At 37.8% G+C, this 71,372-nt stretch overlaps 4 protein-coding genes, 7 non-coding genes and 1 pseudogene across 11 annotated transcripts; 2 read left to right on the forward strand and 10 right to left on the reverse strand.

Annotated features, from left to right (window-relative positions):
- LOC112177577 overlaps positions 1 to 52 on the reverse strand; it is a 1,117-nt pseudogene extending 1,065 nt beyond the window's left edge.
- A 22,988-nt stretch (positions 53 to 23,040) lies between these two features.
- LOC112177144 (putative glucuronosyltransferase PGSIP8) lies at positions 23,041 to 27,964 on the forward strand. Its single transcript, XM_024315360.2, has 5 exons — positions 23,041 to 23,636; positions 25,602 to 25,860; positions 26,219 to 26,420; positions 26,542 to 26,689; positions 27,047 to 27,964. The coding sequence occupies exons 1-5, from the start codon at positions 23,350 to 23,352 to the stop codon at positions 27,540 to 27,542; spliced, it is 1,392 nt and encodes a 463-aa protein (XP_024171128.1). The 5' UTR covers positions 23,041 to 23,349; the 3' UTR covers positions 27,543 to 27,964.
- A 257-nt stretch (positions 27,965 to 28,221) lies between these two features.
- On the reverse strand, positions 28,222 to 31,565 carry LOC112177145 (small nuclear ribonucleoprotein Sm D2). The gene is made up of 6 exons (XM_024315361.2): positions 31,420 to 31,565; positions 29,377 to 29,432; positions 29,239 to 29,257; positions 28,836 to 28,913; positions 28,645 to 28,749; positions 28,222 to 28,547 (listed from the first exon to the last, which is right to left on the reverse strand). Exons 2-6 carry the CDS (start codon positions 29,379 to 29,381, stop codon positions 28,431 to 28,433), a joined length of 324 nt encoding a protein of 107 aa, XP_024171129.1. The 5' UTR covers positions 29,382 to 29,432; positions 31,420 to 31,565; the 3' UTR covers positions 28,222 to 28,430.
- On the reverse strand, positions 29,643 to 29,717 carry LOC112181031. The gene has a single exon (XR_002928644.1). It is a non-coding gene; the product is annotated as a small nucleolar RNA Z159/U59 (small nucleolar RNA).
- On the reverse strand, positions 29,852 to 29,926 carry LOC112181032. The gene has a single exon (XR_002928645.1). It is a non-coding gene; the product is annotated as a small nucleolar RNA Z159/U59 (small nucleolar RNA).
- Positions 30,065 to 30,138, reverse strand: LOC112181033. The gene has a single exon (XR_002928646.1). It is a non-coding gene; the product is annotated as a small nucleolar RNA Z159/U59 (small nucleolar RNA).
- Positions 30,209 to 30,291, reverse strand: LOC112181035. Its single transcript, XR_002928647.1, has one exon. It is a non-coding gene; the product is annotated as a small nucleolar RNA Z159/U59 (small nucleolar RNA).
- On the reverse strand, positions 30,374 to 30,456 carry LOC112181029. Its single transcript, XR_002928642.1, has one exon. It is a non-coding gene; the product is annotated as a small nucleolar RNA Z159/U59 (small nucleolar RNA).
- On the reverse strand, positions 30,553 to 30,642 carry LOC112181030. The gene has a single exon (XR_002928643.1). It is a non-coding gene; the product is annotated as a small nucleolar RNA Z159/U59 (small nucleolar RNA).
- LOC112181028 lies at positions 30,785 to 30,876 on the reverse strand. Its single transcript, XR_002928641.1, has one exon. It is a non-coding gene; the product is annotated as a small nucleolar RNA Z159/U59 (small nucleolar RNA).
- A 3,458-nt stretch (positions 31,566 to 35,023) lies between the features above and the next one.
- On the forward strand, positions 35,024 to 37,737 carry LOC112180034 (probable pectinesterase 68). Its single transcript, XM_024318531.2, has 5 exons — positions 35,024 to 35,567; positions 35,661 to 35,850; positions 36,006 to 36,212; positions 36,929 to 37,161; positions 37,285 to 37,737. Exons 1-5 carry the CDS (start codon positions 35,230 to 35,232, stop codon positions 37,439 to 37,441), a joined length of 1,125 nt encoding a protein of 374 aa, XP_024174299.1. The 5' UTR covers positions 35,024 to 35,229; the 3' UTR covers positions 37,442 to 37,737.
- A 281-nt stretch (positions 37,738 to 38,018) lies between these two features.
- LOC112180744 (peroxisome biogenesis protein 19-2) lies at positions 38,019 to 41,881 on the reverse strand. The gene is made up of 5 exons (XM_024319301.2): positions 41,696 to 41,881; positions 41,563 to 41,614; positions 40,884 to 41,166; positions 38,980 to 39,296; positions 38,019 to 38,326 (listed from the first exon to the last, which is right to left on the reverse strand). The coding sequence occupies exons 1-5, from the start codon at positions 41,733 to 41,735 to the stop codon at positions 38,281 to 38,283; spliced, it is 738 nt and encodes a 245-aa protein (XP_024175069.1). The 5' UTR covers positions 41,736 to 41,881; the 3' UTR covers positions 38,019 to 38,280.
- Between the last annotated feature and the right edge of the window lie 29,491 nt (positions 41,882 to 71,372).

Raw genomic sequence — 71,372 nt, forward strand, 5'->3', positions numbered from 1 at the left:
ACAGGGAAATGTAGGGCTTGAGAAGATTATCAGCTAGTAAAAGTGCATGCATGGTGTCCTGTGGTGGCGCGACTTGGATGGAAATAAAACAAAAGATGAAAGGCAAAACAAGAGTCTAAGCTTGGTGGTCTCTGTGTGTGAGATCAGGTTCAATTTATTGAAGTTTGTGATACTAGTTGATGAGATTTTGATTTAGGCTTAATGTCCTTCGGTTTTGCATCTAGGTTACTGATACAAGGTAATGTGATGGGATTCAAAATATGGAGAGAAGAAAAGGAATGAAAATGCAGACCTATAAAGATTGAAAATGAAGAAGGAAATCAGAAGATAGCTAGCCAGAATGGCTTGAGGGACAACATATAAGCTAGGAGCTGCATCATACAAGTCAACTACTCTACACGTGTCCATCAGGATCACAGCTAGGTGGTTGGGCTAATCTACATGGACCTAAAGATAATAGGTTTGCAGATGCAATTGTGAGGGTCTGGTTGTTGATCTCAACATAATAACTTATGATGAGAATATATTGACAAGCACCAGTAGCGGATTCAGAAATCTTTCTCAAGTAAGGCAAGATTATTAATAGACTTCTTTTCAAAGAAAATTTTCTTATATTTTAGTTGGAGTTATAAACTCTTAAATATGTAACAATTACTTACATGAAAATTTGAGCACATATAGATATCACTTACTAAAACAAATTTACAAAAAACAAAAAGAAAAATTATCAAGGGGTGAAGAGAGAAGTATAGTTTGTAGTTTATAAAACTATAAATATTATGTTATCTTAAAAAAGAAAAAAGTTTATACAAAAAATATTTAAAGAAATACACAATTCTCTAAACTTAGTGTAGAATAGTGATGTTGATGCCATGAGTGCTATGTTATATCTTTGACAAGTATTATCTATATTATACTTAAGAGAAGAAGGCTTGCTCACTAGCTATAACTGATATTTTTTTTATTTACTTTTATACCCCTAAAATATTAAATAACTTTATATATCTTTCTAGTGTTATTTATATTTAATTGTATTTAAACAAAGTTATGACTCTTAACCCTAGTTAAAGATTTCAAACTACTAGGCGGCCTCTTTATTGGATAAAAGAAACAGAAAAGATGTGTAAGGTATTGTCCCCAGCCCTCTTGCTTTCTCCTTCAGAAAATGATTCAAAATATGGAGAGAAGACAAGGAATGAAAATGAAGAGAGATAAAGATGGAAAATGCAGAAGGAAAAGAAATTTCATTTGATTGTTCAAAAGATAGCTAGCCAAAATGGTTTGAGGTATAACATATAGGCTGGGAGCTGCCTCATGCAAGTCAACCGCATTAAACATGTCCGTCAGGAGTCAAGATCACGGCTAGGTGGTTTGGCTAATCTACTTGGCCCAAAAGATAATAGGTTTGCATATGCAATTGTGAGGGTCTGGTTGCTGATCTCAACATAATGACTTGTGATGAGAATATATCGACAAGCACCAGTGGCGGATTCAGAAATCTCTCTCAAGTAAGGTAAGATAATTAATAGATTTCTTCTCAATTGGTTTTCAAAGAAAATTTTCTTATATTTTAATTGAAGTTATAAACTCTTAAATATGTAACAATTACATACATGAAAATTTGAGCACAAATAGATATCACTTATTAAAGTAAAATTATGAAAAACAAAAAGAAAAATTATCTAGGGGCGAAGAGAGAAATATAGGTTGTAGTTTATAAAAGTATAAATATTATGTTGTCTTAAAAAAGAAAAAAGTTTATAAATATTTAAAGAAATATACAATTCTCCAAACCTAGTATAGAATAGTGATGTTGATGCCACGAGTGCTATGTTATATCTTTGACAAGTATTATCTCTACTATACTTAAGAGAAGAAGGCTTGCTCACCATAACTGAATTTTATTACTTTTATACCCCTAAAATATTAAATAACTTTATATATATTTCTTGTGTTATTTATATTTAATTGTATTTAAACATATATATGACTCTTAGCCCTAATTAAAGATTTCAAACTACCAGAGCCACGTCTTTATTGGATAGAAGAAAAAGAAAGGACGTGTTAGGTATTGTCCCCAACCCTCTTGCTTTCTCCTTCAGAAAAGGATTCAAAATATGGAGAGAAGACAAGGAATGAAAATGCAGAGAAATAAAGATTGAAAATGCAGAAGGAAAAGAAATTTCATTTCATTGTTCAAAAGATAGCTAGCCAGAATGGCTTGAGGTATAACATATTGTGATGCCCCGGAAATTCGTAATTATTTTCCAAGGATTTTTCGGAATTAATTTTATAACTATTGGACGGTTTCGTGGCTCGTGGATGGAGCGGAAGTGTTTCGGGCGAATAATTAATTGAAGAATATGGTTTTAGGGGGGTTGACAAAGATTGAATTTTTATTCGTTGGGATTCTCCTAAAACTTCCTTCACGAAAGTTGTAGAGCGCGTCGATACGAGTTCGTGGACATGTGGAACGCGAGAATCGGAGTTCGTATGAGAAAGTTATGGCCATTGGAAGGAATTTCCATTTTGATATAAATAGAAGTTTCCCAAGTTGGAAACTTACTATTTTCATTTCTTCCATTTTCGGAAGTTACTTTCTCTCTCTCTTCTCTCTCGGCTGCTACCTTCAGAATCGAAATTATCCGGCTGACCCGACCCGAACCCGGACGGTCCGACCAGACTTTTCCGGCGAGCTGCGGCGGTCTCCGGCGACGAAACTTTCCAGATAGGATCGTCTCCTCCGTCTGGTCGTCCCTCTGGTGTCCTCTAGCACCGATTCTCCTCCACGGCGGCGCTGCAAGGCGGTGCAGGTTGGTGTTTCCGGACCCGATCGGAATTCCTCGTTCCGACGTCGGCAAGGCTTTGATTTTTCTTGGTTGAGCTCAGAACAGCCTCGCCGATCGATCCTTGGTGGTTGTTTGGATCGATTCACGTGAAACTTCGATCAACTCAGTTGGGATCACTGTTCACGGCTTGTGAGGTATTTTTCGATCCCTTAAACTTGTTTTCTGACTTCGATCCAGTTATGAAAGTTCACAAGCATGCTTAGATGAAGCTTTTTGATGTTGGGAGTTTTGTCAAATTCCGACTTTGGTCCGGCGGCGGTGCCGCCACTGTGGTGGTGTTTTCCGGCGGTTTTCGGCCACCTCAGGGATAGTTTCTGTTCCTGAGTTCGATCTACTCGTCGATACGAGCATTTCGATATATTGTTTGTAATTTTTGGAGATCGTATGAGCATGTTGTGATTTTTACGGTTTCGGACCGTTCGATGTTTCGATCCGTGAGGATTCGAGCGTCCGATCGACTTGTGGTTTTGGCATTTCGATCGTAGATGTATTCTGGAGACATTGGGTGGTCTTGGATGTGGTTTCGCCTCAATTGGCGTCACTTTGGGGATTTTAGTTCAAAACAGGGGTTTCGGACTTAAATCGTTTGTGAATTGTTACTAAGTGAAAACCGATTGTGATTAGGTACTTGACGAAGTATTCTTGGACGATCGTTTTGTGGATTGGCTGCTTTGTTCTGTATTGAAGACGCAGCAGGAGTTTCGAGGTGAGTAATCTCACGATGTTCATTCACTAACGGGTTTACCATATTGTCTTGGAGTTATGAGATTAACTGTGACTATAGTTGGTATTAGTGGCTTTTCTGTGTGGATGGATGACTATGTGTGTGTATATATATATATTATGGGATGTATATATATACATATATATTCATGTATTAGTGGCTTCGTGGTGAATCTTTGTGATGATTGTCATGTAAAGCTTGTGTAGATCTGTGTAGCTTGTGTAGGGATGTTTGTGTGATGATTGCTATCTATGTGATGACTAGCAATGAATCTATGTGGGAGGATCGCTATCTGTGTGATGACTGGCGATATCTGTGTGATGATTAGTTAAATGATCGCTATCTATGTGATGACCGGCGATATCTGTGTGATGAATATGTGCGATGATTGCTATCTGTGTGATGACTAGCAATGAATCTATGTGGGAGGATCGCTATCTGTGTGATAACTGGCGATATCTGTGTGATGGTTAGTTAAATGATCGCTATCTATGTGATGACCAGCGATATCTGTGTGATGAATATGTGGGATGATCGCTATCTATGTGATGACCAGCGATATCTGTGTGATGAATATGTGGGATGATCGCTATCTGTGTGATGACTGGTGATATCTGTGTAATGATTAGTTAAATGATCGCTATCTATGTGATGACCAGCGATATCTGTGTGATGATCAGTAGGATGATCGCTATCTGCGTGATGATTAGTTGGATGATCAGCGATATCTGTGTGATGATCAGTAGGATGATGGCTATCTGTGTGATGATCGATGGAATCTATGTGATGATCAGTGTGATGACAGCTCGGTAGCGGAGTTGAATTGTTATTAAGTTAACAAAGATCGAGAGGACTGCTGTGATGGTTGGGGCTACCTACAGACGTGAGAGTGTGGGATTACTATGGTTTGAATTGCTTGACTTAGTGTGACCTCCTGAACTAAATTATATGCAGGGGTTACCATGACTTGTTTTGCTTGTTTTGAATTGTGATTGCCTTGTTTTCTTCTTGATTTGATTGATTGATGGTTTGATTTATCTTGAAAACCATAGTGGTGACGATTGTGCTCTGTGTGAGGATAGGAAGGTGATTCATTGTTTTCACCTTGATGTCATGTTGATGACAAGGTTTCCTGTGGGAAGGAAATGAGTGTGATCCTTGTGACTCACCGTTGTGCGTCAAGGGATTTTCAAACATTATCTAAGGAGGTTTTGTTTGACGGGGAATTTGTGTAATGAGATGCTAAGTTGAGAATCTGAGCATGTAGTTTAGTCACGAGTTGACCTATGTAAGCATGAGATGGAAGAGTGAAGCAGATGGTTGTAGGTGTGAGATGTATGCTTATCATTGTTTAGGTTGGGTGACTTAAGAAATGTGTTTTGCTTTGTGGTTTTGAGTTACTCATACGGGCTTGCAAAAGCTTACCGGGTTTGTTGTGTGGCAACCCGGTACACCGTTCCAACGGTGTAGGGGTTATTTCTGCAGGTCGGGTTGATCGTGGCTGATGCTGAGGTAGCGTGCTTGCAGCTTAACGGTAATAAGTCAATTTTGTGACCTTACCGTTATAAAGACTTCCGCTTGTGGTGAGCTCTGATGAGCATTTACGTTTTATTTTGTTGTTGACAATTTAATTCGTAAACTCGTGTGTTATGTGTCTCTGTGGAGCGAGTCAATATTGAAATTGTGGGTTCAGGGCATCAATATGTACTTGGGTTAAAAAGGGATTAAGTTTCTAAGTATTTTGTATTGATGGCTGAACGTTTCACGCATATATAATTATGGGGTTATATATCGATTTTATTGTGTATAAAATCAGGGGCGTGACACATATAGGCCGGGAGCTGCCTCATGCAACTCAACTGCTCTAAACGTGTCCGTCAGGAGCTAGGTGGTTTGGCTAATCTACTTAGGCCTAAAGATAATAGGTTTGCATATGCAATTGTGAAGGACTGGTTGTTGATCTCAACATAATGACTTGTGATGAGAATATATCGACAAGCACCAGTGGCGGATTCAAGAATCTTTCTCAGGTAAGGCAAGATTATTAATAGACTTCTTCTCAATTGGTTTTCAAAGAAAATTTTCTTATATTTTAATTGGAGTTATAAACTCTTAAATATGTAACAATTACATACATGAAAATTTGAGCACAAATAGATATCACTTACTAAAGCAAAATTATGAAAAACAAAAAGAAAAATTATCTAGGGGCGAAGAGAGAAGTATAGTTTGTAGTTTTTTTTTTTTTTGAAAAGTAGTTTGTAGTTTATAAAAGTATAAATATTATGTTATCTTAAAAAACAAAAAATTTTATACAAAAAATATTTAAAGAAATACACAATTCTCTAAACCTTGTGTAGAATAGTGATGTTGATGCCACGAGTGCTATGTTATATCTTTGACAAGTATTATCTATACTATACTTAAGAGAAGAAGGCTTGCTCACTATAACTGAATTTTATTACTTTTATACCCTTAAAATATTAAATAACTTTATATATATTTCTTGTGTTATTTATATTTAATTGTATTTAAATATATATATGACTCATAGCCCTAATTAAAGATTTTAAACTACCGGGTTGCGTCTTTATTGGATAGAAGAAAAAAAAAGGACGTGTTAGGTAATGTCCCCAACCCTCTTGCTTTCTCCTTCAGAAAAGGATTCAAAATATGGAGACAAGATAAGGAATGAAAATGCAAAGAAATAAAGATTGAAAATGCAGAAGGAAAAGAAATTTCATTTCATTGTTCAAAAGATAGCTAGCCAGAATGGCCTGAGGTACAACATATAGGCTGGGAGCTGCCTCATGCAAGTCAACTACTCTAAACGTGTCCGTCCGGAGCTAGGTGGTTTGGCTAATCTACTTAGGCCTAAAGATAATAGGTTTGCATATGCAATTGTGAGGGTCTGGTTGTTGATCTCAACATAATGACTTGTGATGAGAATATATTGACAAGCACCAGTGGTGGATTCAAAAATCTTTCTCAGGTAAGGCAAGATTATTAATAGACTTATTCTCAATTGTTTTTCAAAGAAAATTTTATTATATTTTAATTGGAGTTATAAACTCTTAAATATGTAACAATTACATACATGAAAATTTGAGCACAAATAGACATCACTTACTAAAGCAAAATTATGAAAAACAAAATGAAAAATTATCAAGGGGCAAAGAGAGAAGTATAGTTTGTAGTTTATAAAAGTATAAGGATTAATTTAGTTTACCCCCCTGAGGTTTGGGGGTGTCATCATTGCACCCCCTTAACTCTCAATTTCACTTTTTTACCCCCTGAACTTTCTAATTTTTGTCTTCCGTGCCCTTCGTCTCATTTTCCATCCAAATTGGATGTTAAATCTGATAATATGGCCCATTTCGAAGGCTAAAATGGTTATTTTATGACTCAAAAAAAAAAAAAAAAAGAAGAAAGATTCGACTTTCTCCCTAAAACCATTTCTCTCTCTCTTCTGCTCCCTAGCCTCGACCAGCCATTTCTCCTCTCTCTCTCTCTCTGTCTCTCTCTCTCTCTCTCTCTCTCTCTCTCTCTCTCTCTCTCTCTCTCTCTCTCTCTCTCTCTCTCTCTCTCTCTTCTACACCCTAGCCTCGACCAGCGACGGCGACCCAGTGGTTCTCCACCGTCCGGCCACTCCGACTGAAAGTGTGGTCGATCTAGAAGACGCGAGAGAAGCTCGAAGCTTCTGATCCGAAAACACGTCGACGACCCGAGGAAGAACTCCGACCAAAACGCTGTCCTCCGGCCACCTCTCCGAGGCAGACCACCTGAAATAGCCTTGTCTCACGGTCGCCTACGTCCCTACAGTCTCGGATCGTACATGCATCGACGGTGAATGGAGAATCGACGATTGGAAGCTTCGAGACTTCTCTGGCGATTTTCGAGAGTTCCGGCTACTCCGGCCACCTTCTGGGCTATATTAGGTATGAAATCTCATCTCCTCGTCATACTCTACAAGCTTGTACAATTAGATTTTGAATTTGATCGAGTTTTGACAATTTCGTTTCTAGGTCCCTCTCGGTTTCGACGCAGTCACTGACGCCGGCGACTTCCCGGCCTTTCTAGGCTTGGTTTCTGGTTCGACTGCTTCTCTGGACGAGGCCTAACTTCGATTGAGAGCTAAAGTCTGGAAATTTCTAGGTGGGTGTTGTTGAATCCTCAGTTCATCGTCATTCAAGTTTTTGGAAAACGTTTGGTTCCAAGATCGAAATAAGGTGAGTTGAGTTACATCTGGTTTTGGTGAATTTCGACTGTTGTTACATTATTAATGAACTGAGTTAGTTGGTTTGGTTGAAATCAGATTATCCTAGTTTTGTGTGAGTTGAGTTTAATTTTGAGGGAGTTGGAATTGTGAGGAATCGGTTATGGGTATCGCCATTTTGGACTGAAATTGGTTGCTATGTTGTGTGATCGCTGTGAATCGGAAACTTGCTGAGATTGGTGAATTAGATTGTTGTTATTCCAGTGAATTGGTAAAAGATGCGAATGGGTAAATGGTTTGTTTGTGTATACTGAGATTGGTAAATGGTTTGTTTGGGGACCTTGAGGACTATTGTGGTAGTGGCTAGGGTTGGATTGTGGGCGGATGAGGTTCTTGGCCGCGGAGGAGGAAGAAGGAGGGAGGGAGAGAGAGAGAGAGAGAGAGAGAGAGAGAGAGAGAGAGAGAGAGAGAGGGATTGGTGAAGAGAGAGAAACCCTCGAATGTGAAAGGGAGAGGGTTTTTTGTTTTGCTTTTTTTGTTTTGTTTTTGTCATGAAATGACCATTTTAGACCTCAAAGTGGGCCCCATTATCGAACTTAACGTCCAATTTGGATGGAAAATGAGACGAGGGGCACGGAAGACAAAAATTGGAAAGTTCAGGGGGTAAAAAAGTGAAATTGAGAGTTGAGGGGGTGAAATGATGACACCCCCAAACCTTAGAGGGGTAAACTGAAATTAATCCAAAGTATAAATATTATGTTATCTTAAAAAGGAAAAAAGTTTATACAAAAAATATTTAAAGAAATACACAATTCTCTAAACCTAGTGTAGAATAGTGATGTTGATGCCACGAGTGCTATGTTATATCTTTGACAAGTATTATTTATACTATACTTAAGAGAAGAAGGCTTGCTCACCATAACTGAATTTTATTACTTTTATACCCCTAAAATATTAAATAACTTTAGGGCTAAATACTAGTTACTACCCTGTGGTTTAGGTACAAAATCAATTCAGTCTCTAGACTTCTAATTTCATCAAAAAACACCCCTACACTTTCAATTTTGATCTAATAGGTCCAATCCGTTAATATTATGTTATGGGTTCAAGTTATAGTTGGAATATTTGTTGAAAAGCTATTTATCTAATAGATTTCTAATAGTGGATATGACTCCTAAATTGACTATACAGGTCATCTTAACACCACATCATAAAACATAGGCCATATATGAGCCACGTCAAAAAGTTAAATGACTCAATTGTCGGAAGTCTAATAAATTGGACCTATTAGATCAAAATTGAAAGTACAAGGGTGTTCTTGATGAAATTAGAAGTTTAGGGACTGAATTTATTTTGGACCCAAATTACAGGGTAGTAATCAGTATTTAGCCCATAACTTTATATATATTTCTATTGCTATTTATATTTAATTGTATTTAAACATATATATGACTCTTAGCCCTAATTAAAGATTTCAAACTACCAGAGCCGCGTCTTTATTGGATAGAAGAAAAAGAAAGGACGTGTTAGGTATTGTCCCCAACCCTCTTGCTTTCTCCTTCAGAAAAGGATTCAAAATATGGAGACAAGACAAGGAATGAAAATGCAGAGAAATAAAGATTGAAAATGCATAAGGAAAAGAAATTTCATTTCATTGTTCAAAAGATAGCTAGCCAGAATGGCTTGAGGTATAACATATAGGCTGGGAGCTGCCTCATGCAAGTCAACTACTCTAAAAGTGTCCGTCCGGAGCTAGGTGGTTTGGCTAATCTACTTAGGCCTAAAGATAATAGGTTTGCATATGCAATTGTGAGGGTCTGGTTGTTGATCTCAACATAATGACTTGTGATGAAAATATATCGACAAGCACTAGTGGCGGATTCAGAAATCTTTCTCAGGTAAGGCAAGATTATTAATAGACTTCTTCTCAAATGGTTTTCAAAATTTTTTTTATTATATTTTAATTGGAGTTATAAACTCTTAAATATGTAACAATTACATACATGAAAATTTGAGCATAAATAGATATCACTTACTAAAGTAAAATTATGAAAAACAAAAAGAAAAATTATCAAGGGGCGAAGAGAGAAGTATAGTTTGTAGTTTATAAAAGTATAAATATTATGTTATCTTAAAAAAGAAAAAAATTTATACAAAAAATATTTAAAGAAATACACAGTTCTTTAAACCTAGTGTAGAATAGTGATGTTGATGCCACGAGTGTTATGTTATATCTTTGACAAGTATTATTTATACTATACTTAAGAGAAAAAGGCTTGCTCACCATAACTGAATTTTTTTACTTTAATACCCCTAAAATATTAAATAACTTTATATATCTTTCTAGTGTTATTTATATCTAATTGTATTTAAACCTAGTTATGACTATTAGCCCTAATTAAAGATTTCAAACTACCAGGCGGCGGTCTTTATTGGATAGAAGAAACAGAAAGGTCGTGTAAGGTATTGTCCCCAATCCTGTTGCTTTCTCCTTCATAAAAGGATTCAAAATATGGAGGGAAGATATGGAATGAAAATGCAAAGAGATAAAGATTAAAAATGCTGAAGGAAAAGTAATTTCACTTCATTGTTCAAAAGATAGCTAGCCAGAATGGCTTGAGGTACGACATAGAGGATGGGAGCACCTTTTTCTTGGTTTGAAAGAGCAGATTCAAAGTTTGCTTGGTCCGCGGCGGATTCTTTTTGCCTTTTATTTCGTTTTTTTTATTCAAGAGATTTTTTTTCACTGGAGGATATTGATATAAAAGGATCTTTTTTTTATTTCCAGCGATGCTTTTGTTTTCAATATCAGTAGCGTTTTCATTTATATTAGAATCGGTTAACCTTTCGAACTGCTTCTTAATCCATGGGCAAGCAAGAGATAACCTGGCAGGTGCCTCATGGACCACAGGTAGGTGGTTGGGCTAATCTACTTGGGCCTAAAGGTAATAGATTTGCATATGCAATTGTGAGGGTTTGGTTGTTGATCTCAACATAATGACTTGTGATGAAAATATATCGACAAGCACTAGTGGCGAATTCAGAAATGTTTCTCAGGTAAGGCAAGATTATTAATAGACTTCTTTTTAATTGGTTTTCAAAGAAAATTTTGTTATATTTTAATTGGAGTTATAAACTCTTAAATATGTAACAATTACATACATGAAAATTTGAGCACAAATAGATATAACTTATTAAAGCAAAATTATGAAAAACAAAAAGAAAAATTATCAAGGGGCGAAGAGAGAAGTATAGTTTGTAGTTTATAAAAGTATAAATATTATGTTATCCTAAAAAAGAAAAAAGTTTATACAAAAAATATTTAAAGAAATACACAATTCTCTAAACCTAGTGTAGAATAGTGATGTTGATGCCACGAGTGCTATGTTATATGTTTGACAAATATTATCTGTACTATACTTAAGAGAAGAAGGCTTGCTCACCATAACTGAAATTTTTTACTTTTATATCCCTAAAATATTAAATAACTTCAGGAAAAATCGTCCAAACTGTGTCTGAACTTTTCTAGACTATTAATTTTCATATGTATACTTTGAAAAATATCAATTTTTGAGTCAGACGCGACTTATTTCAAATGTATTGGTCTTTGTATCAAGAGCCACAGATGGTGAGCAGGGATGGGGAAAGCTGAAGTTAGATTTTTGTAACGTTTTTAGGTCGGGTGCGACGTACTTAACGTTTGATTTTAAGACCAGACGAGGTCTGAAAATCATATGTCACAGATGGTGACAGGTCGCAGATGGTGACCAACGTTTGATTCTAAGACTATACCAGGTCTGAAAATCATATGTCATAGATGGTGACCAACATTTGATTCTAAGACCAGACGGGGTCTGAAAATCATATGTCACAGATGGTGACAGGTCGCAGATGGTGACCAACGGTTGATTCTAAGACCAGACGGGGTTTGAAAATCATATGTCACAGATGGTGACAGGTCGCAGATGGTGACCAACGTTTGATTCTAAGACTAGACGGGGTCTGAAAATCATATGTCACAGATGGTGACCAACGGTTGATTATAAGACCAGACGGGGTCTGAGAATCATATGTCACAGATGGTGACAGGTCGCAGATAGTGACCAAGGCAGAAAATCGGTAATCATGTTTTGGCTGGAAGAATGGTTACTACTTCAGTAGAGCTCTAGTCTGTCTGCCATTATAACTTATGGGGGTAATGGTCTAGGTTGCTGGAGACTCATAAGTATGTAGTTTAAAGGAGAGTTTTGAGAGTATTCTTCTTTTATTGTCTAGATGAGACTTGAATTGCTTCTTGATGGTTAAGTTAGCAAATAGAACATTGTCACAGCGGTGACTTAAGTTGCCCCTTCAGTGGAAAGGATATAGAATGTAAGAAGGAATCATAGTTGCATTGTTTCCTTAAGCTGATTTGTGTGAGTTGTTGATTGATGTTCATGAGTTACTCATACGAGCTTTCATAAGCTTACCGGGTTTGTTATATGGCAACCCGGTGCACCATTCAAACGGTGTAGGGGTTAATCCTGCAGGTTAGGATAATCATAGCTGAAGCTGAGATCGCATGCTTACGGCAATACGATAGGAAGCCATTTTTGTGACTTTACCGTTGATAAGGACTTCTGTTGTGTAGTTAGCTCTGAGTAGCATTTACGTTTTATTTTATTGTTGACAATTTAATTCGTAAGCTTATGTAATATATGACTCTATGAAGGGGGTCAATATTGACACAGTGGGTTCAGTGCATCAATATGTAATTGGTTTAAAAGGAAAAAAGTTTTCAGGTATTTTGTATTGATGGCTGAACGATCACGCATATATAATTATGGGATTGTATATCAATTTTTATTTGTGTTAAAAATCAGGGGCGTGACAGGTAGTTTCCGAATAACTGAACATGCAGCTTACAAATGTGGTCACGACGTATCAATATGTGGATCTAGATATAGAATATGCATGAAGGTTCATGGTGAACTTCATTTACCCAAGTCAAGTGGCTCTAGACCACGGAGCGCGTTTACAAAGAGGTTGAAACGCTCACTAAAGTGACTACTTGATTAGGAAAGGATTTGCCCACGCGTTTTCATAACAAGTTTTGGATTCCATCGCGGTTCATGTTAGACATGATCTTCATTGGAAGCCCTTAAAGAGTTAAGGAAAACCGCTGAACACTTGAAATCCTATTTTGAGATGAAGGATTTTGGAAGAACATGCCTATATCTCGGTTTGGAACTTGAGCATCGTGTTGATAGATGGTTAGGCGTTTTGACAAGGTCAAGCCTTCAAGCACCCCCCATGATCGTCCGTAGTGTTGATCCTGAAAATGATCCTCTTCGTCCGAAAGATGATTACTAAGATGTGCTAGAGGCAAAGGTGCCATGCTTGAGTACAATATTCGCATTATTGTACTTAGCTCAATGCACAAGACCAAACATCTCATATGTTGTGAACTTGTTAGCTAGTTATAGCTCTGCGCCAACACGACACCATCGGATTGGTGTAAAAGATATCTTTCGGTACTTGATATTATGATTGATATGGGCTTGTTCTATCTCTACAGAGAGACGATGGATTCAGACCCATCACACACTAGGAATGCCGCCAACACTGGCCTGCGTCCTCTATCCCCATCCCAAAACGACATAAGTGTTTATTGTGTTTTGGAAGGTCTTGCTGATGTTAGGTATCTCTCTGACCCACACAAAGGTCATTCCCAAACTGGTTAAGTGTTCACCATGGGTAAACACAACGATATCTTGGAGGTCTACAGAACAAACCCTAGTCACTATATCTTGGAACCATGTAGAGATCATTGCTCTTCACGAAGTGGTTCGTGAATGTATATGTATTGGAGCCATAATTACGCATGTTTGAACAATTGTGGTTTGAAGTCTACCACAGATGAGCCTACGAGCATTTAGGATAATGCTGCTTGTTTTGAACAAATGAAGCAAGGCTACATCAAAAGCGACAACACTAAGGATAATTAGTAACAACAGACTCTCCTCAAGATCAAAGTGAACTAAGTTCGATCTGAGGACAGTGTGGCAGGCTTGCTCACTAAGTCATTGCCTAAATTCCACTTTTGAGAAACATGTTGGTGGCATCGTTTGCGGAAGTTATCCGAACTCCCATGACCGTTGTCATCAAGGGGAGATGTCTACATGTATGGTCTCGAAACGTAAAGGGTGTGTTATGCTCTTTTTCCCTTTCGACCGAGGTTATTTTTATCCCACTGGGTTTTTGTTACTCGGCAAGATTTTTAAAGAGGCAACGACAGGAGCACCATGTTTGGGTGACACAAGGGAGAGTGTTCAAGTAAATTCAGAATATGTGTCTAGCCCAAACTCTAGGTTACTTGACCTAATTGTAATAGGGTTTTGAATTAGAGATATTCATAGATATGCGATTAATTGTACGATATATCTTTCCTTGTATAAATCTGATTCTATGTCTTGTAATCCTCTATATAAAGAGGCCCCTATTATCAATGAAAGTACGACTCAATTCTCTCCCAATTTTAGTTTTCCTTAAACATAAAGTTTATTATTTTCATAAACAAACTACCCACTTGTAGACAGGTGACCACCCACTTCTCCACACCCATCGGGTGTGAACAGTTTCTAGTGTTATTTATATTTAATTGTATTTAAACCTAGTTATGACTCTTAGCCTTAATTAAAGATTTCAAATTATCAGGCAGCTTCTTTATTGGATAGAAGAAACAGAAAGGACGGGTAAGGTATTGTCCCCAACTCTCTTGCCCTCTCTTTCAAAAAAGAATTCTACAAAACCCTAAGACAAAAGAGACTTCCATAGCTTATCTTAAGTTCCGAGGTTAGGCAGCTACCTAGACTCGACCCCCCTTGAATTCGCCCATGACAAGCACAAACCTTCGATTTAGTATCATAACTTCTGACTCGCTTGGGACTTGGGTTTAGTATCGTAACTTCTGAGTTCTGACTTGAGGTTGACATGTTTCCCATCTGCATGGCCTCTTGGCCAATTTAGTAGTAACTTCTGACTCGCCTAAGGACTTGGGTTTGGTATCGTAACTTCTGAGTTCTGACTTAAGGTTGACATGTTTCCCATCTGCGTGGCCTCTTGGCCAATTTAGTAGCATACTGCACACATATCCGAAGATTCTTCAGCCCACCTGGGTGGGTGGTAACCTGGGCTCTGTTAACAATCTAATCATCAGTAACAATTGCGTTTACTGGCACATGTTCTTCACGTGCGATGTTTATAATCTTGAAGTCGACGTTATTGTTCTCTTATTCCCATCGCTAGTTGAAAACCAGAACAGAGAGTCGGTGATTTTCGAGTGTCGTCCGAAACTTCATCGGAGCCCATTGGAACATAAGATTTGCAACAAGTCCCCGCCATCTATACCTATTAGTATATGTAATTACCCATATCAGCAGTGGAGTTTTTCTCTTGATTGATTGCTTAAATCTAATGATTTTCAATTAGATTCGAATTAGGTTGTGAGTTTTTTTGTGCAGACAAAAGATGAAAAAATGAAAATGGTGTGAAATTGAAAGAAGGCAATAGAAGCGAGGTAGTGAAAACTCAGGTTTTGACTTCTCTTACGCATCTGAAACATCTCAAAACCATCATCCTCTAGAGTAATTGTTTGTCTTTGAGCAAGGAGATTCTTCTTGAACCTCCTCAAGAACCTAGGGGATTTCAAACTCTGAATTCAACACCTTCACCCAAGTAGCTCTCAGATAACTAGTGGAGTAGTGGCTGCCTACCAGAACTTCCCGAATTATATTGATCTTCTGAACAATATAATGAACATTTTTCATCAACAATTGAGCAATGGAAGCAATGAAGCATCCTTGTACAGCTTAGACTTGTCATCCAAATTAAATTGTAAAATTAAAATAATCCAAACCACATGCAAAGGCAACTGGGTCTTCCCTTCCAATTCAGCAAAACTCCAAATCCGGCGTCTTGCGGTAGCCGGATTACCGCGACTTGGTGGGTCTCCAACGCATTAATCAGAATTGACTCTGACGACATCCATTCAAACACCCTATTTCTTCTCGCTAACTGTTGATTCACTACTATTTCAAACAAACTATAATGGTCTAACAGTTCATCCAACGGCTGAGATCTCTTAGTTGCCTAAGGGCAACTAGATCTCCTGACACCACACCAGGTGGCCACCCACCTAGGTGGTAGAAGAAAATTGGAGTGGAAGTGTCCAATGAATTCAAGCTGTTGTGAATAGGTAGAAAAATTTGAAGGTAGAACTCTATATTTGACATTGTTTATTAAGGGAAGCTTGTCAATGGTACAAGACCAGTTCGAATGTGATTGATGAGGTATGAATTTGTTGCATAGCACTAATATTAATTTTTTTTTTTAATTACTTCATACATTGTACTTAAAATCATTAGTTGATAAATAATTGGTTAATTACACTGGAGGAGATGCCCTCTCATATTATAGTCTGTGTGTCTTGGCATTTTTGTGTAAGAGCATCTTTAGCAGACTCTCTATTGTGGCTCCTTAGCTATTTTGGAGAGCATGTTTAGTTTTTTTTACCTATTTTAGCAGCTGCACCAGACTCCTAAGAGCATCTTTAGTAATTCTAGCCATTTTAAAGTCAAATTTTAGCTAAAGTAGCTAAAAAGTCATTTTAGCTAGCCACTTTAGAATTACGTCTGCATCAATGTTCTCTATTTTAGCTAGTTTTAAATTTATATTATTTTTTAAATGAATATTAAATAGTTTAAATGTATTTATAAATTACATAAACTAACTTAAAAGGAATGTTTTAAATTATAGAGAGTCTCATCCCGCTCTCTATATTTAGGAGCGAGATAGCTAAAAGTTATAATAGAGAGCCACTAAGGAGTCTGGTGCAGCTGCTAAAATAGATAAAAAAAAACTAAACATGCTCTCCAAAATAGCTAAGGAGCCACAATAGAGAGTCTGCTAAAGATGCTATAAGTGGCTCTCTATTATAACTTTTAGCTATCTCGCTCCTAAATATAGAGAGCGGGATGAGGCTCTCTATAATTTAAAACATTCATTTTAAGTTATTTTATGTAATTTATAAATACATTTAAACTATCTAATATTCATTTAAAAAATAATATAAATTCAAAACTAGCTAAAATATAAAGCATTGATGGAAACGTAATTCTAAAGTGGCTAGCTAAAATGACTTTTTAGCTATTTTAGCTCAATTTTGACTCAAAAATAGATAGCATTGCTAAAGATGCTCTAAAATGGCTAAATAAAATTGCTTTAAAGTTAGTCATGATTCATGAAGAGATTTTGGACCTTGTTTTATTTGGAAGACCCAGATGAAATTAGTGATGGACTTTTTAGAACCGAAAATCAATAAACTGTACTTTAATTGGTCGTAAATGTGATGTCATTCTTCCACCATATATAGGAAAAGAAGTTAAACAAAGCATGAATCCAATTCCTTCCGTCGACATCGCCCCCGTTAAATCTTTGGTATATAGTAAATGTGATGTCATTCTTCCACCATATATAGTAAATGTGATGTCATTCTTCCACCATATATAGGAAAAGAAGTTAAACAAAGCATGAATCCAATTCCTTCCGTCAACATCGCCCCCTTAAATCTTAATACTATAAAAGACCAAGACAATGTATATGTGTTGCCATATGCCAACTAGGGCTGGGCATTTAGCCCGAAAACCAGAAAATTGGCCTGAAACTGGCCCGAGACAGACCCAAATGGTCCGGGCTTTAAAAAATAATTTCATAGTTTTGCAAGGCCCGGCCCGAAAGCAATATAAACCATCCGGGCCCGGGCCTAAGAAATCATGAAAAAAAAAAAAAAAAAAAAAAAGCCTGAAGGCCCGTTTACTAACATTTTCTATTAATTATTATATAATTAAAGCTATTACCCTACTCTCTCTTCCTCTTTTCACTGTCACACACTCTCTTCTCTTCTTTTCTCCTCTTCTTCTTCTTCTTCTTCGTCTTCTTCTCTCATCGGCTAATCTTACCCTACTCTCTCTCTTCCTCTTTTCACTGCCGCACACTCTCTTCTCTTGTTTTCTTCTTCTTCTTCTTCTCTCATCGACTCATCTCCTCTGATATTCTTTGTTCATACCTTCTTTTTCTTCTTCTAGCTATGACTTTCGTCATCTTAGATACTCAAGTTTTCATTTCTATTTCTCCATACCTCAAATTTCAGTTCATGAGTTGATGTAAACAGAGTTGCAGATCGGGAAGTTTCAATTTCCAGATCTTAGATCAAGATGGTGCAACAGGATGTTCCAAATCTCAAGATGGTGCAACAGGCCCGAAAACCCGAGAAACCCGATCCGAAAAACACAGTCCGGTCCCGACTTCCGGAAAGCTTGATCTGAGACCAACCCAAAAACTTCAGGCTCGGTCCCGGGCTTGGTAATATGACCCTCAGGCTGGGACCGTGCCCAGGCCTAATGCCAACGACACACACTTGTTCAAACTCTAGGAGTAAAATAACACCATCGAAAATGATGGAAATGGTCGTTTTCCATTGATCCTTTTGCGACCTAATCAATTTAACATAAATTGTTCTGATCAATCAGTCAACTCCTAAGCGACCACCTTCCTTGTAAGGGCTGGGCACGGGCCGGGTTCAACTAAAACTTTGCTAGGCCCTGAACCGGCCCGTTTTTTACGGTTCGGGCCCAAAACCCGCTTTGCAACCATCAGGGACCGGCCCGTTCTATTTCTGGCCGGGCTTCCGAGTTTTCGGACCCAAATGCATATTTTCTATATATTTTCATATTTCAACATATTCCAAGTTCAAATACAAATTCCTTTTTATTTCCGTTTTATTTCCTTTTTCTGGGCTTTAAGCCTTTAATGCCTCCATAAACAGAAAAAAGAGAGGAAAAAAAAAAAAAGAAGATCAGTAACTTGCTAATTCTCAAATAACTTAACAAAGTAACAAATTAAAACAAGAACACCATGTTCATCTAGTAATCAACCAACAACATAACTAATCAAATCTGATCTTTACAACAAAAAAGAAAAATCAAATCAATTTATATTAATTGATCCAAGCAAAGGACCAGAAATCAGCCGAGTCATGGAGATCAAATTACGCAAATTGACGAAACCATCACTGACATCCTTCAACCCGACTTTTCCACGGAGGTAGAGCTGAGTAGCGGACTGCGCTTCCACGGCGGGCAGGAGAGGAAGAGCGGATCGTGGGATCCATGGAAGGGGATGATCTAGTTGGAGAGAGAAAGAGGTTCTGAAAATCTGAGCGGGCCAAAGCGAAAGGTAGGGGACGAGTGAAGACGGGGCGATGAGATCGGTGAGATGGTGGCCTTGAGGAAGGTTCTGGATTTCAAAGACGAGAAGTTTCAAGAAGAGAGAGAAATGGAGTTCTGGTAACCAAAAGGAAGAAGAAGAGAGAAATGGAGTTATGCGGCTGACAGAAAAGAGAAGAGAGGAGAGAGAGAGAGTAGGGTTAGGAATTAATATTAGAGAGAATGATTTGGTGTGGGGAGGTCTACAATATAAAAGTATGAGCCCTATTTTATAGCCAATAATATAGAGACACATGTCTCTTTTTATGTAAAACGGGCCTGACGGGCTTTTTAATTTCTGAAAGTGCAGGCCCGGGCCCGAACCGTATTTTGAAAGTTAAGGCCCGGCCCGAACCGTTTTGATAATAAAAAAAAAAAGGTCCGGACCGTACGGGTCGGGCCTTGACAGGCCGGTCCGGGTTTACGGGTTTTCGGGCTTAAATGCCCAGCCCTACCTTGTATGGGACTCGCAGGATATTAAAATCATTGTATTAGTAAAGTTTTAAGTATTAAAAACAGCAGCAGAAGAATTATTCGGGGAAATATTCGATCGGGTTAGTTGATTAATGCTTGCATAAAACCTACACTAGGTTTTCTGCAATCTCAATTCCGAGCATCCAGGGTCACACGGTACTCAATCCTCAAACTATAATATACATCCGGCCACTTGTCTAATGTTTATGATTAAGTCGGTTAATAAAAATTATTATTATTATCGGCATGACGTAGGATCTTGGTAAAATCTCTATGTTTGTTGCTTATAAACTATAGACTGCTTAGGTGGAGGCTTTATACCAAGACTCAGAGCAGCATTTGTATCTAAGGGGAATATTAAGCAAACTTCTCTTACTTTGTTTGTTCCTAATTCCTAATCTCCTTCGTCCATCATTCTACTTTCTTTTTTTTAAAATGCAAAAAAAATAAATATAAAATGTAATTGTATTACTATTACACAAATTAACAATTATCAGTCTCTTGTTAAAGAATGCATAATATCCAACAACACACATCACATTATGTAGCTTGTGGATCAAGTAATAACATTACATGGACAGTAATTACGGTGCCCTGTATCCAATTGTGATTGCATTAAATTCTCAAGATCTATATCACCTTGATTTCCTGGTATATATTGACCACAAACGATGTAAAGGCAATGTTGCATCACAAGATACTACTCATTAAATGATTACAAAAATGGTGACATTAACAAAAAGGCAATAGAAGCCCTTTCTTTGGCAATGTCAATATTAATTTATTTTTATTTATTTTTATTTTTATTTTTATTTTGTTCGACAGTATAATTCTCTATCTTTGATGTCAATGAAATGCCACGGTATTAGTTAGGTTGGTTAGCTAGCATGTCACGGCCCACCAACCATGTCAATATTAATTTATAAGCTCACAAACAAAAACCAAAAATGTACCAAATTACACACATTATTATTACACATCACATTTTCATTAAGAGAAAAATTCAGTTACCGTTCTCAAACTATGTTGTCAAGCCCAATTTGATACCCGAACTCTCAAAAGTATCAATATGATACCCAAAGACGTATTTTCACATCAACATGATACTTCCGTCAAAAATCTCTAACTGATCCGTCTGTTTGCTGACGTAGCAAGCATGTGAACCCCCCAAAAAAGTGCAATGACTAATTTACCCTTCTTTTTTGTTAATTCATTTCTTTTTCTTCTTCTTCTTCTAGGATTTTGTTCTAACCAAACTGCTGCAACCTCTGCCGCAAGTTCTGCCACCCCAAAATGAATTCCAACTCCGTGTTCTGTGTTGGAGTGAAGTCACCAAGCACTCATCAACCTTGGGTCGGAGTGAAGTCGTTTTAATGGTAAAACCCAGGTTAAAATGAGAAAATCAAATCCCCACTTCAACAATTAACCCATTTCATCTCCTCTCTTTGCCTTCCGATCTACAGCTGTATTTTGTACCCACCACCAATTCCAATTCCAAAAACCTATCAAGATTACTCCTTGGCATTAATATGGGATCAGAACAAGGCATTGCAGTTGAATTTTCAATTTTGAGTCTCTTTGCTCTCAGAAACCGCAAAGTTTGCTCTCTTTGGGGCTCTGGTTTGCATCATTCTTTGCTTTCCTGGCCTGCTTTTGTTGCTGATTGTATCTCTTTCTTGCTTTCCCAGCAATGTAAAAACTTGTCCTCTCCACCAACATTTCCAAACTGTAATCTTGTACCCAACATTTTCCAAAGCTCAAAACTTTAAGCTCGAGAAAATCAGAACCAACACCTCCATTTTTGTAATCACAAAAAACAGAGGAAATTACAATCACTAAACAAGAAACCAACAAATACCCTACACCCTTTTCTTTACTTATCTGATTTCCCAAGTTAATGAAAAAACAAATGAAAAGGTATTGGGAGTTCAGTGAGGCTGAGGTTTTTAACCTCTGTCAAAGTTTTACAGAAGGAAACAAAATTCCTATCTTTCCCTTTTTGGGTTAACCAAAACCAGCAGAGCACACCCAAATTCTATCTTCAAAATCCCAAATTGAATCAAGGAGTGCACACAAGTGATCAGATCAAACAAACCAGAAAAGACCAAAACTTTGGATCGGAAATTTACAAGGGTGATGAACAGAGTTATAGAGCAGTACGTATTAAACAAGAGCCGAATGGGATTTGTGTGAAGGATCATTACCTCATAGATCCAGATTTTGCAAACTAATGTAGTACTCAATCTACTTGGGAATCGTGCTCGACAGAGACATGTCTTTGAGCTCAAGGTTGTAGTGCACTTGAACACTCCACAAAAGCTAGTGAACTCAGATCTAATGCAAAAGGGAAAAGAGAGAAAGAAAGAAAGAGAGCTCTTATCTTTCAGAGGCAGAGAGGGGGAGGACTTAACTGGTTCTTTGTTATCGGTTCTCTTCTACTTCTCTATATCCAGTTGGTTTCGGAGATGAAAGAAGAGAGTGGAGCGAGTTCGAATGCCTCACTCTTTCCCCGTATTTATAGCTAAATTACTCCACACTTACGTGCTCCAGCCCCAGAGCCTCCTCCTTGTCGCCGACACCAACGACGATCTCCATCCGATGCTCCAACTGTTCTTCATAAGCCCCAAACACTTTTGATCAAAAAAAAATTCTCCATTTCGGTTGTTCTTCATAAAGCCACAAATTCATTCCCAAAAGATAAACAATAATTTCATTTTATTGGAAGAACAAGACATAGATTGATAGAAAGGAGAAAGGATCATATTGGGAAAGCCAGAAAGGAATGAGGAAAAGCGAGAGAGAGAGAGAGAGAGAGAGAGAGAGAGAGAGAGAGAGAGAGAGAGAGAGAGAGAGAGAGAGAGAGAGAGAGAGAGAGAGAGAGAGAGAGAGAGAGAATTCGAACTTTTTTTTTTCCTAATTAATTAGTAAAGAAAGACAATTTTGCCCTCAATAAAAATATCACGCGTTTGCCACATCAGCAAACAGACGGAGCCGTTAGAGATTTTTGACGGAAGTATCACGTTGATGTCAAAATACGTCTTTAGGTATCACATTGATACTTTTGAGAGTTCGAGTATTAAATTGGTCTTGACAATATAATTTAGGGCGGTACATTAAACTCATGAGAAATGATAGTATATGGCAGCTGACATATTGTACAGTAGATACCATCCAAAAATGTAACCTGTGAATCATCGTAAATATAGATTCCATCTCAAGATATTTACCTCATCTCAAGATATTTACCTCATGAATCATGGTATTTCAAATAAATCTATCAATAGCTGTATGTAACCTAATTCTTCTGCATAGTCAACACGCTCAACAATACTCTCCATTGTCTTCCACTACCCCCCTGACTCCCATCCACTCGGCACAATCCCATTGGCTGCAGCTCTCCACTCTGGCTCAAACAGTGAGACGCCAATATAATAATTTTAATCAATAAACCCCAAAATATCTTCTTCCCCACCATAAAAACACTGCGCGTAGTTCCCGTACCCTTCACCGGCCTCGTCCTGCCCCCAGACACCAAAAACGTTAACGTATTACACCAATCATATAATAAGCAAAAAAAGCCTGGTCCCGTTCTCGACCGTTTAAACTAGTAAGACCAACGGTTCAGATCCCACAAGGAGCTTGTTTCTTTGTTTGTCTTCATAAAAACCTTCCCTCGTTGTTTCCTAAACATTCAAACTCTCTCTCTCTCTCTCTCTGTCAGTCTCCGTTATATCAAAGTCCTCGATGGCGTTACGGTCTTAGGAACAAGAGCGAGAGTCAAAAATGGTGAGGGGCGGCATTGGAATTTTCAAGCTACTAGCGGTGTTGTTGCTCGCCGTTTGGGAAACGACGGCGTATAGGGAGCTGAGCCGGCAGCCACAGCAACAGCAACAGCAACAACAACAGCACCGGAATGCGTACGCGGCGATGATGTACATGGGGACGCCGAGGGACTACGAGTTCTACGTGGCGACACGGGTCATGATCAGATCTCTCGTCAAGCTCCACGTGGACGCCGATCTCGTCGTCATTGCCTCCCCGGACGTCCCCCTGCGATGGGCCCAAGCCATGTAAGTCTTCTCAGCCCTTCTCTTTTGCATTTTTAGTCTTCCCGGTTTTCGAGGGATTAATGTGCGCCTCAGAAGACGCTAGGCTTGTCAAGGTGTACGAAGGGTTGGTGTTACTTTAGTTTTCTCTTTTCGAGTCAACTTTGGTGGAAGCTAGGTCTGCGGCCCTGTTGAAAACGGTGACCGGGTTTCTGATTGGTCGAGACCACCGGTTTTCCGGTGGAGTTGGACGCAGCGGAGAGATATTGTTTTAGAGTCGATGATTCCTTATAAGGATAAGAATATCGGTGGTATCTACCCATTTTTGTTGCCTTTTCGAGTCATAGGGCACGATATGATGCAATCACCCACCGTTGACTATCCGGTAAGGACTGGACCGGTGGTATTGGTAATGTCAATTAAGTAAAAGAGGAGCTAGACGTTTCGTTTTCGCATGACGCGTGGCAGATTGTGGTTGGTTGGCCCTAAAGTCGATGGAACCCAAGTGATGGAAACATTGGTTTCGACGAACATTCGTTGGACTAAGTATTTTTGGGTTGCAATATACTGTTGATTTTTTCCTTAAAGGTTAATATGAAGGAAGAGTAGGATTAAGGGGGTTGATTTTAACGCAATTTTACCTCTTTCGGCTTAGAGCAACTCCAACAGATTCCTCATATTTAGATTTTTCTCTACTTTAGGGAAAAATAAGTCTCTTTTGTCCCAACAGATTCCTTATAATTATCTTTATTTTAGAAGAAGTGAGAAAAGAGAAAATTAAATTCCCTATATTTACAGCAATCTCTAAAATTTAAAGAATAATATGGAGATTTTAGAGATTGATGTAGAATAGAGAATCTGTTGGAGTTGGAGAAGAAAAAGATGCTAAATCTTTGAATTTTGCTTCCCTTATTATACAGAAACTATAGTGAAGCTGTTGGAGTTGCTATTGATTAAATAAGTTATGAATCTTTTTTCTGTGTTTAACAAGTGCAACTTTGGTAGTGTAATAATTTTGAAAATTGAAATGCTCCTAAATGATTATTTTATAGGACTTACATGAGATTCTATATAAGCAAGTTTATTGATAAGATGTATATAGATGAGTCCAAGTTGTTGGAAAATGATTCCTTCAACGGAATGGTGTTCTTATAGAGTTTGAAAGAGGATAACTTCCAAGCTCAGAAATATCTGAATATTGTATTTTTAAGGGAAGAAATATTCATCTGCATTTGCGAAGTGATTTGGTTTTATCTGTATATGTAATATGACAAGCACTTATTGGTGGTTCCTTGTCATACTGTAGTTTGGTTTGTCAGATAGCCCTTTCCTCTGTCACATCAATACTAGTTGACAACTTGGGATGCAAACAATAAGCCATCCCATCCCCCAGCCAAGAACTTAAGGACCTGCAAGTTAAATCTGTAGAGAAGTGTACAAGGAATTGCTCGGGTTTATGATTGGTGAAAGATGGATTTATCAGTTGAAAAATTCAGAGCATCACATATTCCGAAGTCGGTAAAAATTCTCCAAAAGTCTGTTTAATAGGCTAATTTGAAGAATCATTGCCTCAAAAGATCAGCAGAGACGAAAATTATTTAACCCTTGAATCGTAATCATGATCATGTCGATGGTCACAGGAAACACTACACTAATATGTCCGGCTGTTTAGTTGTTGGATCATTGATAGCTGACTAAATGCTTTCTCAAAGCGGTAGTTTTAGTTAGAGCGCCTCTTAAATTAGATGTAAGGCACAGACAGTTCGGATCATTGAATTGCATTAGCCTAAAAGCTATCCCATGGAAAGAGATCCCTCTAATGAAACTCAATCTCCCTACCAATACCAGTTTGTAGTGTATTTTTCACAAAAAAAGTGTGTGGGTTTATTTCTCTCGTAGAATTTGATACCATCACTACTAGCATGCACAGATAAGTTACATTCTTTTAGCTATTCAGGCATTAGAACAGGTTCTGTTATTGTGACTCAGGGAACAGGAAGATGGGGCAAAGGTGGTGAGAGTGGAAAATTTGAACAATCCATACAAGGATCAGAAGAATTTTGATAAAAGATTCAAGTTAACCCTGAACAAACTCTATGCGTGGAGCCTAGTGCAGTATGACAGGGTGGTCATGCTTGATTCAGACAATCTGTTCCTCCAAAATACTGATGAGCTCTTCCAATGTGGTCAATTCTGTGCAGCTTTCATTAACCCGTGCATCTTCCACACTGGCCTCTTTGTGTTGCAGGTAATTGCTACCACTCAAATCATATTTTTGTTTGAAAATATGTATAAAGTAAAGAATCAACATTTAAACAATATTACTGATTTATGATTCCTTGTTGTGATTCTGATTTTACAAAAGCTATTCTCACTTGGTTTGTTATTCCAGTCGTGAGTAATCATACTCACGACTGGAATTGGACTATTGGAGAATCACAAACTTAAGTGCTAGTATCATTACCCCTTAAAAATAGTTAAAGTAATTTCTAGAGTGGAATCTAGTCTGAGGCAATCATCAGAAACAACATCTAGTTGAATTCCTTCCCTTTCATATTATTCCTGAGAGACAGTAGCTGAGGCATCATTTATCAATATTATTGCAGCCATCAATGGAAGTGTTCAAGGACATGCTTCATCAGTTGGATATTGGGAAAGACAATCCTGATGGTGCTGACCAGGGTTTTATTGGTGGTTACTTCCCGGACCTGCTTAGTCAACCCTTGTTCAATGCACCTTCTGATGGGTCCAAGCTTAATGGAACCTACAGACTTCCCTTGGGCTATCAAATGGATGCTTCCTATTACTGTAAGTGAAGCAAAATAAAATATCTAATATTTTAAATGAAACTTGGCAACGATGACTGCAGGTGGTTCCTTGTCCAACTATGGTTTCTTATAGTTTCTTGGCCTACTTTTGCCTGATCCAGATCTTAAACTGCACTGGAGTGTACCGTGCGGACCCAACAGTGTGATTACTTTCCCCGGTGCACCATGGTTGAAGCCATGGTATTGGTGGTCATGGCCTGTGCTTCCATTGGGCATTTCGTGGCATAAACAACGTCATCATACTCTCGGGTAAGACCAAAACCCTTTACTATTACTCAGTTATCATTAGTCACCAAATTGAGGAGTTAAGTAACATGCCACTATCTTGTTATAAATAATCGAGGTTCAGAATAGCCATAAAGATGTAAACGAATGAATTACTTGTGTTGTTGTCTAAGCATACTCGAGTGCTGTCAAATGAACACCTTTCAACTTGATCAATACAGCAAGAATGCTCCTTCTTTATCCAGAAGTAACAATGTTTTTATTTCATCTAGGTACACCAACTATAAACAATATACCCCTCCTATTGGATTATTGGAATTTATTGGTATGTACAGCTGCAAAACCGAATCTTTGCTGTCCTAATTGTCCTCTATATTACAGGTATGGTGCAGAGATGCCTGTGTTTGTAATCCAGTCGATCATTTTTCTTGGAATAATAGCAATGACACGTCTAGCACGACCCAACATATCAAAATTGTGCTATAGGCGCTCGGACAAGGGCATAATACACACAACCCTCAAACTAATAGCTATGCTGTCCATTCTAGCTGCTTACACAGCACCTTTCCTGGTCATTCCTCACACGATTCATCCAATACTAGGCTGGAGTCTATATTTCCTCGCCTCTTTCACCCTTTGCTTCATTGCAATCAATGCATTTTCGCTACCAACGCTGCCTGTTTTAGTACCATGGATTGGCATTTTCGGTGTCCTTTTGGTCATGGTTTATCCTTTTCCAGACGGTGTTATAAGAGCTCTCTCTGTGTTTCTCTATGCATTTTGTGCAGCACCATTCTTATGGGTGTCTATGGTTAAGATCATAACATCTCTTCAAGCCTCACTTGAAAGGGAAGCATATTTTCCTAAAATTGGGTGACTACTCTCCTAGTGTTTGATCACTGAAGGCACATACAAATCCCCAGCATGAAATTGCTAGAACCGGAAGAGGAAGACAAGATTCAGGCAGATATGGCAACTTCTTTTTCGAAATTGGAAGTTTGTATTTTGGGGAAAAGGGAAAATGAGTAGGATGGAAGCTCCAATTTTGCATAGCCTTCCATTGTTTTTTGTACTGTAAACAGCATTTGATATTAGTTTGAACTGAACAGCAAGGGCAGTCCCACAGGAAAAACGTCTGTAATTATACCAGATTTCTTCTAAGATTTGTTTAAATGGTTCAGCTCTAGCATTTTAGTAGGAATAATTAGGTTTCACCTACTGGTAAGTCCTTTATGTCACAAGGACATTCTTTCTTACAAGACATTTATAATACCAAATTTTATACGGACTTGAATTCTACATTGTCTCAGTAAAACTGTTTATGGCCAAATCTGTTCCAAAGTTTCTGTTCCAGTGTAACAAAGTCAAGAAACATTGTGCTGAAAATCACACCACCAAAGAACAGGTTAAGCTCGAAGCTCTTGCAAAAGAAATAGAAAATAGATTGTAAGGCATCAAAAATGACTTGCCTGGCTTCCAAACAATTTACTTGCGTGGGTTTGCAGGCTCAAACATGACTTTCTTAGAGACCTTTGAAGTCAAAATAAATACCACAATTAAAAGGTGACAATACTGGTAAAACAGCAAGTCCAAGCATATCCTTGTCATTCATTAGTCTAGATAAGTGATTAGTACTGCAATTTTTCCAGACTATACTGGATGACGCTGTAGTTGCTTCTGTGCAACTTTTAGGGGATTTACAATCTACCATTCATACAAAAACCATTTCTACAAATCCCTGGAATTCCAAATGCTGTAGTACATCTTACTTAGGATTCCTAAGAACTATAATCACAGAATCACCACGGAGGAACATCTTGCTGATGAATCTATCTTTGTTAACCGGTTGTGCTTTCTTCTTGCCCTTTCCAGTTTTTGGGACCTGCATATAGATACATGGATCAACACAGATGATTGGCGAAAATGAATGACCAGATTGTATAGATAGAAAACATAGAAATAAGAGTTATGAAAAATACCTCGGTCCACATCTCCTTAACATTCTCAAGGACCATGTTGCAATGTCTATCAAAAGCCCTCACACGGCCAAGAAGCTTCCTGTTATTACGACAATTGATGAGGACCTGCTTGCACAATGAGAACCAAATTGAATTAGAAATATAATCGAGACAAGTGATGAAAAGAATACTAATATTTAACCATATATTACCTGAGTGTTATTTTTGACACTCATCATCAGAACTGAAAGTGGTCCAGTATTGAACTCCTCTTCCTCATTCTTGGAACCCTGAAGCAGTTAATTTGAATTAGAACCAGATGGCTATATAGGGATAGAAGCCATGATAAAGTTGACAATGAGAACCTAAATCAAGAATCACAACTTTCCTAGAAAAAACCAACTGAAGTGCAAAAATATCTCAACTAGGTTACAAGAAACACCATCAATGTCCTCAAAATACAATTTTTTTTACAGTGAAAACAGTGAAGCATCACTCAATACAATTGAAAATAGTAAATTAAGAAGTTGATTTCATATTAGCATCTGAGAAAATTAGCTCAAGGTGTGGCAAAACAACATTTAGTAGAATTAGCTCAAGGAAAGTATAACTTACATCTTCCTCCATTGGCCGACTGGAAAAGAAGGGGAAATAATCACAAAACAAAAAAGAGAAACAACTGTCAGTATTTCAGTAAAAAGGACATACATCAACCAGATTAATAACATGTAAACCAAATTATACAATTCATACCTCATCCTGAACCAATGGGTAGATTTCTACACTTTCTCGAAAATCTGAATACAGACCTGGCAAGGAATACATCAATCAGATTAATAACAAGTAATAATTTAATTAAGGACACTGTAAGACTAATAGAATAAAGACCTTTTTTTTTTCAAAGAGTCATAAAAGAATGATTTAATAGTCTAAATCACATAAGCAAAAAGGACACATAAATAGTTGAAATACAAGGTGACCCTAGAGATAAGTATATTGTCCAAAATATACATAAACAAGTCCCTTCAGTTCAGGTCTCCAAAAATTTTCCGCATGGAGATCTCAGTAGAAATGTTTCAATCATCATCAGGGGCAACATAAAATCTTACCAAGAAATTACTAAACAGTGTCACAAGCAAACAAACAAGAAAAAGTATTAAATTCAATATTTATATCCCTACAAATATCATTGTAACAGTATGCATAAATTTTAAGTAGGAATAAACAAGTCCCTTCAGTTCAGGTCTCCAAAAATTTTCCGCATGGAGATCTCAGTAGAAATGTTTCAATCATCATCAGGGGCAACATAAAATCTTACCAAGAAATTACTAAACAGTGTCACAAGCAAACAAACAAACAAGAAAAAGTATTAAATTCAATATTTATATCCCTACAAATATCATTGTAACAGTATGCATAAATTTTAAGTAGGAATAAACAAGTCCCTTCAGTTCAGGTCTCCAAAAGTTTTCTGCATGGAGCATCTTAGCACAGTTTTAATTCATCATCAGGGCAATAAAGTAATACAGAAAATAGTCTCAATCACCTAACCAAAAGGACATGACAGTTTTAAATAAACAAACAAGCCTTTATAGTTCAGCTATCCAAATAGTTTCTGCATGGAACATCTTGGAAAAACAAAAGTATTTTTTAAACATCATCAAAATAACTCGATACTATAAATCACCTAAAAAGACGCAAGATACTTCAGATATAATATGTACCCTAGACATAAACGACACATATACAAGCCTCTTCAGTTCAGGTCTCCAATATTTTTCCGCATTGAATATCTCGGAAGAACGAAAGTATTTTTGAATCATCATCAGGGGCATATAAAAGGACATGAAATTGTTTCAAGTACAGCGATAGTTCAGATAAAATATATATCCTATCCATAAATATATTTAGTATATGTACAATGCAAGTGCCTCTTCAGTTCAGGTCTCCAAAAATTTTCCACATAGAGCATAAAGCATCTCAGAAGAACGAAAGTATTTTTGAATCATCATCAGGGGCAATATAAAATGACAGAATATATAACTCAATAGTCAATACTCTTTTTTCCCCCCAAAATAACCTAAATGTCTAAATCACATAACCCAAAGAACATGTAATAGTAGACAAGTAACTCATGCACAATTCTAAGCAACACAAATTAGCCTCTTCAGTTCAGGTCTCCAAAAATTTTCCACATAGAGCGTAGCGCATCTCAGAAGAACGAAAGTATTTTTTTGAATCATCATCAGAGGCAACATAAATTCATATATAACACAGAACAATGCTAACACTGTTCATCAATTTTGGCAAACAAAGCAACTCAAGTTCATATCCCCAAATAAACACAACAGAAACGCAAAGAGAACACAAATATATATATATATTTTTTTTAAATCACAATGCTTGAATTGGGTTCCAAAATTGTTTAAAAGAAAAATCTTCCTCAAAAAAAAAAATCTTGAACTCTGTACAATACTCTTCGGCTTATCAAAGCAGATCAGAGAAACACTTTCATGTTAAACCAATTACTCAGAACCAGTTCATCCTCAGCTTCAGATACAAAGACTAATCTAAGGTCAACATATAACAGATTATACCAAACAAATATGATAACAAGAACCTAAATTTTTCATGGTGAAGAAACTCAATGCTTTCAGCTAGAACAAATCCATTCACCGAATCGATAACAGATTCAAATTACGAAACATCGATTAAACCCTAACAGAGAAACAGTAGAGAGCATAGATCAAGGAGCGAGTGATAAACAAGTTGAATTTAAAGATGAGCGGTTCTTACCGATCGATGAAGCGCGAGGTAAGGAGAGGCGGTGGAGAGTGAGAGAGAGTGAGGGTGCCGATCTAGGGTTTATGTAGGGGTCGCTGAGGAAAGAGAGGGGGAACAAATTGAAAGTAAGGAGAAAAATTTAGGGCCGGCCGCTTAGAGATGGGAAACAAATGGGGAAAAGGCTATTTGGGCCCTGAAAGTTTTCTTTGTTTGTGTGATGTCGAGGCCCAGAGACCTGATTTGGGCTCGGAAAAGAATAAGACCACTGTATTGACAAAACCAAATGGAGGAACTTTTTCCTCTGAGGCTTCGTTGGTTTGGAGATTTGAGTATTTTAGAAAGAGAGTTCAATATCTTCTTATGTTTCGTAAAGCACAAATTGGAAAGTAAAGAAGAAAGCCAACCAAAACGACGCCTCGAAATTTAGGATAGATAGATAACGGGTGAGACAGTTGGTGTCACGTTGATATGTTTGACCTACTAATCAAGATCTCAAAATCATTTTCATCTACTTGAAATTATCATGCCTTTAATATTGTAAAGTATCTTAACTGTTTGGGTTAGCTAAGTGATGGGGGATAGATAAGTGGTTTGCGATTAGGGTATGTCAAGAGTGTGTTTGGATGAGGGAAAAATGATGAATTTTAATTGAAAGTGAGGATTTCATAATTCCTAAAAGTCAATTCCCTCGTTTGACATTATCAGATTGGAGATTTTAAATTTCCATGTAAAAAAAAATGAAGGAATTCATTATTTAAATTTCCTACTTCAATTTCTACTAAAATATGTGTCATTTATGAATTCTTTTGCAGTATTTAATTTTTATTTCCAAAATAAGGTTTTTTTTTTATTTGTTTTAAACTTTCTTAATTTATTACACATTTTAAATCCTAAATAGATACAACGAAACAATAGAAATTGCAATTAATGAAATTTTAGATTGACGGAGTTAAAGATTCCATTATTTATAAATTTCTACAGATTTTATAATTTTCTCATCATTTATTATTATTATTTTTTAAATGATTTTCTCATCATTTATAAATTCTTACAGATTTTATAATTTTCTCATCCAAACGCACTCAAAAAAACATTCTAAAAAAATATCAATATTTCCCTCAACCTCCTTGGATCTCTCTTTGTTTTTTTGGTAAGCCAGGAACCTTTACCATATCTCATTACTCAGCAGTGGGTCGGGAAATCATGACATGAAAGTTTATCATGAAATGAAGACTTTTAATCCCATATTCCCATTTAAGTTTTTTTTTTTTGGGTAAGCCAGGAACCTTTACCATATCTCATTACTCAGTGGGTTGGGAAATCTTGACATGAAAGTTTATCATGAAATGAAGACTATGGGATTCCCATTGTAGGTTTTTTTATTTATTTTTTTATGAGAAAGATCCCATTGTAGTTGGGAAATACACCACATTTTCCGATCATCAAAAGCATGCAATTTACGAAACCAATTTATCTTACGCTTCGTACAATAACAAATTGTTATTTATGTTTTTGGAATAGTAGAATCGAGAAGAAACAAATATAACCACAGAGCTTAGCAAACAATATCATAGATTCATAGGTGAACCCCACACTCATCATAGTTCCAGTACATTGATTAAATTGGGCTGTTGGCCTGCCCTAAGAGCAAGTTCACCTGTAGTAAAAAAAAGGCAAAGTCGAGAAGTCAAGAATTCGACCAGTCAAGTTATTATTCACTGCCACTGAACATAGGTTTGCACCTGTTTTTTTTCTTGCCCGGTCAACAATGTTCAATTTTTACTGTGCATATATATATATATATATATATATATATATATATATACTGTTCACTACTTTTTCACTGTTCACTCATGGGTTTATTGTTTAAAGTCACTGTTCATCCGTGAAGGTTTGAAACCGCATCCTCCTGCTGTGATTCGTCCGTGCTCTTCACGCCCTCTCTCTCTGCACTGGCCCCTGTGACGTCAGCCACGATCGACTGCGGGCCGAGCTGGCAGCAGGCCAAGCCTGGGCAAGACAAAAGGCATGGGCTTGGAATTTTTCTTGCCCTTGGTCAAACAAAGCCAAAGTTTGCCCGGGCAAAACAGGCCCGGTGGAGGGGAAAAAAGGAGCACGCCCAGGCAACACATCGGATTGCTAAGGTGGTGCCCGATCAAGCATCGACCGCTGCACTTGCTCTAAAGAGAGTCAATGGATTGACCAGGAATCAAGGATCATCTTTGATGCATTATGACTCAAGTTTCTGTTATAATTCGTGTATGTTTTGCCATTTTGCATATATTATATATGATGCCATACACAACTGACAATTCAGTATAAAAGCCAATCCATGTATAGATCTGGGTACAATCTAGCTCTATATCCAAATTGAGTTTTAGTCGATCAGTTTCTCTGTTGGCCGGGTTCAGGTCCCAACGTTCGGAAAATGAGTGGGGACTGTGGGGACTGAAAATGTCCATGGGACATGGAAGCTAGTGAGCTAGAATACAAAATGGTATTTAACCATGCCCGGACCATAACCTCTGTCATCCTCATGCACACCACCACCACATATACAGTACCTAACATGCATGCCCTAATTTGATTAATACATATACAGTACCTAACATGCATGCCCTAATTTGATTAATTTGGATATTGACATATTGTAGGGCAAACTTATATAACCGTTTGAATTTAATTTGAGCGAAGCAGAACCAACAACCAGAAGAAGAATGACATGTATGCTTGGAAAAGATAGGACTGTGTGTTATTAATAACTCCATTTTTATGTTGTCTTAGTCTGGACTACCAGCAGCTCGATCTGAACCGTTATGTTAACATGTTAACCATAACGGAATTCCCTCTTGTTGGGGAGTGGGGACCTTGTGTGTTCTTGTAGAATTCTCGAACGCAAATCCCATACATCATTATGTTGCACTATAATGTACTCAACTCTACACTTTCTTGTGAAATCTCTTTGAGTATTTGAAGTTTTTTCGCCCGACATAATCTATTGGAGTTACCAATTAATAAGAATACTACTTTAAAGATTAGCAGAATTTTTCAGATGTATTGCTTCGAGAAAAAACAGTTTATATGTAGTAAAAATATTTAGTATCAATGAGGCCGGATTAAATTTATATTGAGATAAAAAAATAAAAAAAACGCAGAATCTAAAGCGGACCATCACATAGGAACACCAATACTTAATGATTTATATATGGATGCATGCTACTGTTACCCTAGAGAAAACTAAGCAGCAGTGAGAGTAACCCATACCTCAAGATAACCTAATCAACCTCCAACTTGCCATAATCGACTCCCACTTTCCCAAATCAGTCTCTGCGTTATTCTAATGGTGGTTTAGTGTAATCAAGCAATTACTAAAATCACGGATGCATAGTACTAATGACCAGTGAGCTAGATTCCAAGGTTAGAGTCTTAGAGAGACATATTGTAAGAGCTAGTTAGGCATCTGACTGACTGGTGCATTACAGCAGAGCTAGCCAAAAAGATAATGACAATAATTGAGAACCCAAAAGCCAAGCCATGTAAGCTTCCTCCTTATCCCTACTATAAGGCAACGAAGGAAGGAAGCCTAAAAAAAAATGACCGTTGGAATCGAAGAAAATTGTTTCCCCCTAAAATACAAAAAGAACTAATAGAAACACGGATTATAAATGTGTTAGTTTGTTTCTCTTCCACAGATATATAGCGTACTAGGTCCAGTAGTCGAATCTAACCTACGAGATCGAGCGCACTAAGACATTAATTTCTTCTCTTTCTCTAATCTTTCTGACCAATCCATTTAATGCTGTTCTAATTCGATTTGATTCAATGGCTTCTTTTCTATCATCTTCATTCTTTTATTTCTACTTCTACTTGGTTTGTTTCGTACTCACTTTGCTGTTGTTTCATGCAGAACCAGCTCAAGGTCGAAGAAGCAGCTTTGATATTCTCAGTTCATCTCCAGCCACCGGAAATAGTAATAATAGTAGCAGCTCATCCAACCGTACCAGCAACCAGCGGAAGTGGGTCGGGCCAGTCGGCCACCGCCTCATTACCGTGGACCTAAGAGGTTCCGGCGACTTCAAGTCAGTCCAGTCAGCCGTCAATGCAGTTCCGGTCAACAATACGGTTAATGTCCTCATCCACATCAAGCCCGGATGTTACATGTAAATGTGATTATGTATACAATGTGTCAAGCTAGCAAAAGATGGTATTGGTTTAGTGTTGGAGGTTTACATAGAGTTTTGTGGGGTGTGCAGAGAGAAAGTGCTGGTGCCGGCGACGAAGCCGTACATAACGTTTCAAGGCGCTGGGAAAGATGCGACGGTGATCGAATGGCACGACCGAGCCAGTGACCGTGGACCTAACGGGCAGCAGCTGCGGACTTACAGAACTGCTTCTGTCACGGTCTTGGCCAACTATTTCTCAGCCAGAAACATTAGCTTCAAGGTAGCTTCAAATATTTTCTAATTGTATGTGTGACGTTTAGATCGATAATATAATAATATAACAATATAACAACGATCAAATTTATATGCATCTAGTATTATGTGATTAGTACATAACTGTTAACATGTTATGCAAATGTGTGGGTTTTGTTACAGAATACGGCACCGGCTCCAATGCCGGGGATGCAAGGATGGCAGGCGGTAGCATTTCGGATATCGGGCGACAAGGCATACTTCTCCGGATGTGGGTTCTATGGCGCCCAAGACACACTCTGCGACGATGCCGGACGCCATTACTTCAAAGAGTGTTACATCGAGGGTTCCATAGACTTCATCTTCGGAAATGGCCGCTCCATGTACAAAGTAAGCACCTAGCTAGCTAATTAGTATTTTTAGAACGATAAGTACGTACTTTGCTAATTTGCTTGCTAAATAATTTGTCTTCGTCTTAATGTCTTCCCCTCCAATCAAGATCTAGTGCTTGATTGTCTTGAAAAATGTGCATGCAAACATACGAGTGCTGATGAGAGTGATGTGAGGAAAAATATGGAAACCCGTGACCTTGTGTTCGTACGTAGCTTGATATGCGCATTATTGGAATCAATCTGGCAAAATAAAGAAAAGGACGTTGCAGACAGTGATCCATCACTTTTGAAAAGGAAGGAAGCTTTTTATCACCTTCACCAGTTTTATGTGTTGGTGGCAACAAGTTTCATCACCAAACCAGAAAAAGTTAGGTTGTGTAATGTGAGACTAGCTCTTAGAAACCATAAGTAAGCAGTAATTAACATGTCTAACCACGATTTAAATGAAATGATAACCATTATTGAAGCGAAGTTAGACTTGTATTTTCAGTGGTCAAAAGTATTTACTTTCGCATCCGGCATCAAACGTTTGAATCGTGTTTGATACGCTTTTATGTAACAAAGAAAAAGCGGTAAGCAAATCATGTCTAAGCACAAATCCAAATAATGTTTGCCAATCTCGGCCTTTTTTTTCAACAATTTTTACTGTTTTACGGTGACTTTTGGGCTGCAATGAGTTTGTTTGACTTTTTGACTGTTTTACTGTTGGCACAGGACTGTGAGCTGCACTCAATAGCTACCAAGTTCGGCTCCATTGCAGCTCAGTTCAGAAAATCACCGGACGATAAATCGGGCTTCGCTTTTCTCAACTGCCGGGTAACGGGTTCGGGTCCACTCTATGTGGGTCGGGCCATGGGCAAGTACGCCAGGATTGTATACTCCTACACATACTTTGATGATGTGGTCGCACATGGTGCCTGGGATGACTGGAACACAACCAGTACAAAGTGAGTGCTACCCTAACTCGGAAATAACTAACTTGCTAGCTCGGACGCATCATTTTGTGAACAAATTTATTATTGGTGTTATTGTTTTCTAATGATGAGATATGTGTAATTGTTCTGGTGCAGGACTGATTTTCTAGGAGTGTACAACTGCTGGGGTCCCGGAGCAGAAGCCTTGCGCGGACTGTCATATGCACCGGAGCTTGATTTCGACTTGGCGCACCCATTTCTGAGGAAGAGCTTTGTCAATGGAAGACACTGGATAGCCCCATCTGATGCTTAACTTGGCCGTACATATCCCATTATAAATTCTTTCAACATCCATTCTTTGATTCATTCTCATTCTCCATTCGAGCATTCTTTCATTCAATTCTGAACAGAGTTTACATAGATTTGTACTCCCTCGCTTCAAATAATCCCGATGCCCCATTTGGCTCATGTTTCATACACTACATGTAATGCATATAAAGATAGCTCACTTCTTTTGACTTGGACATACAATGCTCATAGAAGGATAATGAATTATGTGCGTGAACATACAGCAATGAAGTAGCTGCCTGATGAAATTCTCGAGTATAATCACTAAAATGTGTGTTCTGCATCCAGTATTGTTTCCTCTAACAAAAAAATACCCCGTGTAAAAATAAATTCAAATTCACGTTTGTTTTCATTTCTTTGGCACACATCATTCAGATTAGACCGTATTTCAGTTACTATGTCCATTCCAGCGAACGGGGACTTTAGAGAAGTTGTTTATGTTGTGCCTTGCAGCTAACCACTTAACCGCAGCCATGAACATAACATGGGGAAAATCTACCTCAATAAATCAATGGATAAATAGAGCGGATAATCTACTTCAGTAACCTCTAAAAAATTTCAAATTTTCCTTCTCATATCACCCCAAATTTTATACAAGCTCACATGTCCTAAACCTTGATCTGAAATTGGGCAACTAAATATTATAAATCGAGATAATAACATTGTACTAAGAGCCTAATCACTTTATTTTTCACAAATATTGAAAGAAAAAAGAGGGGAAAAAAAAAAGATATCTGTGTGGCCCCAAGGAATAAAGGAAACAACTAAGGGGAGATGTAAATTGCCCGGAGTGTAGACATTTGCTCACATTACACAACAATTTCCCTGCGACTCTAGCATCTCTGGAGATCTGCAAAGGAAAGCAATGACCAGTGTTGGTCAGTAAGTTGATAGAAAGTTGTAAATGAATTATGCAGATTGATAGAGCTATAGGAAAGCATGCTCGCCTCTGACAGTAATTCACTAATTGTAGGAAAGCATCTTATACTGTGACAGTAAATCACTGATTGTTGCATAAGCCATAAAAAGTATGCCAAGAAGAAAGCATTTTAGATTTTGGCAATGATAAGTACACATGCATAACTTCTCTTGCTCCAACCAGAATCCTCTACTTAATTTGCATCTCAGTTTTTTTCCCCCTCTCCTTTAGTAGTACAGATTCAAGTTCTCCCACCTTTAGGGAAGGCTCAACCTTTATTTCTCCACCAAGTAGACTAGATTCTAGAACTCTCTAACAAAATAATGCCATTTAACAGAACAAGGTGAAGAGCAACTGATTCATTAGCTTGAATCGTTAATCAATTTTTTCAAACACCAATCCCCTAATGTTATCTCATCAATAGTTGTCCTTTCAAAATCCAAAGGAATATCTAAAAAAGTGTTTATTCTTAAGAAAAATATGAAAGATAAAAAATGTGATAATTAACAAATTTAAAATATATGCGAACTCTGAAACTTGGATGTAAACCACTAGTTATTGCTTATCAACAGTAGAAGACTTACATTTGTCCAAGACTAGAAAGATCAAAATCAGGAGCAAGCTCCTGCACAATAGCATTAGGTGGTTGGCCACATTCTTGCATTTTCTGCATGATCTCAAAGATTTTGTTGTAGTTGCCAGAATCATTTTCATAGACTTCATTAAGTTCTTTAATGAGTTCACACTGGTGGAAACAACGATCATATTCTTCTTTACTCAAAGTTGCTTCATTATCTTTCAACCACTTTGGATATTTTTCTCCAATTTCCTTCATTGGTTCATAAAGAATCTCCTTGGACAAAAGCTGTTGCATCATGGTCTCAACCATAGATCCCATGTCCTATGTGAAAAGGGGAAATTTTACAATAAAAATATATTAGAAATTGAACACAGAGGTTTCACCCGTTTGAAAAAGTCTAAGGGGGAAATATTAAAAAGATAATGCATATTTAGCAAATAATCAAAACATTAGTAACTAAAGATGCCGTTAGATCAACATCCTAGCACTAGCACCAACTAAAGGACACAGTAGCAATGCGCACAAAAAAGAGTTCATTACTCTGACAGTTTGATTAATATAGATATAAACCCACTTGGGTTCAAAATCTCAAGACTTTGAAAGCCAAAACAACATACATGAAAAGGATTAACAAAAAGACAAAGAAATGAAACAACAAAATACTCATCCAAGAAGTTTCTTAAGGTGGAATACTCCTTCTGTACATATATGCAGGCCCTAGGCTGAAGAAAAAAACTAGCAAAAGAAGAATCAAAAGCATAAGGCACATGAACTTCAGAAACCTATTTGTCTATCCCATTTGATTGGGACTCGCTTCTAGAATTCCCAGTGGAAAGGAGTATAAATGACAAAAACCTTTTTTCTTAAACCTAGATAGAGATTTGTGTGTGAAAGTAATGGAAACAAACATACTAAAAACTACCCGCTAAGACACCTAAATAGAACATAAATTACAATTAATGTCTCCCTAAAAACTGCGTTCCAATTTGGAACAATTGTAAAGTACAATGTCTCTAATAACTCTTAGATTCACTGTTTGACTAACTCTTAAGTTAGATATCCAAATAGATTGATTCTTAAATGACATTCAAAAAGATATAACAATAGACATTTTTCTATAGACCAAAAGTGCTCTGTGATAGGCATTGACCCGTTCTGCATCCAAAAAAGATTTTTTTTTTTAATCAATTTACTCTTTCTGGATTAACTCTAAGCTCTAAAATGAACTCGACCTGATCAAGTCATCACCTCCAATGTGTTTAAGGAAAGTATCAGTTGTTTAATTGGCAGATACAATCTTTAGCTCATAGCCACATATTTGAAAGAATATTGCAGAACCAGAGCCTACACTACTTTATGCACTCTTGGATGCAGAGAACTACCCAATGATTGGTAGATTTTGTCACAGTCTCATTATTAAATATAACTCGAGCACAACCAAAGTTAATTGGGTCTATCCATGATTCTCTGAGAATATGGATCCAATACACATCCATAAACCAAGCTAGATCAAGGTTGAACAGTGTAAATTATAGTGCTAAACCAAGTAAAACCCATGCGATGCTCAAAATCATAAGAGGGAGAGCAGAATCACACACAACCCTTATTGCAATTAAGATGGACTGTTTATAAAACGTTTTATAAAATTAAATAGTTAATGAATTTTCAAGTAAGAAAAGGAGGATAAGTTCAGTGGCTGAGATTTTATCAAACACCAATTTTAATTTAAAAAATCATGTATCAGCTTCAAGTATCACAAAACTCAAGCATAACTGTGTCTCAATTACAATTGCAAACCACTAACAGCTCAAGCTTCATAAAGACTCAACCAAACAATAAGCAATGCAAACTTGACATTCAGCAAAGCCCATAAACTTGACATTCATACGAGAAGAGAAAGCGAAGTACCTGACCGCCAGCAAGTTCCTCAAACTGCTTGACCCAATCCTCCATCATCGGATCCTTAGTAAAATCATCTCCCCCAGGTTGTGCACTCATGGTTTCCAGTCCCCGAACAGCCTCTCTTGTCTGCTCTCTGAGCTTATCAAGTGCCTCAGTAACATGGGATCCCCCTGCAACCTTTTGTTTCCCCTTTTTCTTAGCTTTGAGGTCAGGTAGTCCCATTCCAAGTCCCTGAACCCCAGCGGGCAACGAAGGAAGTTCTCGCTTGGTCTCTACAGCTTCTTTACTTCTACAATCAGCAAAAGAGAGAAAAATATTCAGTTTGGAGCATAAAGCTTATGCAGTCCATTGGTCTAATGAGATTTCTTAAAAGATATTATTTCACACGCCTTATTCTACCAATTTCTCTATGGTACGATGCTATCGAAAAACATAACTCCATCAAATTGGCAATGCCATTGAGCTAAACAAACTACAAACACCCATTATGTAATCTCTCCACTGAATTGAAAACAAAACATTGTTCTTGGTTCTACTTTCATAAACAATTCTAGCACAACCATTTGGAACAAAGAAGTAAACTTTGGACACCCAAATCTCTGTTCTGAACACCCACATAACGCTGAAACTAATGAAATTCTTAATTGCACGGTACAGCTTAAAGCTTTGAAGAAAAAGATAGAACCTTTCAAGGGAGGGTTTGCTGAGGTTGAGATTCTGGAAGTCATCTAAAGCACCTGCAAAAGCAAATTTCAAAAGGTGAACATACAAGAATTTCAAAGAGAGAGGGAGAGAGAAAGTAAAGGTTTTGTCTTTACTGTCAAGGAGTTGGTCTAAATCGTCGGAGTGGTCAGCCATGGATGGAAACTTGGGAGGTTTCTGTGTTGGAAAGGAAATATGGAATTGAAGGGGATTGAGGAGGCAACGCCGCAGGTCTTCACTATTCAGCTTTCAAGATATTTTTTTTTCTTCCTGCCCTTTTCCAAAGTATCTACCAGTTTCTTTATCTTAAAAAAAAAAAAAAAAAACAATCTAATAGTCCTAAACCCACAAAAACGTTAATTACAAAGAAGGAAGTTAGATATAATTAAGCCAATAAAGCTTAAGGTGAAATTTTAAAAAACTCTGTAATGGGGGTGGTCCTTTCTTTTCTTCGGGTTAGAGTTGCATTTATAATCATGCAAACGTCACATTCTTTTAAGTTTATACAGTTTTAAATTTCAAGAGCATTATCAAACTTGTCATCGAAAAAAAAAGAACATTATCAAACTTAAAGAAGTGAAGGAAGGTGAACAAGTAAAATTAAGTAGGAAGAAGAAACCTGTGAGTTGTGAATAGAGGTCGACAACTGCATAAAGACCCAGAGGTTAAAACTTTTTAATAAGTTATAGAATTTCTGCACATTTTTGTTCGAATCTTGTTTGGCTCTCTAATCTATACTATATTTAAGAGAAGAAGTTTCGTTAGCCAGAGTGAGTGTGAAAAGACAATAAAACTCTTAGATTTTATATTAATTTTGAATAATTTTTATTAATTAAGTGATAGTATGGTAAATATCAAAATAAAAAATTATATAACATAAATAAATGATTTTACAGACAGTTAATTACCCATATTGCAGTAACCAGTCATAATCCAGATAATTTCTCACTTTCTTTTTTCTCAAATAACTTTTATTTTTCTCAATATAATAATACTAAAAAGCTTTACACATGCAAAGCATGTGACCGTAAGACTAGTATATCTTATCTTATATATATAATTAAGTCAATTCTCAAATAAAATGGTTAAATTTTTTAACTATCTATTTTACCCACGGTTCATTAAAACTCTAGAATATATAATCTAACATATAAAGGATATGTTGGTAATTGAAAATATTGGAAACAAGAAAAGAAAAAAGAAAAGAAGCAAAACCTAACCTGGGAGGTGGGACTGTGGGAGTCAGGGAGTGGGATAGCAATCATAGGATTGTCCAAAAAAAAAAAAAAAATGTAACCATAAGACTAGTATCTATACTATTATTAAGAGAACTCATTTTGATAGTCAAAGTGGGTGTGAATTTACGTAAATATCCTTAGTCTATAGGTTAATTTAAAATACTTTTTAATATATGAGAGGTGTTATGGTAAATAGCAAAATATAAATATAAATATAAATTTAGGAAAAAAAAAGAAAAGAAATTCATCCCGCTTTCTACAGATATAACTTCACACATCTTACAGTTATAAATTCCTAACTTTTTTTCTTCCAAAAGGTAAAAATAAGAATAAAACTGTTTAACACATGCATCGCATGTGTCAATAAAGACTAGTATCTTATATATTAAGCCAAACTCCAGGGAAGAATTGTTAAATTTTTGAATTACCTATTATGCTCATGATTTATTAATATGCAGAAGAAAAACATTTTTATATAAAAAAGAGTAAAATTGCAAGAACTACCATATATCACAAAAAGTGGAAGAAACGACCTTTTTATTACAAAATTTATCTTTTATTTGTCATGTAATTTATTATTATTTACTATTTTACATTTCTCTGAAAGAAAATGAAATGCCATATGGCACGCACATAGTGAGGGATAAAAAGATTGTGAGATTTCTTAACATCCCAAGCCCAACATTTTGGCGATTTGGAGCATTTGTGGATTGCCAGTGTTGACATTAAGGTGGCAATGGAGTTGGGTTTAGTTTAGTCTCAGGCCTGATGGTCCAGCATTTCAATTTGGTCGGGTTCGAAGTCACAACGAGTGTAGACTTGATCGATCAAAGGCAGGTCAGGAAGACTCTGGGTGATGAGTTAGTGTTGACAAAGTTGTGAGTCAGGCATTCACTGCTCCTGCGCATGTTGTCTATGCCTTTTAGTTGTTGTGCAAGTTTTAAGTCTGTAGTTGAGTCGGAGTTTTTTTGACTTCGTCAGCCAGTCATTATGGAGTGCTAGTGTGAAGTCCAGTGGCCATTTCTATGTTAGAGATGTTGCCCAAACTCATTGTAACCAGTTCATTATTAATGAAGTTTATTCTTGATAAAAAAAACAAAATAAAAAAAAACATCCCAAGCCCAACATCTAGAAGTTGTGAGACTTATATTATTCTCGAGCCTCATTATCAACCTATTCTTTGTGCACCAATTGCGGTAGAGAACTCGTTGAATTTCCCTTTAAAAATAATAAAAACTTATTACATTAACTTCATTTAGTTGTGAGAGACTTATATTTTTCTCGAGTCTCATTATCAACCTATTCACCAATCGCGGTAGAGAAATCATTGAACTTCCCTTTAAAAATAATAAAAACTTATTACATTAACTTCATTTGTAATAGCTGATTGTTTAAGGATATCTCTATTTGTGTTTGGCCCAAACTCTAGGTTATTTGACCTAGTGGTAATAGAGTTTAATTAGAAGAATCTAGAGATTATCTTTCCTTATATGATTCTAACTCTATGCATTACAATCCTCTATATAAAGAGGCCCCTATTATCAATGAGAATACACAACGATTATCTCTCAATTTTTGATTCCCTACAACACGTTATCAGCACGAAGCCCTAATCCTGAAACAAATAGCTAAACCCTGATTCAAGAAGCTAAAAACCTTGAATCCGAATACAAAACCTTGTAGCCTTTTCTGACTCCACCTCCCACCTTGAAGCACTCGATCCCAGGAGTCGAGAACAGGCGGCGCCACCCCAAGAACCAGCCGGAAACCTACTGAACCGGCCACCGGAAGCTCGATACTACCTGCAGCAAATATTCCACCAGTTCACTATCTTCTGGACATCCAATTTTAACCAAATTTCGTCAGCAGAACTCTCTCAACCTGAAGATTCTGGAACCAGAAGAAAAAGCACAAAAACCGGCCTAAAAGTGAGTGAATAGGCCGACTGAAACTTCTGCAGAAAACCGGCAAAAAAGAGAAAGAAAAAAAAAAGGCAGCCCAAGCCGAGCCCAAGCCGCGGCCCACGTCATCCCTGCACTACCACGTCAGCTCCGTTCTGCCACGTCAGCGCCGCACTGCCACGTCAACTACCCGGTCAACTCCAGTCAACGACCGCCGACGACTTTTTCCTGCCAACTTCCGGCGACTTTTTCGGCCATCTACAGTAACTTTCCCTGCAACTTTTTCCGACCATTTTTCAAGGTAAATCTTTTCTAAAAGTTCCCGTTTTTTGAAGTTTTTTTTTTTATTTTCTTATTCTTTGCTCGGGAACTTCCAACATCCCTTCTTCTACCCCCCTTTCTTCTTTATAGGGGAGACCAAAAGCCGAACTGTGGGGGTTCGTGCTCACTCCAAGTTTGGAGCTTGTAGAGTCCTCCAAACTTAGAGTTTGTTGAGAAGAAAACGATCGACCACATACATCGTTGTTTCGATCTAATCCAAAACCCCTCTTGGAATCGGATTTTTCTTGGAAGCGACTACACTCAGGAATTTAATAGTTTTTTCGTGGTAGCCTTTTTCGCTCTGAAACTAACCCTAATCTTGTGTTGTTTTTCAGGATGAGTTACCTGAACAAGTTGAACTTTGTTCCACTAGAGACAACTGGCGCAGGCTACCATAGGTGGGTCTGAGATGTGCGCCAACATCTTAAGGCTGATGGACTTCTGGAAGCCATCCAAGAGCCTAGTCAGAAGGTGCTCTCTTTAGAGCAAGCTCGTGCTTTCGAAGCAAATAAAGCTAAGGCCATAATTCTCATGACAAGGCACATGAATGACGCGCTCCAAAGTGAATACCTCAATGAGGAAGACCCAAGAAAGCTATGGGTTGAACTTGAGCAGCGATTTGGCAACGTTCGTGACTCCTTGCTTCCTGATTTAGAAGTGCGATGGCATAGCCTCCGCTTCTGTGATTTCAAGTCTGTTCTTGATTATAACTCGGAAGCTCTTCGTATCAAGTCCCTGATGGAGTTTTGTGGCCAAGCCATAACTGATACGATGTTGACCGAGAAGACTCTCTCTACCTTCCCAGTCTCTGCCCTGATGATTTCAAAGAATTATCGGATTGATGTGAAAGCAGGACGTATCACAAGATTTCATGAGCTCATTGGCTCCATGAACGTAGCTGAAAAACACGATAACATTCTTGTGAAGAACTATAATGCTAGACCCGTGAGAACTAAGTCTATTCTGGAGTCTAACTATAGTCGCGCCCCCAATGGAGGACGCAAGGAGCGAAACCCTAAGAGTAGGGACAATTCTGGACATTCTGGTCCATATGTTCGCCCTAAAGAGGAAGGAAATCGCCAAGAGAGGCGTGCACGGAACTGTGGAGGTCAACGTGTGAAGAGAGAGAGAGGCGGAGCCTCCGACTATGGTGGTAACGCCACCAAGAGCATAGGTCATCTAAATCGCGCCCCAATGGCTCCTCGATCAAGGGAGCCTGACCATAATGATGTTTGTTTTCGATGTGGATCAACTGAACATTGGGCCAAAGCATGTACATCACCCCAGAATGTTGCAAACGCATACAAGACGTATCGTGAAGCAAGGGAAGCAAATTACATGGAACAAGAAGATCAAGATGGCGATCTCGATCTAAGGGTAGAAGACTACAAGGATCAAGACCCAGAAACTGGCGATTTTGATTAAGTCTTTTTATTTTCCAAGAGATGTAGGCGATTGCCATATTACTTTTGTAGTAGATGCCAATGATATTAGTCTTTCTTCAAAGTAGGCGTACTCAATGTAAGTGTGATGTCTAGGAAGGTTTTGAGATAAGTGGTACTTAAGCGAGCTTTGCTCCACCGACATCTCTCTACTCACTTGGTCACATTTACATTGGAAATACCGAAAGGAGTTAGACGACTGCCATTATTTTGCATTAACTAGTTTATTGGATTAGATTTTCTTTGATCAAAGAAACAATGATGTACTCCGTTGGCTTATGAATAAAATTTCGAGTTCTTTTCATTATGACTCAATTTTGATTCTGAGCATATTACTTTGTGACTACGATGGCTGGGCCATCAATATTAATTCAAGGAAATGAAATAGCCCAAGTTCCACTTGCCAAATGGCACCTTAATTACTGTCACAGAAACTCTCTACGCTCTTCGGGCAAATTGCCCTATGAATAGCCAACGGATTCCATGCGAAAACGCATGTAGAGAATGGAGATGAGTTCCTTTGCAAATACCTCTAACGATTGCGAACAAAGGCGCATCTTAGAGAAGTTTATGTGTCTCTCTAGTGGACTCTATGTCACTATTCGAGCTATTAAATCCAATAAAGTTATCAGAGAAGATCTCTTGGATTTAGACACATATTGGCTTTGTCATGACAAGATAGGTCATCCTGGTCATGATATGATGATCCGTCTACTAAAGACTTCACTTGGACATCCATCCTTTTGAGCAAAACGAAGCAAGAATCTGATGACTCCATAAAAGGCGCCAACCATGAGCATAACGCCATGGTTGTTCCTCCTTGTGGCCATGACTCCATACATGCTAATTTCCATGGCTCCAACGCCATTATGGGAGATGTAGTCACACATTTTGCTTCTAATAGCGCTACAGAAGCTCAGGCTCTACCAAAATCCTCATTGGTCACTTCTAAGGCCTCTCGCTCATTTTGCAAAGCCAGTTCCTTCGGGAAATTCGGACTGAGACCATCTTACACAAAGGATATGAAAATACTCATTCTGTTTTTACATCAAATCCATGGGGATTCTTTGGACTGATTCAACCAACTTGCAGACGTTTAAATATCTCATGATGTTGGTTGACACGCAAACATGCTGGTCACGTGTCGTGCTATTTTCCACTTGTAATGCTGCTTATGCTACACTCCTAGCACATATCATATGACAACGGGCTCACTCCCCAAATCATCATATTCAGTCAATTGGATTTGACTATGCTGGAGAGTTTACATCGAAGACTTTCGATGGTTATTGCATTGGGATTGATGTTGGACATCATATTCCCATGTACACACCCAATTGGTCTCGCAGAAACGTCTACGATGATAGTCTGGACATTGGTAATGCGCACCACTCTCCTTATATCCGCTTGAGGTGATGCAATATCGCATGCAGCTATGCTCATTCGTCTACGACCTACCGCCACTCACTGTACCCCTACTTTACAGCTAGTGACTGGGTACAAGTATTTTGTACTTACGCACATTTGAGTGAGCCATTTATGTGCCCATTGCGCCACCACAGCGCACTATGATAGGTCCTTACAGACGAATGGACAACTCAGTTGGATTTGAGACTCCAACAATCGTCCGCCACTTAATGCCCTTGCAAGGCGATCTCATTACCGCTAGCTTTGAGGGTTGTCACTTTGATGAGACAGTCTTCCCGTCGTTAGGGGGAGATAAGAACACGGATGTTCAGCAGGAACGACATGAATTGTCATAACTTGTCCCCACTATGTCTCATCTCGATCCCTGTTAAAGTGACGAGATCACACAAATATGCTGCAAACAAGCGTGCAAGGAAGGACATCCCTACGAGAGGACGTAGCGCCACCCTACACGGAGGTAGGCATGGTGCCAACGCCAAAGAGAGTGGCACTCTGGCATTACAGGCCATGGCCCCAGCTAGGATGTGTTGGAAGCCCGTGGGTTCGAAGGATTCCTTAGCACAAACCAATCCTTGGATCATCAGCACTCAAAATCCGTCTCATGAGTATCTTTCGGGTTATGGTTATCGTTGGGGGATGCCTCAACGTCAGAACATATTCCTGAGAATATAGAGCTCTATGAAACTTACACTAGTGTACATGAGACGTTGGATAGAAACTCCATCATGATTGATGATGTAGTTGCGCATGAGTTTGTTGAGTCTGATGACATCGAACCACGCTCCGTTGATGAATGAATGCCAACGTAGAGAGATTTGGCCTAAATGGAAAGATGCGATCCAGGTTAAGATTGATTCTCTAACGAAGAGGAAGGTTTTCTGAGCCAGTAATGCCAACACCTCCTGACATAAAACCTACTGACTAATGGGTCTTCGTTAGAAAGCGTGATGAGAAAAAGAGATGGCAATCTCGACTTATGGCGCAAGGCTTCTCACAAAACGCCCTGGAATCGACTACGATGAGACATATTCTCTCGTAATGGATGTCATTGCACTCCACTACCTTGTCAGTTTGGTAGTTTCCGAATAATGAACATGCAGCTTACAAATGTGGTCACTACGTATCTCTATGGGGATCTAGATACGGAATATACATGAAGGATCATGGTGAACTTCATTTACCCAAGTCAAGAGGCTCTAGACCACGGAGCGCGTTTACAATAAGATTGAAACGCTCACTAAAGTGACTACTTGATTGGGAAGAGATATGCCCACACGTTTCCATAACAAGTTTCGGATTCTATCGCGATTCATGTTGGACATGATCTTCATTAGAAGCCCTTAAAGAGTTAAGGGAAACCGCTGAACACTTGAAATCCGAGTTTGAGACGAAGGATTTTGGGAGAACACGATTATATCTCTGTTTAGAACTTGAGCATCGTGTCGATAGATGCTTAGGCATTTTGACAAGGTCAAGCTTTCAAGCACCCCCATGATCGTCCATAGTTTTGATCCTGAAAAGGATCCTCTTCGTCGAAAGGATGATGACAAAGATGTGTTAGAGGCAGAAGTACCTTACTTAGTATAATAGGCCCATTATTGTACTTATCCCAATGCATAAGACCAGACATCTCATATGTTGTGAAGTTGTTAGCTAGATATAGCTTTGCGCCAACGCGACGTCATTGGATTGGTGTAAAAGATATCTTTCGATATTTGAGATGTATGATATGGGCTTGTTCTATCCCTATAAAGAGATTATGGATTCGAACCCATCACACACCAGGTACGCCGCCAACACTGGCCTGCGTCCACTATCCCCATCCCAAAACGACATGTGTTTTGGAAGGTTTTGCTGATGTTGGGTATCTCTCTGACCCACACAAAGGTCATTCCCAAACTGGTCAAGTGTTCATCATGGGAAAAGACCATGACATCTTGGAGGTCTACAAAATAGACCCTAGTCGCTATATCTTCGAACAATGCAGAGATCATTGCTCTTCACGAAGTGATTCGTGAATGTATATGGATTGGATCCATAATTACGCAGGTTCGAACAATTGTGGTTTGAAGTCTACCACAGATGAGCCTACGAGCATTTAGGATAATGCTGCTTGTTTTGAACAAATGAGGCAAGGCTACATCAAAAGCGATAACACCAAGCATAATCAACAACAACAGACTCTCCTCGATATCAAAGTGAACTAGGTTCAATCTGAGGACAGTGAGGCAGACTTGTTTACTAAGTCATTTCCCAAATCCACGATCGAGAAACATGTGGCAAGAATTGGCTTGCGGAAATTATTTGCATCAGGGGGAGGCGCAGACATCAGGGGGAGATGTCTACATGTTCACCTCGAAACGTGAAGGGTGTATTGTGCTCTTTTTCCCCTTCGACCGAGGTTATTTTTGTCCCACTAGGTTTTTGTTACTCGGCAAGGTTTTTAACGAGGCAACGAGAGAAGCACCGCGTTTGGACAACACAAAGGGGAGTGTTTAAGGATATCTCTATTTGTGTTTGGCCCAAACTCTAAGTTACTTAACCTAGTGGTAATAGAGTTTAATTAGAAGAATCTAGAGATTATCTTTCCTTGTATGATTCTAACTCTATGCATTGTAATCCTCTATATAAAGAGGCCCCTATTATCAATGAGAATACACAGCGATTATCTCTCAATTTCTGATTCCCTACAACACTGATGTTAATATGAACCCAATATAGTAACGGCTAATATTAATACATGGATACCTCTAATAACAGCTCATGTTAATATATGGATACTATAGTAACAATTGATGTTAATACGCGGACACATAGTAACAGCAAATGTTAATGCATGACCTAAATAGTACACATTTGATATTAATACATGGATACTATAATAACAGCTGATGTCTATACATGAGTACATGACTAGCTACTTTTTTATTAGAATTTTTTTGTTTTTGATGTAATTTATTATTATTTACTATTTTATATTTATCTAATAGAAAATGAAATGTCAAAAGGCACGCACTCTACACTCACGAAGTTCGTATCAAAAGGCTAGTATTTTATAGTATATCATCTTTGATATTCTTCTTTATAGAAGCGATAACTTAGTATGGTAAACAAAGGAGATGAAAGATTAAAATGGTTATTGCCAATTTCACCTTTTTGCAATAATTGTTACTGGTTTACGGTGACATTTGGTTACAAACTTATAATTAGTTGGTTTAATGTTTTACCGTTTCATTGTCGGCAAGACCAAAATATAATAAATTAGCTTCAAATTCTTTTATTTTGGTGAACATGAGGGCTTAAAGCTCAAAAAAAAAAAAAAAAAAAAAAAAAACAAACTAACTAAATAACAATAAGACGAGGTCCCCTTTTCAAATTTTCGATCCCTGCTGCTTATAATCGTGTGTGATACTTGGTAAACACATTAGGATTACCGCGTGCGCGCGTCATTGTATAAACAAATTATTAACATTATTGATTTTTGAGTGGGAGCTTGAAAATTGACATCGATGGTGTTGGTGAATCCATTTCTGAGGAAAAACTTCATCAAAGAGGAGTCACTGTTTATTGTGCATCATGGGCATCACATTGACACCGTTCTTCCGCACAACCAAAGATAAAAGCTCCCAAAAAAAAAATATTCAACAAACAGAATAATCTACTCAATGAGATTGAGATTTTCCTCCCCATAATGCCCATAATGTTAATACAAGTTCATATGTCCAAAATCATAGTCTTAAATTTGGGCATGCCACAAATCCTAACTTGAGAAAATAACAATGCAATTCGGGAAATAATTCCTTTGTGTCTTACAAACTTCAAAAATAAAAAAGGACAAAGGAAAGCAGTCCGAGACTCACATAACAGAACATTTTCCTGCAGTTTCGATTGTATCTCTGGTGATCTGCAGAGGAGAGCAATGCTGGTCAGTAAGTTGATCGAACTGATTTAAAGTTGTAACTGAATGAAAGCATGTTATGCTGTGATAATACTTCACTAGCCGCTGCATAAAACATAGAATATGCCAAGGAGACAGCATCCTAGAATTTGGCAATGACAATGCAATGCACAACTTATCTTGCCCCAAATACAATGTTCTATTTGAATTTGAATCTCAATTATTTTTTCCCTATCCTTCAGCAGTCGATTTTTTTTATCTCTCTGACATTTCATTAAACACCAACCTTAGTTTAAAACCGATGCATCAGCATCACAACTCACAAGTATCATAATTACATTCACAAACCACTAACAGCTCAAGCTGCATAGAGACTTACTCAAGGACTTGGCATAAGCTAAACGTTCAGCAAAACCAGAGAGAGAGAGAGAGCGAGCAAAACACATTACCTGAGATGAACTTCATCGTATTCTTTATCCATTCCTTCCTTGCTTCTAGTCCTTTAACAAACTCTTTATACTCATCCTGATTTCTCTGAAATTTCATTGAACACAACTATTAATTTTAATACCCATGTACCAACTTCAGAAGTATCAGAAAAGCTTAACACAATTGTGTCAGAATTACATTTCAAAAACTCAAGCAGAATGATAACTCGATCAAAAACTTAGCAATGTAAACTTAATTTTCAGCAAAACCCCCGGAAAGAGAAAAGAAAAAGAAAAAAAAAAAAAGGAGAAAGAGAGAGAAAAAGAGCAATCTAAACGAGAATACAAAACACATTACCTGAGATTCAGCTTGTAACTCAAGCTTCTTCACAAACAACTTCATTTTCAGATCCTTGCCAAAATCATATTCCCTAGGTTGTTCAGTTGTTGATTTTAGTTCATTAACAGCCTCTTTGAGCTCAGCCTGCACTTCTCTCTGAAATTTCATTAAACACAAACCTTAATTTCAAAATTCATATAACAGCTTCACAAATATATATCACAGAAGCCGACAACAATTGTGTCTCAAGTATATTTAAAAAACCACCAACATGAAGCTGCAAGACTCAATCGAGGACTTAACAAATGTAAACTTACTGTTCAGCGAAAACCCGAAGAGAGAGAGAGAGAGAGAATATAAAACATATTACCTCATATGCAGCTAGTTCATCCTTAAACTCCTTCATCGCATTCTCCATCCATTCAGCCCTTGTTTGTATTCTATTAAGAGCCTCTTTGCGCTCTCTTCTCTCTGAAATTTCATTGAACACAAACCTTAATTTTAATAGCCATCCATCAGCTTCACAAGTATCACAAAAGGTCAAAAGTTGAGCACAATCTCGCATATATATGTGCACCTCCTAGGCTAATTTATTTTAGTTACTAATACAAAAGAGTACCTCAGCTGCAACAATTTCCTCACGAAGCAGCTCCGCCAACTGCTTGACCGATGTACTAAAATCCATAACAAACACCCATTGTGTTAAAATGTAATTAACATCATCTAGTCAAATTGAGCAACTCGGGAGGAAAGAAACTGCAAACCCCATTCTGTTATACTTTTACTGGGCTGAACAGAAAATGTTGAATGAAATTGTATTCTTTTCTTAAACAATTAATTCTAGACAGACGTTTTTGAAGAACTATAACAAAGAAACAAAATTTTGATTCATGATTTTTGTTTCTGAACAAACTCATATAGAGGGATATACAAGACAGCAGATCCTAAACACAACATAGTGAAGTTCAAAGTTTTGAAGGAAAATTGAGAGAAAGATACCTTTGAACCTTGAGGTTTCGGACATCATTTGAAGCACCTGAGAAGGAAATTCAGAAGGTAAATTAGTTACAATAAATTGAGAGATAATGGGACAGAAAGAGAGAAAAAAAGAAAGCAATGCTTCTGGTGTTTACTGTCGAGGAGCTTGTCGAGATTTTCGGAGTGATCAGCAGCCATGGATGAAGCTTGAAACTCAGTCTTTCTCTCTCTTTAGCTCTGGAGAAGTCTCAGCTAAAATGAAGAAGCAATGAGCTTGCTAGGTGTTAAAGATTATCAAAGGGAAATCAATTTCAATTTCTTTTCCCTTTGATAATCTTTAACACTAGGTTTTCTTTCTCTCTCTTATAGCAAGTGTAGTAGTGTATTTTAAAGCACCGAGGTGACCAAGCTTTACTTTTCCAATTGTTTTGGGAAACTGAATTGCTTTGGAATCTGGATATATTGCTGAGGGACTCAAGTGTGAACAAGGATAAGTACTGTTGGGGCTGCCCCAACTACACTATTTGATAACACTGGAGTAGAAAAGGTTTCAGAGAGGGAATCTCTGACCTGCAATTGAAAAGAATGTTCATCATGCATGTAAACCTTTACTGTGCTTGACTGTGTGCATGGCTTACTCGGCAAGAAAATGTGTTATGAGTAAGTGAGACTCTTCCCCAGTACCAATTTTCAGTCAGTCTGGGGATTTTTAATTTGGATGCAATGGCTCGCGGATTAAGTGTGAGCATGATACTGGATTTGAGACTTTTGGCTTCGCCAATGAACATTATAAGGGAGGGGCGGAACCGTAGTTGATAAGATGAGTGAAACTGTGAACTGTGAACTGTGAACTGTGACGGTTCGAGCGAGAGAGAAGAAATTTCTTAACTTTACCAAAAGGATGAAAAGATTGGGAACGAGATGATTTTGACTTTGTGGCTTGCTCACCATGAGTTATGATTTACTGCATGCTTGTCAAGTCTTGAGCCCATAAATCGAGTAACCGTGACTGAAGATCTCGTGTATCAAACCACGCCGGTCACTGTTACAATCTTCAGATACTAACATGCATGTCTTTTCATATCTTCTCATGTCTTTGAGCTCTGATAAATAAATAAAGAAAAGTAGCTGATGGGTATAGCATAAAAATAAGCCAATGTGTCTGAGCCCTAAAGTGGCCTCATGAACACAAAAAAGATTAAGTGGCTTAATGGATAATTATAGTTATAGTTTAAAAGTATCATTTATGGATTTTTTTTTTCTTTCTCTCTATTAAGATAGGCAAGCATGATCATTTCGAGTACAGATCAAATCATCAGAACGGTTGTTTTCAATTTTACCTTTTTGGAGTTTTCGTTGCAAACTTGCAATTAGTTGGTTTGATGTTTTACCATTTTACCGCAGTTGGCAGGGACCAAAACATAAGGATCTTTCGCTTTTCTAAACTGCCGGTGACGGGTACGGCTCTATTTTAGAAAAGCGGATCGGGCGATGGCCCACTTGGAATTGTATCAGTCATGATACAAAGCGGAATAGCGGATATTATTATCTTTCAAATTCTTTTATTTTGGTGAACATAATGACTTAAAAGCCCGAAAAGAAAAGCAAACTAAATAGCAATAAGACTATGTTAACTTTCAAAATTTCAATCCTTACTGTGGTACTTGGTAAACGCATTATAGTTACCCTATGTGTGACTCTTATCATTTTATAAACAAATGATCCAACATTATCGCTCTCGAGTATACGACCATGTTTCTGGGAGTGTCACGAACCATGGCGCTTGACGTTGGTGCATCCATTTATGAGGAAGAACTTCATCCAAGAGGAGTCACTGTTTATTATGCCTTACAGTAACCACTAGGGTTTTTTTTTTCTTCCAAGTTTCATATGTAATAGATGAATACTTGCAATTTAAAAAATATCAACGACTTAGAATATGATTTGTTTTGTTGTTAATAATAGATTAGCAACAAATGAGATACAACAAAAAATAAATTTTTTCCATGATTTATAAAAATTTACAAATACAAAACAGAATTGTTCTCCCACAAAAAAAAATATTTAAAAAAAAAAAAAAAGACCTGAAAGGATACGGGCATATTGTAGAATTGTAAAAAAAAAAACAAAAAAGGCAGGATTGTAATTTCAGTCAAAAGCAGGGGGTAAAATCGTATTTTCAGTGAACAGTGCTATGAACAGTATTTCTCTAGCAGCTTAGTCTATGTATAATTGGCGAAGTCCTTCCTCACAACCAAAGAAAAAAGTTACTTAGGGATTCCACTTGGTTCTTCTAATGAAATAGAAATTTTCCTCTAGCATATCACCACTAATGTAGCACAAGTTCACATGTTCAAAAACTTGGCCACAAATCCAAACTTAAGTAAATAACAATGCAGTTCGGGAACTAATAAAAAGGGAGAAAGGTGGGGAGTGGGGGTGGTGTGAATTGGGATGGAGAAATACGGAAGCAGGCCGAAATGTCTGTTCACATAATAGGACATTTTCCCTCAGACTCGGTTATATCTCTGGCAATCTGCAGAGGAGAGTAAGTTGATTGAACTGATTAAAAGTTGTGAATGAATGAAAACATGTTATTGTGATAATAATTCACTAACTGTTGCATAAGACATAGAAGTTTGCCAAGGAAACAGCATCTTAAATTTTGGCAATGACAAATGCAATGCACAACTTATCTTGCCCCAAATACAGTATTCTATTTGAATCTGAATCTCAATTATTTTTCCCAAAAATTTCATTAAACATCAACCATAATTTAAAACCCATGCACTTATCTTGCCCAAAATACAATGTTCTATTTGAGTCTGAATCTCACTATTTTTCCCTCTCAGAAATTTCATTGAACATCAACCAAACCCATGCATCAGTGTCACAGCTCACAAGTATCACAAAAGTCAACCACAATCGTGTCTCTATTACATTCACAAACCACTAACAGCTCAAGCTGCATGAAGACTCAATCAAGGACTTGGCAATGTAAACCAAACGTTCAGCAAGGGGGGGGGGGGGGAATACAAAACACATTACCTCAGATGCACGCATTCTCCACCCATTCAGCCCTTGTTTCTAGTTCCTCAATCTACTTCAACGTATTCTCCACCCATTCCTTCCTCATTCCTACTTTTTTAACAACCTCTTTAAGCTCATCCTGATTTCTCTGAATTTTCATTGAACACCACTATTAAGTATTAACCCGTGTACCAACTTCACAAGTATCAAAAAAGCAGAACACAATCGTGTGACAATAACATTTCAAAAACTCAAGCTGCATGATCACCTCAATTGAAGGCTTATTAGCAATATAAACTTAATTTTTAGCAAAATCCCTAAAAAAAAAAAGGAGGAAGAGAGACAAAGAGCAATGTAAATGAGAATACAAAACACATTACCTGAACTGCAGCTTGTAACTCAATCTGCATCGCGGAAAACTTCGTTATCAGATCCTTGCCAAAACCATCCCCCCTAAGTTGTTCAGTTGTTGATTTTAGTCCACTAACAGCCTCTTTGAGCTCAGCCTCAAAATCATTTTTCAAGTACATACCAAAAACCACCAAATGCTCAATCTGCAGGAAGATTCAATCGAAGACTTTAACATATGCAAAAACCACCAACAGCTCAACCTGCATAAAGACTCAATCAAGGACTTGGCATAAACTAAACGTTCAGCAAAACCACACAGAGAGAGAGAGAGAGAGAGAGAGAGAGCTAAAAGAGAATATAAAACACATTACCTCAGATGCAGCTACTTCATCCTTAAACTGCTTCATCGCATTCTCCATCCATTCAACCCTTGTTTTTATTCTATTAATAGCCTCTTCAACCTCAGCCTGTTCTCTATGAAATTTCATTGAACACAAACCTTAATTTTAATAGCCATGCATCAGCTTCACAGGTATCACAAAAGTTGAGCACAATCTCGCATATATGCACCTCCTAGGCTAATTTATTTTAGTTAATAATAAAAGAAAGAAACTTGAGCTGCAGCAATTTCCCCACGAATGGTAATTACATGAGGCCCAACCAGCTCCTTTAACTCCTTGACCAACTTACTAAAATCCATAATAAACACCCATTGTGTCATTATGTAATTAACATCACCTAGTAAAATTAAGCAATTTGGGCAAAAGAAACTGCAAATACCCATCCTGTTATACTTCCTTTTTACTGGGCTGAACACAAAATGTTGCATGAAACTGTATTCTTTTCTTAAACAATTCTAGACAAAGAAACAAAATTTTGACTCATGATTTTTGGTTTTGAACAAACTCATATACAGAGATATATAAAACAGCAGATACATAAACAGAACATAGTAAAGTTTAAAGTTTTGAAAAAAAAAGATTGAGAGAAAGAAACCTTTGACGGAAGTGGCTTAGGTTGAAGTTTTCGAGATCATCTGAAATATCTGCAAAGGAAATTCAAAAGGTAAATTAGTTACAAGAAGTTGAGGGATAAAGGGACAGAGAAACAGAGGGAAAGAGAAAGCAATGAAAGATTACAACTATATTTAAACATGAAAACATAATAAACTAGCACAGATTTAGATCAAATGTAAATAAACAGATATGAATAACTGACTTGGTTGATTGCTGTTGCAATCCATTCGATCTTCTCCTAGATGCTATATTTAAACATGAAAACATAATAAACTAGCACAGATTTAGATCAAATGTAAATAAACAGATATGAATGATAACTGACTTGGTTGATTGCTGTTGCAATCCATTCGATCTTCTCCTAGATGCACACTGTATTTCTCCTTTTGCTTGATGGGACAAAACCAGATGAGAAAGTGTTTGTGTTCTAGCAGAGATCAAAAGAAATCTTCACATATATAAGCTGTTGTGACAACAGCAGTTACATGACAGTTCCTTCCATCAAGGAACTGTCAAAGTAACTGTTTGTCTTAATCAGATTTGTCCAAATGATCATCCCTTTTGAATTTTGAATTCAAAACAGATATACTTACACATTATCTTAATTCGATTACTAAATTAAGTCTACATATATATACATGTAAGTAACTGCAGTTGTACTTTATAATCAAAATAATTTGTTTACATTAAGCTAATGTATATACAATATATAATATCTAGTTCATTCTGCTCATATGCAGTGTGATCAATCTTACAATCTCCCACTGAACTAGGATTATATAATGTATAGCTTGTAAGCAAACTATAACTGGATTGTGCACTTTGAATCTAAAGTATTATCTGTTTTCAAAATCCTGTCAATTAATATTCACCAAGCTGAATCACAAAAGAACATAATAAATTGATAAATTATCAGTTTCTTATGATCACATCATGATGAACAAAATTACATGGATTACCCCAAGTATGATCATGCTTGTCATGTAGAAATCGATATTGCAAGCATAGATGATCCTGATGGAATTTATTCAAATATGCATGTTTGCTGATGTGATCTCAGCAACATATTAATGTATACATTCTCTGAATCATGCAGCAATATATTTGAATATAATGATATCATTCAAAATGTATGAATGAACTAATGATGACTGACTGAAATGGTTAATATCAAATGCATTACTTATTAACAGTAACATACAGCAACCTACACTTCTAAACATCAATTCTATCTAAAATTCCCATGTTTTCTACATGATTAACAAACACAGAAACTGGTAATGCTTTTGTCAGTGGATCTGCAAGTTGCTCTTTTGTTCCAATCTTCATCACTTCTATTTCATTATCCCTCACACTCTCTCTTACTGAAAAATACTTCACATCTATATTCCTTGACCCTGCTGTTCTTCTGTTGTTCTTTGAAAAGAACACAGCTGCTGCATTGTCACAGTATATAGCCAATGGCCTCTCAATTGAATCCACTACCTTCATTCTGGAAATAAAATTTTTGAGCCATAATGAATGTGCTGTAGCCTCATATATTGCAATGTATTCTGCCTGGAAAGTTGAAGTGGCAGTCAATGATTGCTTATTAGTCTTCCATGAAATTGCTCCTCCAACAAACATGAATATGTATCCAGTTGTTGACTTCAAATCATCTAAATCCTGCTTGTATGAAGCATCTGTGTAGCACTCTACTTTCAGTTCTTGATCTTCTATTCTCTTATACACCATCATGTGATTTCTGGTACTTTTCAGATATCTCAATACTTTCTTCCCTGCAACCCAGTGTTCATGACCAGCATTTGATTGGTATCTGGATAGCATGTTTACTGCAAAGCTTATATCTGGCCTTGTGCAAACTTGTGCATACATAAGGCTTCCAACCAACCTAGCATAGGGCACATTTTCCATGCATTTCCTTTCCAATACATTTTGAGGACATTGTCCTTTATGTAACTTATCACCTTTAGAAATAGGTGCATTTCCTGATCTGCATTTTTCTAGGCCAAATCTTTGTAAAATCTTGTCAATATAATTCTTTTGTGACAGTCCTAGCATACATTGACTTCTATTTCTGCTAATTTCTATCCCAAGTACATAATGAGCTTCCCCCATGTCTTTCATATCAAAATTCTTCATCAGAAAATCTTTTGTGGCTTTTAGCAAACCAACATTGCTGCTAGCTAATAGGATATCATCTACATATAATACTAAAAATATGAAATGACTCCCACTAACCTTGCAGTACACACATTCATCCAATTTGTTTTCTTCAAATCCAAAGTCAGAGATCACAGCATCAAACTTTAAATACCACTGCCTGGATGCTTGTTTCAGTCCATAAATTGACTTGTTAAGCTTGCAAACCTTCTTTTCATCTTCTACGAACCCTTCTGATTGAAGCATGTAGATATCCTCCTGTAAGTCTCCATTTAAGAATGCAGTTTTAACATCCATTTGATGCAATTCTAAATTGTAATGTGCAACTAGGGCCATTATGACTCTAAAGGCATCCTTAGTTGAGACAGGTGAAAAAGTCTCATTGTAGTCTATACCTTCCTTTTGATTGTACCCTTTTGCTACGAGTCTGGCTTTGTATCTCTCAACCTTGCCATTTGCATCCCTTTTTGTTTTATAAACCCACTTGCATCCAATAGGTTTTAAATCTGCAGTTCTGTCTACCAATGTCCAAACACTATTCTGTGACATGCTTTGAAGTTCATCCTCCATTGCAAGCTTCCATTTGTGACTGTTGTCTGATTGCATAGCCTCCTTTAGTGATGCAGGATCATTTTCTTCCCCCAAATCAAACTCAACTGCAGTCAAATATAAATGATAATCATTGGATATTGCAGGCTTCCTGGATCTTTCTGATCTTCTTAGAACTTGTTCTGCTTCCATGATAGGAACTTCTGCATTTCCATGGTTTTGATCTGCACTAACACCATTAACTTGATCTTCAACATTGGCTTCTTGATTTTGATTTTCTATTTGTGTTTCTGGAATTATATCTTCATAAATAGCATGAGTACCCGTCTGCATAATTTCTGGAAAAATAAACCAGTCATCCATGTTGCTGTACTCTTTGTCTAAGCTTGTCTCTTCTGTCACACTTGCATTCTGATCAAACACTTCATCAAAAAATGTTGCTCTATGTGTTTCAAAAATTCTATTGTGCCTGGTAGAGCAATAAAATTTGAATCCCTTTGATTTTTCTGGATAGCCAATAAAATAGGCACTTATTGACTTGGATTCAAGTTTATCATTTTCTTCATTATACACTCTTGCTTCTGCCTTACAACCCCAGACATGTAGATGATTCAGACTTGGTTTGTAGCCACACCAAATCTCAAATGGAGTTTTGAGGACTGCTTTGCTTGGTGTCCTATTGCAGATGTTGTTTGCTGTTCTCAATGCTTCTCCCCATAAGAACTTTGGTAAACCTGATCTGGTGAACATACTTCGAACCATGTTCATCAATGTTCTGTTTCTTCTTTCAGAAACACCATTTTGTTGTGGTGTATATGGTGTGGTATATTGAGCAACAATGCCACATTGTTCTAAATATGTAGCAAAAGGTCCTTTATCCTGCCCTTTCTCAGAATACTTACCATAGTATTCACCACCTCGATCTAACCTTATCACCTTAATGAGTTTCTCAGTCTGTCTTTCTACTTCAGTTTTGAAAATCTTGAAAACGTCTAGCACTTGTGACTTATCAGAAATTAAATAAACAAAACAGTACCTTGAAAAATCATCAATGAAAGTTACAAAATAGGAGTTTCCACAAATGGTGTTTATAGGAAATGGACCACAAACATCTGTGTGGATTAGTTGAAGCAAACAATCAGATCTTTTGGAATGCAGATTTCTCAAATTTGTCATTTTTCCCTTTAAACAATCCACACATGTTTCAAAATCACTAAAATCTAATGCAGGTAAAATTCCTTGTTTCACTAGCTCATGCATTCTTTGTTTTGAAATGTATCCTAATCTTTTGTGCCAAAGAAAAGATGATGTATGTTGCTTATTCTTTCTCTTAACACCAACAACTGTTTTTGACACATTGAAAACATGATGATTTTGAATAGCTGCATTCGTGCAAATGACATGCCAGTAACCATCAATTAAAATAGCATCACCAAAACAAGATGAATTTTCATAGAAATACATAGCCCTATTATTACTTGAAAAGCTGAAAGCATCATCCATTACAAATTGAGAACCAGATATGAGGTTTCTCTTTATTAAGGGAATACAATACACATTATCTAATACCAGAACATACTTATTCCTAAATACTAATTTGACACTTCCTACAGCTTGAACTGCCACCCTTTGGCCACTTGCAGTGCATACCCTTGTTTCATTCTTGTTTGGGATTGTTTTGCTTGATAATCCCTGCAAGGAATTAACAATATGAATGGGTGAACCAGTATCAAACCACCAAGATGCATTACTAACAGATGCATGTGACTCTAATGTGAAAATTGATTTTAACAAAAAAGTACCTTTCTTGTTCAGCCAATTTTTAAAACCCTCACAGTCCTTCTTGAAATGACCTGATTTCTTGCAGAAGAAACATTTCATTGGACCATTTGTTTTGACAGACTTGTTTTTGTATAGATCAGTCTTCACAAGAGATTTTGATGAACTGGCCTTAAAGTTCTTATTGCCAAAGATTTTCTTATTCTTTGGCTTTGCAATGTAGTTAATGCTCACTGCCTTTCCCCTTTTGAGCATTTCATCTTCTTCCTGCACACAAATGGAAATCAACTCATTAAGACTCCATTTTTCTTTCTGTGTGTTATAGAGGCTCTTCAGATGACTATATTGATCTGGGAAAGAATTCAGTAGCATGTGCACCAGAAAAGGATCATCAATATTCATGTTCAGGCTCTTCAGTTTTGCAGCAATATCAATCCCTTTCATAATATACTCCCTTATGCTTCCTTGTCCAGTAAATTTCATCCCAGTCAGTGCGTTCATCAGTGTGCTAACCTCAGCCTTGTCAGAAACCTTGTACTTCTCAGCAATTGAATTGAAGTACACTTTGGCAAATTCAGAATATGGTATCCCTCCTTTGACAGCATTAGTCATGCTCTTTTCATACAAATCAGTGCCATCCTGTTGTGTTTGTGCCACAGCAGGTACCTATCTTTGGCCTCCTTTGATGACGTTGCTGTTAGTTCAGCAGGTGGATATTCTCTAAGCACATGATCAAAGTCCAATATTCCCAGGTTGAGTTCTATATCTCCTTTCCACTTTTTGAAATTCAATCCATTGAGCAATTCAACTTGATTGATGCTCATTGGGAAATGCATTGCTGAAATTGTTCAGTTTCAAATCAGTCACTCATTATGTCTAAATTTACACATATATATGTTCCAGTTTGACTATATACCAGAGATATATATACGCTAATCCCAAATGTTACATTCATATGGAATAAACATTTAAATGAATTTATATGTATAGATAAGTAAACATATATCATTTTCAAGATGTTGGTATCATTTGTAATACACTTATCTCCAAGGATACATGGATGTTTATTACCACACATATATATGTATTAAACCAGAAAGTCTCATTTAGATTTCTAACTGCTTTGGAAGTTAGATACAGTATTGAACTTTCAGATTTATCTTAATGGTTTCCTTTATGAATGTATATCTGTATACATGTTTCAACTATTTTGATAGTATTGAATGTATATGCAGACCACATTTCAAAAGAAAATTACTTGATCTATTGCATAAATCAGTATATTCATGGCTACTGTGGCAGCATTATGGATGTACATGAAATACGCAGTAGTCTTTCTATTTGGTAACATTATCATATATATAAATGTGCATATATGATCATCGATGTTATAAAATAGTAGTAGTTATATGAATCGAAAATAGTCCTAAACAAGTTAATTGTCAAAATATCAATCTTTATCTGTATTATGTTTCATGTAGATTTCAATGAATCAATATCTTCATTTTCTAGTCCCAGATTACATATTTCAGTATGAAAAAGTATACATCAATCTAAATCTAAGCATAGGTGCTTTGATACCAATTGAAAGATTACAACTATATTTAAACATGAAAACATAATAAACTAGCACAAATTTAGATCAAATGTAAATAAACAGATATGAATGATAACTGACTTGGTTGATTGCTGTTGCAATCCATTCGATCTTCTCCTAGATGCACACTGTATTTCTCCTTTTGCTTGATGGGACAAAACCAGATGAGAAAGTGTTTGTGTTCTAGCAGAGATCAAAAGAAATCTTCACATAGATAAGCTGTTGTGACAACAGCAGTTACATGACAGTTCCTTCCATCAAGGAACCGTCAAAGTAACTGTTTGTCTTAATCAGATTTGTCCAAATGATCATACCTTTTGAATTTTAAATTCAAAACAGATATACTCACACATTATCTTAATTCGATTACTAAATTAAGTCTACATATATATACATGTAAGTAACTGCAGTTGTACTTTATAATCAAAATAATTTGTTTACATTAAGCTAATGTATATTCAATATATAATATCTAGTTCATTCTGCTCATATGCAGTGTGATCAATCTTACAAGCAATGCTTCTGGTGTTTACTTTCCAAGAGCTTGTTGAGATTTTCGGAGTGATCAGCAGCCATGGATGAAACTTGAAACTCTCTCTTTCTCTATCTAGCTCTAAAGAAGTCTCAGCAAAAATGAAGAAGCAATGAGCTTTCCCTCTCTTGTATCCACTCTGGTAGTGGTAATTAGCCTTTGATTAATATTCAAGAGAGAATCTTTTCCAATTGTACTGTTGGGAAAATAAATTGCTTCGGAATCTGGACAGAGAACTTAAGTAATGTTTTTTTAATCAACAAGGATAGGTAACGTTGCCTTCACCATCTACATTATTTGATAAGAATGGAGTAATGACGTTCATTAATTATGCATAAGATGTGGAGGAGTGGTGAGTGAAACTGTGAAGGTTTGAGTGAGACAGAGAAATTTCTACCATAAGGATGAAAAGATTGGAAACATATAACTTTTTGACTTTGTGGCCTCACCATTTACTGCATGTCAGGTCTTGAGCCCATCAAAGTTCAAAACTGGGATTCTTCTTTTATAAGTCAGGGGATTCTCTTGTGTATCAAACCAAGCCGGTCACTGTTACCATCTGCAGATACATGCCTCTCTTTTCATATCTTCCCATCTTTGAGCTCTGATAAAAAATAAAATAAAAAAAATGGAAAGTACAATCAACCTAACTGTATCCAAAAGAGGGGGAAAAAAAACACAATATTATAGTAACACTCTTAGTCTTAGACTCAAGAGTGCTCTTGCAGTTTATCGTGTGATGCAATAAAAAGATACACAACATATGTTAGGCCCTTTAATTTATAGAACTTAACTGCCTTTCTTAGAGCATCAGCAGTAGAGACTCATTTTTTAGACTCAAATTTGGGTCCAAATAAGCTGGAATAGTCATTTGAGTCCATCTGAATAGTGTACAAAATGACTTACTTTTATTTAGTGCTGCGGTGGTGCAGGACTTATTTTAGGACCCATATTTTGGACTCATTCTTTTAGACTCAAATTTGGGTCCAAAACACAAATCTTGCCACTGTGGAACATATTCATATTTGAGTTTTCTACTTTATGTTTGTTTTAATACACACACACACACACAGAGAGATGAGTTTTAAATACACACCTCTATTTTCTTAATACACAACCCACGCTCAATACACCGCCTATTTAATTTTTCATTCTAATATTAGACTAGATACACAATCCAAATGACCTAAAATACCCTTAATCTCTAAAACCATGAAATATCATATTATTTGACTATATTAAGATTATTATTTAATATTATATATTAGTATATTGAGATTTCATAATTTTCTTTTACATATTTTCTTCTATTTTTTGCTGGAAATTTTGGCCTAACTCCATTACGACATCAATCAATTGGAATTTGAATTTTGAACATTTGCAAGTCCTTCAAAATTTAAACTTTCAATATGGTCTGCAAAATTTACACTTTCATTCAATATGTTATTCAAGATGAAAACTGAAAACCGATAGGGAAAAAAAAAAAAAAAAACCTAAATGTTTTGCTTTCTTACTCTACTCACTCTCACAACTTACTAGCTACCACCTCCAAAACGACGGTGGATCCCAATGAGATAGCTATCGAGATTATGTTGAATTGTATTCAATACAAGATGAAGTATATATATCTCAACTGAAGATTGTTGAACGAGGTCTTCAAATTCCTGTCCATAGTTGAAATTCAGGTGATAAAATGCGGAGAAGAAAGATGTATTGCAACGTATAGGGTTTAGAAAAAGAGACATAGAAATGCGCGATTCAATTTTTTCTTCTTCTAATACATAGATGTCTATTTTGGTCATTTAACATACTTATAAAATTTAAATTGAAATATAAAATAATAGAGATGTGTATTAAGTAGTTAGGGGTGTGTATTTAAAATTTCTCCACACACACATATATATCTTAAATTAAGATTAAAAAATGCCTAACAAATTAGTATAAATAAAAGTTAATCATCAAACATTAAACATAACATCCATTAAATTTATTCATTATAATATAAAAAAAAGGGAAAATGTCCATTTACCCAAAATTGAGCTTCATTAACCCCACTTACCCAAACATCTTATAAGATTTCCACTTACCCAACAAATTACATATTTTTTGCCTTAATACCCAATTAAGTATTTTTTTATATTATTTTTTGTATATTATTGAGACAATTTTACCCTCCCTCCCATTGTCACTTAGAGAGAAGTCAACGGAGACTTGACCGGAGTCCCGTCACCGGTCACCGGTCACCGGAATCCCGTCACAAGTCGCCGGAAGTTCTCAAAAAGCTCATATGAGATCTCATAAGTCATGGGAGAATAGTATTGTTCACCAATAATATTATTATTGACCCCCAGTAGCCCCTAATAATATGATTATTGCCCCCCAGTAGCCCCTAATAATATGATTATTGCCCTCCGGTAGAAACATTACTGGCCCATAATAATATGATTATTGCCCCCAGTAGAAATATTATTGCCTCTCAATAATGTTATTATTGCCAAGTCAATTTTGAAAAAGTTTGCTGGGCAAGTCAAAAAATTACCAAACCAAGCATATAACAAGTACTTATATATTACAGGAACATAACACCAATGTTCTTCTACCACATATGTTAATGACTCAATGGCCCACTGGGTTTTCTTCTCTGTATATTTCCAACTCCACCATCTTCATCTCGTCGCGACGACTCTCCGTCAAAACCCTACCTTACCTCCACCGCGGCACCAAAATCCAGACTCTGCTCCCCAATTACTCACTCACCGTGACTTCGTCTAGGTCAACGACGTTCGGGTCGACCCGAATTCGGTTCTGGACGACGAGTCGGTGATCATATACGTCGTCGATCGGTTTGTTAACTTGACTTTCTTGGAGGTTGAAGAAGCTCCGACGCCGACTCCGATTGCTGGAATTTCGGGTCAGCCACACCGATCGTTCAGGTCGGTTGCGGATTCGCTGAGGAACGGTGAAGCCTCCATGGATGGACTCCACCGTCCAATCCCCAACGCCTAGCTCCTGACGAATTGCCGTCCAATCCTCGTTCGGCGAAGACGGTAGTGAACTCGGTGTCTTCGAGTCGACAGAGATGGTGGTCACTCGCTCAGTCGACGCGACAGGGGAAGAGAGAGAGAGAGAGAGAGAGAGAGAGTTTGATAGGAGGAGAGAGAGAACTTTGGTTTGTAGTTATTAATTAGATTGGGGGTAAAAATGTCACTTGCGTTTAAATTGGGTAAATGGGAGTAAAATTTTATTAGTGGAGTAAGTGGGAGTAACTTGACTCAAAATTGGGCATTGGGTCAATATCCCTAAAAAAAAACAAGGACCGAAACCCGCTCAAGCTAGGAGGCCGTCCTTGCGCCTATTTTATTTAAAGAAACATAAATTTTTCTTATATAATTCATTGAATCAATTTCTGGCCGTTAGATTGACTTAAACATTCAATCATGGCCCTTTGATCAAAACAGAAAGAGCCGTTGGGTTAAGGAAAATGGTGGGGCCCAGGCTTTTCTGATCCCATAGCCCACTTGCATGCACTTGCATGCATCAACTGATGCAACGTGGTGGGTCCCACCAGATTTGGGTCCAATTTCTTTTGGGTCCTCTCTTAGGTCAGATTTGCTCTTTTATTTGGGTCTCTGGCAGATATAGGTCTAAAATATTCCGACCCGTTGCAACTTCAATCCATTACTTTTGGACTCAAATTTAGGTTTTGGACCCAAATTTGAGTCCCCATTGCTGATGCTCTTACATGTTGGGATTCAAGTAACATTTTTCTGGTGATTCTGCAGTGGAATGGTTGAACCAGATTATACAACAAGGTAGGTACAGCTGCAATACAATTAGATAGACTGATAGACCATACTCATTATAGTGTCCGCAAGTGAACTCTAAATCAGCTTAAAGAAAACCATTGTTCTTAGAATTGGTATTTCATATAGGAAAAATTTCAATGGGGGTTGTTTGGCTCCAAAACCAGTCTGGGTGCAAACTGTCTCTTTTGAGTGCGCGGGCGTGCCAACACCTTTCGGTGTAGTCGTCGGGGAAGTCCCTTGACCTGACTTCTTCTCAAACGCTGTGGATGAGGAGAGCACCAACCTCGTCACCAGATTCTTTTCTATGCCTTTCGGAAAAAGGACTTCTTGCCTTACGGGTAAGGACTTGTGATGTGATCTCTTGCGTCACCGATTCGATACTTAGTGTTGTAGACTAAGCAGAGCAATCACCCGGAAGCAGGAGAAAGCACATGTTTGTTAAAGCGTGACTTTAGCTTCGCTGGGTTGCGAGGGCTTTACCCTTGCTTCGCTAGTTTTCAACTAGGTTGAAGGATAGGTTGCTCCGGAGAGGCTTTGATAATCGTTGAGATTGATTGGAGAGTTGTGTGTTTTTGTCCTTGAAACCTGGTATTTATACCCTAGTCGACTGTTCCTTGCCATAGAAGGATTATTGATTGCAGATTCCTATTCAGTCTCCGCTACCTGACTCCCATAAGGGCTCGTTTTCCTTATGGATCTCGGAATGGGTGAAGCTGTAACCCAAACTCAAGTAGACTTAATCTTGGGCCGTAGGTATCGGCCCGCTAAGCTGAATCCCCTTGAGGGATCTTGCCAAAAATACTTTTGGGCTCAAACATTGCTCCCCAGGCCTCGAGATCAGGCCCGTGAAAATGTATCTGATTGAAGAGGCCTTAAGCAACATGTCTTTTCGTCAGAAACGAGGCCATAAATGTGGGATTGCGTCTGTTCATTGCTAAACGTCTTTTCGTCGCATCGTTTCCCTCACAAAATCCTCTATTTAAATCTTGTCGCCACTTCAAACCTGTCACATCAGAAACTCCTTAAGCCTCTTAAACCCAGAGAATATCCCTGTTCCACATCCTTTTCTTCAGCAAAAAACCCAGAAATGGCTCCACCGAAGAAGATTATCATCGATCAGAAGGAAGAAATCACTGAGCAGGCCGCTCATGCTTGGGGAACCGACATCGGTGCTCGATGTTTCGCTAGCACCACAATCCAGAGACCTCTGCTGCTTAATCTTCCCAATTCTAAGGCCGGATTAGGTCCTACCCCGCGAGAATCCATCCCAGAAGAGCCCATTGCCCTTTACGGCCTGCCCATTCGCCGACCCATTCCAGTCCTCCGAAGGACTCTCGGAGATTTCAGCAGTTGGGCGCACGTCAGTCTAAAGCCAAAATAGGGTTTTGGCCTACAATAAGCGCAGAGGAACTCGCCTGGTATCTCGAAGTCCGGGCAAGGGATCTAGCACGCTGGAACGCAGTGGGTATCACCCAAACCATTGATTTATGCTTTCAACTTCCCAGCGGCGGCAATCGCTCACCCCTGGCTGCGATTCTTTGCTTCTGGAATACTGCCAACAACACCTTCGATTTCAGGTTCGGCCAGATGGGTATAACGCTGCTGGACATGCTTACCATCACAGGGCTACCCATTAATGATGAACCCTATGTGCATGGACAATTCGACACGGTCCGATTCCCTTCCCAAATGGTTCAAACTAGCCGCTCCCACCACAGCCGCTCTTATCTTCAGTGGCGGATCTATTACTGCAGAGAACATAATGCGACTGGAAGCATCGCCTTCTTGGAATACTGGCTCTGCAAATTCATTTTTTGCACTTCATCCAACAAGCCCACTGGGCCTTGGTCTTCCCTGGCTACGGCCCTCTACAAAGGCCGCTGTGTCGGCCTCGGACAAACAGTGCTGGGCGCGCTGTATCGTACCCTTTACCAGGCCACCATGCACCCTTTTGAGGTTAACGTCTCAGAGTGCTTTTCATATCTATACCTCTTGGATGAGATGCCAGACTCAGACCTGGTTCTCAATAGAAGATTCCCACCTCCCCTCTAACAAGGGTTCCTTCTTGGGAATTCTGAATACAGCGACCGCGCGCGCTTGGCTTTTAGCCGCGAGATCTCCTGTTCCGATATCAAACTCGCGGCCGATGACCTCAGTTACAAGCTCTACACCCCCAACCACTTCGCTCGCCAACTCGGGTTAGCCCAATTAGTTCCTTTCCCTCTTTATGACTCATGGAACTACAACACCTCATGGCGATGAATTGGCCCCTCAACTGGGCCTTCTCCAGCTCAAAGCATGCTCTCCTTGATCAATATCCCAAACTGGGCTGATGAACTCATTCTAGTTGACGGCGTCGCCGAAGACTACGGCTACTGGTCGTCTCAAGTCTCAGTAAACTGCTGGAACTAACGGGATGTCGAGCTCTTCGCGACACTCTTCCGTGATTTGAGGTACCCCTATGAGACTGATTCTGAATTGCTCGCAAGCTTCCCTGAAGATGGGCCACACCCTCCGAAACCTGTGCAGGCTCCGCGGCCACCCGCGCGAGCCCCTTGCTCTGCTCAAGTTGGAATTATCATCTGCGAACCCACACAAGAGGTAATTTTCTTCATGTACCAAACAAGTTCATCCCTTTTATCTCCACTGTGTTAACCCTTGTCTGATTTCAGTAGAGAGATCTCAGGGTGTCATCGCCCAGCCGCCAACCGGCCAATGCTCCTCCAGCCACAGGCCAGGCTGCGAAGCAAAAAGCTGTAGTAGTAGTAGAGCCTGAAACTACAGATTCTTCTGATGATGAAGACCCACAAGTGGTAAGGAACTCTTTCTTAGCAATCCACGTAATCTTGATATTTTCTCATAAAATTCCATTTCACCCCCTTAATCCCATTAGGTCGCCACCGCTCTGGCCCTCAAACGAACTCGTTCCGACCCCCGGAGCGATCCCTGGGAAGATGATGAACCACTCGCCGATCGACTGGTATTCCATGATTTGA

Source organism: Rosa chinensis, chromosome 7 (genome assembly GCF_002994745.2).
Source record: "Rosa chinensis cultivar Old Blush chromosome 7, RchiOBHm-V2, whole genome shotgun sequence".
NCBI classification, from domain to species: Eukaryota; Viridiplantae; Streptophyta; class Magnoliopsida; order Rosales; family Rosaceae; genus Rosa; species Rosa chinensis.

What these genes read in the sequence shown, in the direction of transcription:
- LOC112180034 (XM_024318531.2), top strand. Translation starts at nt 35,230, where the DNA reads ATGGCTTCTTTTCTATCATCTTCATTCTTTTATTTCTACTTCTACTTG. An exon ending in CCAGAAACATTAGCTTCAAG is followed by an intron (nt 35,851 to 36,005) that starts GTAGCTTCAAAT and finishes GTTTTGTTACAG; the next exon opens with AATACGGCACCGGCTCCAAT. An exon ending in ATGGCCGCTCCATGTACAAA is followed by an intron (nt 36,213 to 36,928) that starts GTAAGCACCTAG and finishes CTGTTGGCACAG; the next exon opens with GACTGTGAGCTGCACTCAAT.
- LOC112177145 (XM_024315361.2), bottom strand. An exon ending in GTGTCAAAAATAACACTCAG is followed by an intron (nt 28,750 to 28,835) that starts GTAATATATGGT and finishes TTGTGCAAGCAG; the next exon opens with GTCCTCATCAATTGTCGTAA. An exon ending in TTAAGGAGATGTGGACCGAG is followed by an intron (nt 28,548 to 28,644) that starts GTATTTTTCATA and finishes ATCTATATGCAG; the next exon opens with GTCCCAAAAACTGGAAAGGG.
- LOC112180744 (XM_024319301.2), bottom strand. Translation starts at nt 41,735, where the DNA reads ATGGCTGACCACTCCGACGATTTAGACCAACTCCTTGACA. An exon ending in TTTAGACCAACTCCTTGACA is followed by an intron (nt 41,615 to 41,695) that starts GTAAAGACAAAA and finishes TTGCTTTTGCAG; the next exon opens with GTGCTTTAGATGACTTCCAG. An exon ending in AGCAAACCCTCCCTTGAAAG is followed by an intron (nt 41,167 to 41,562) that starts GTTCTATCTTTT and finishes TGCTGATTGTAG; the next exon opens with AAGTAAAGAAGCTGTAGAGA.
- LOC112177144 (XM_024315360.2), top strand. Translation starts at nt 23,350, where the DNA reads ATGGTGAGGGGCGGCATTGGAATTTTCAAGCTACTAGCGGTGTTGTTG. An exon ending in CTGCGATGGGCCCAAGCCAT is followed by an intron (nt 23,637 to 25,601) that starts GTAAGTCTTCTC and finishes ATTGTGACTCAG; the next exon opens with GGAACAGGAAGATGGGGCAA. An exon ending in AATGGATGCTTCCTATTACT is followed by an intron (nt 26,421 to 26,541) that starts GTAAGTGAAGCA and finishes TGCCTGATCCAG; the next exon opens with ATCTTAAACTGCACTGGAGT.